The 72089-nt window shown below is 43.6% G+C and overlaps 1 protein-coding gene across 1 annotated transcript; it reads left to right on the top strand.

Annotated features, from left to right (window-relative positions):
- Positions 1 to 33100: 33100 nt before the first annotated feature.
- HAPSTR1 (HUWE1 associated protein modifying stress responses) lies at positions 33101 to 63551 on the top strand. The gene is made up of 4 exons (XM_073647751.1): positions 33101 to 33599; positions 34021 to 34101; positions 43631 to 43906; positions 61773 to 63551. The coding sequence occupies exons 1-4, from the start codon at positions 33404 to 33406 to the stop codon at positions 62015 to 62017; spliced, it is 798 nt and encodes a 265-aa protein (XP_073503852.1). The 5' UTR covers positions 33101 to 33403; the 3' UTR covers positions 62018 to 63551.
- The last annotated feature ends 8538 nt before the right edge of the window (positions 63552 to 72089 follow it).

The raw sequence follows: 72089 nt of genomic DNA, 5'->3' as shown, positions 1-72089 counted from the left end.
AGAGCACTGTGCACTAGCGCTGCAAGACCAAAAAAATTTCTCTATCTACTCCTATATAGTGTGTTTGGAACCAATTTAGCTGAATACGGATGGAACCACCACACTAATAGGAGATATCAGGAAAAATTGTGAATTGGCAAAAAAGGACAATGTATGAGGCAGTGACACACACTGAGTGCACTACAACCAGACGTGGTTGAAGCACACACTACAGGGTGAGCTGCACTCACACACAGAGACCTTGCAGAAAGCGGTGAACAGCAGAGAACTGTGCACTAGCACTGCAAGGCACAGCGATTTATAAAGTAGCTTGGGTAAAGCAGAATAGACCAAATAGGTAGCTAAAACTGTCCCTCAGAACAACAGCGTCCTATCCCTAACTGAATTCACAGCAGAGTGAGCTCAAAATGGCGGCGGCGGCTTTTATAGTGCATCATGACATCATTTCAGCAGCCAATCACAGCCATGCCATTAGTTAAGATGCCTACATGCCTAACAGGATGTGCCCACACTTCTTAGGATCCTCATTGGCTGAATAAAATGAAAATGGCTCATTGCATTATGGGAACTTCCGATTCCGGTATACGATATTGCAAAAGTATCGGAATTAAGTATCGGAATTCCGATACCGCGAATATCGGCCGATACCCGATATTTCAGTATCGGAATGCTCAACACTAGTCGCGGACGATATTTAAATGTGGAGCCCAAATCGGTGATTGGTCGCGGGCAGCATCCGCGACCAATCAACACAGCGGTATTTAACTTTTGCGCTAAGATCAGTGATTGGTCGTATCCGAAGACCGCAACCAATCATCGAATCGTCTTGATGAGGACCGGGGAGCGGCGCTGCCTGTGCGGCTACTTTGGCTGCGAGAACCCGGGACATGAGCGGGCGCTCGCAGCAGAAGTATCCCGATCCGCAGCGCCGCTCCCCGATCCTCCCTTCCGCATGGAGGTCAGCGACGCCGGCGGTCCTTCCGCTGCTACCGGCCGGGAGATGAGCGCCTCGCGCCGCTCATCTCCCGGCTGCATCTCCGTCCCGCAGATGGGTCCGGCGGTTGGGGTCCTTCTGCTGTTACTGGCCGGGAGATGAGCGCCTCGCGGCGCTCATCTCCCGGCTGCAACGCCGCTGAGCTCCATCACGCAGATGAGCCGCTAACGGCCACCATCTTTTTTCAGAAATCCCACGGCGCTGATTGGCCGCTGCCGGACCAATGAGCGACGAGGGATTTCCTGGACAGACAGACAGACAGACAGATAGACAGACAGACGGGATAAGACAATTATATATATAGATACACAAGGAGCTATATACGAATATTACATAGAATTAGATAAATGGTAAAAACAATTAAATTTAATATCAAGAGCATCCTAATCCCATGATTCACCTTTAAGAATATTTGTCTGTTTTTATCACGGGAGAAAGAAGGAGAGGGGGGTAGGATACGAACCTGTGCCCAGCACACATATAGCAGAGCTGAAGCGTCCCGTAATCAGCTAACAGCTGGCATAGCTGAGAGGTCTAAGCTACTGTGCTAGCTTTCAGAGGCTGTGATACTGAAGGATAAAACAAACTCTAGAGGCTGTGACACTGGAGGATTAGCCAGAAGAAGCCACAATGATGATATCTCTAAACTATGTGCAGGTTAGTTGCCACTAGGGGTTTTGTGATAGATGTCTCTTTATAATTAAGCAACAGAGAAAAAGAAGTGTAATATATTTACATATGTATTGAGAGAGGAAAAGAATAAACGAAAACCTATTTTGGTTAACTTTAATTGTTTTTACCATTTATCTAATTCTATGTAATATTCATATATAGCTCCTTGTGTATTTATTAATAATCATGCATTTTTATTTTATTTTACTTTACTATGATAATAGCAACAGATAATGTATATTGCAAATCGATTGTTTGACCTCATAGGAGTTTTTTTATGGTATAAGTCCGTTATCTATTGGCGCCAAGGCATCCCTTGGCGGGTTTTTTCTTTGATAACATGGGTTAACATGTATATGTTTGTGTATATATATTTGGATACCTGCACCATAGTGATTACTAGCTATGTACCTGAAGAAGTGGACGGGACGTCCGAGAAACGCGTAGTATTGTAGCTTTTCAATAAAAGATTCAAATCAACCTATCCTACTGTCCTTTCCTGGAGGAAGCGCGACTTTCACTGGCACCACCGCATCCACATACTGTTTATCTCATTAAGGATCCCTGGAGATCCTTGCCGGCTGCAGCACCTCATTTTATATCTTTTCAATGAGTTGTGCATGTCACAACCCTGAAAGATGAGCAATTTCATTTATTATCTTCACAATTGGTTATCGGATTTCACCGCTATTTGCGCACCCAATCTTCTTTACTTAATGCATCCAGACAGGGATTATTGCCTTATACTCTTGCTGCTGCAAACAAACAAAAAAAAAATTCTATTCCCTATTGATACCGCTGTTATCTGCATTTAGAATAGGGACAGGTGCTAGATATCATCAGCAGGAAATGTGTGTGCATTCTAGTCGCATACATCTCTTCCACAGTCCATAACTAGATTGTTTTTTTCATACACTCATTGACTGATTCATAATTTTAACGGTGATCTGTACTCAGAAATTCATCAAAGCATTCAAGGTTGTTTGCGTTCCTCCACAGTTTGGTGCGGACACGTACCAAAAAACTCTTCGGAGCCGGTTAAAATCTATTTTTTATTTTAAAATATTACCTCTCTAATCTGAAATTCGTGTACGGGTGAGCTATCGCACTATGGATAGCGTATTACACGGATTCAGCCAGCGATTATTTCCTTATACTGTGAACTGCAAAAAAAATGATATTCCCTATTGATGCCGCTATTAGCTGCTTTTACAATAGGGACAGATGCTAGGTATCAGTGAATGTTCATTCTGGTCGCATACATCTCTGACACTGTCTATAACTTGATTGTTTTTTTCCAAAAATCATTGACAAACTCATGTTTTTTAATACAATCTGCACTCAGAAATTCATCAAAGCAGGCAGGGTTGCTTGCATTCCTCCACAGTTTGGTGCTGCAACGTACTATTTTTTATTCTACAATATTACCTCTCCTATCTGAAATTAGTGCACGGCTGAGCTATCACAGTATGGATAGCTTATTACATGAATCCAGCCACGGATTTTAGCCATATACCCCTTGCTGCTACAACCAAACAAAAAAAATTAAAAAAAAGTATATTCTATTCCCTATTAATACCGCTGGCAGTCTATAAATTGTGAACATCCATATTTGAAACTTTACAGAATATTTACGAAAAAGAAAATTTGACCACCTCAGATGAATACACTATATTGCAGTAGCAATATACGGCTATGCAAAGCATAGCTGGCTGATGGCCCTCTAACAATAATGAGGGCCGACTGCTGGCCCTCTAACAATAGTAAGGGCCGCCTGATGGCCCTGTAGAAATAGGCTTTGTGACTTTCAGAGTCCCTCCTTCATAAATGAAACAGGTTGTGTCTGATCATGTATCACACACCACATGACCACATAAAGTAGTAAAATGTTAAAATTACTTTTACTGATTAATGTATTTTTCACCGTTGAAAGAAAGGCGATAGTGCAAAAATGCATCAAAAACACTAGGTATGAACATAGCCCAAGGTGTGGAGGAGCATTTTTGTTTTTTGTTATTTATTTTGCCTTATATACAAGTCATTACACTGGAAAGAATGTTTCTTAACATTTTTTTCCAGGAAAATCCATTTCAGCTTCGTTTTTGTATGTTTTATTGTCAGTCCATAAAAGTGGTGTAATACTCTGACAACATTGTTCACAGCAGTGACCTGGGATTCAGAGATGCTTCCAGAGGTCTTAACCATGTTGTTCCCATGTCATTTCAGCACTGTTTCCATCGATTTTACCAATTTTTAGACTCCCTTCAGACCTCCGGGTGGGGCGCCAGAAAAATGCTCGAGTTTCCCCTTGACTTACATTAAACTCGTTCCTCGAGTCGAGTACCCAAGCATTACGATTTACTTGACCTGAGTACTCGAGCATTTTAGTGCTCGCTCACCACTATTAAATATTAAGGATTTTTGCATGAGTTGGTGGGTTGAACGCCAGGAAATGCAGGTAGTGTGAATAGAATCAATTAGTAGTCAAGAGAATTACGACAATGGATGAGTTAACCAGAATGTATTGTGCAGAGTTCAGTCTGAGGAGATATCAATAGTCAAAGCATAAACACAAGTCTGTTGGAAACAGTTCTGGATTGACGATCAGACTCATGGGTGTGTACAAATAGGCCTTTTAGGGAACCTGTCAGCAGGATCATCCATGTTAAACTAAAGGTATGGGCAGAATGTCGCTGTCATTCTGATTTAATACATACCTTTAGTGTAAAAATGTGCAGCCTGGTTTTCACTAAATGATAAATTTCGGTTTCCTCGGTGCTTCGAAGAGCAACTGTGGGTAGGGTCTTTGGCTCAGAGGGCTCAGCCACGGCCCCTCCACTGCCTCTGTTGCATTCATCATTTAATTTAACATGCATTATCCTGCTGACAGGTTCTCTTTAAAGAGGTTGTCCACTACATTTTCATTGATGACCTATTAAGATAGTTCATCAATGTCTGATAGATTGGTCGGAGTCCGATACCTGGCACCCCCACCAACCAGCTGTTCTCGACGGCAGCGACTGCCGATTGGAACTGCTCAATTGTGAGCTGCTCTGTCTTCTGATAGTGGCTGTGGATCGGTACTGCACTTCTGCCTCCTATTCAAATCAATAAACATGGCCGTTACAAAAAAAAGAGCAGCTCCACAATTGAGCAGTACTGGCCAGCAGCAGCCACTGCTGGGAATATCTGATCGGCCGGGGTGCTGGGTGATTAGATATTGATGAACTATCCAATCACAACAACTTAAATAGGAAGCATTTCTGTCAACAATAGGATACAAAAAAAATATCAGGATGGGTTTACTTTCTCTATCCCCTGCATAGAAAAGCCTGTTGGGTTGGAATTATGTACAATAGTAAAATGTGAAGAAATAGCTGAAATATTTCGAGCCTTACTGCCAATATCGGAAAGATGTCGGCTGGTCCTAATTTTGAGGGGTCCAGTTGTACATCCAATATACTGTAATTTACAGATATTGCAGGAGGCCAAATAAATCACATAGGAAGTATTACAATTAATATATGGATTTATATAATATTTTTTACTATCAGAAAGCGCAGAAAATGATTTAACATTCTGCATTACCGAACAGCAAGTACAAATCTTGTGTCCACATTTATAGGATTTCCCAGTGGTTTTCAGAGAATAAACTGGATGACAGCAAATTACCTATTGTTCTGGCTGTGTGTAAGTGTGAGACACACTTGATTCCTGGTTCTAGGATCTTCATGAATGTTGAATCCTGATATAAAACAGGTAATTTTTATAAGTACATTCATGTGAACAGTTGCATTTTATGAGAGTGAACTCGCCCACCGGTATGTTAGTGACCATATGTTGTGGATGACATGAGGTAGCCTGCAAGATGGTATTCCCAGCAGTAGGTTTAGAGTAAGGGGATGCAACCACCATCTTAAGTATAGAATCACCCTTAAAACCAAGATCCCAAAAAAATAATATCTGTCTTATGGCTCATATGAGTTAAAGATAGGCTGAGACAATTAGAATTGAAGTGATCAACTAAGTCCGGTATGGCCGCCACACCACCGCTCCAGATGAGGAGCAGGTCATCAATGTAGCGACCATACCTATTAATTTGATTAGGAGGCGGATGTGCAGTACCCTGACTCAGCCACTATCAGAAGACGAAGCAGCTCCGTAATAGAGAACTACTGTTCGGTGGGGGTATTGGGTGTAGGACCCTGACCGATCAGGCACTGATGACCTATCCTGAGGATAGGTCGTCAATTATAAAGTAGTGGACAACCTCTTTAAAAGGCTTAGGGTGCTGATGTCATGGAGAAACATCAGCCATTTCTAAAACCCAACATGGAGCAAAGCAAAGGGTGGCCATACGTAAAGGGGACAGAGCCAGAACTAACCCATACAGGTGCGTAATATTGGAACTCATGTCAGAATTTATTCAAACAACATAACAACTGTAGCCTAATGTCATCAAGGGGGCACAAAATGCAAAAACCTACAGCTCCTTTCAATCAACCTACAGCTCCTTTCAATCAAATTTTCAATCAAATATTCTCGTCAGCAAAAGATCATCTTCTCTCTTTATTAGCTCCGACCTTGAAAGGCTAAGCCAACACTCAAGCAGATTACTTGAGCAGGAAAGAATTGAATCTTGGAGAGTGGATTTTAAAAATCAAGATATTTGAGATCAGTGTTTCCCAACTCCACTCCTAAAGAGCCAGCAGCACATCATGTTTTCAGGATTTATGGAATTATTACATGTCCAACACTAAGGAAATTTGTTGGTGGCTCTTGAGGACTGGAGATGGGGAACACGGCTTTAGATGATAACCGAAAACTGGAGCTATGTAGAAGATAACCCATTACTTCTCCCTGAACCAATTCCTATTTTACCAAACATCTCAGAAAAGATCAGGATGGAGGGGATCAATACAATTCTCACAGCACTTCTTTGGTCAAAAAGAAGCTGGTTCTGACTTCTGAACAATATAATGATCTGTGTCAGGGATAACAACAAGGGAAGTCGCGCAGATCCCGCCACTGCCATCAGTTTGTCAGGGAGTCGCAACTCCGCTGCCTCCAATCGTCAGGACAATTACGCAATTGACTGATGAGTAATGGAAGAGGCCGCGGCTGTTCTCCCTACTGCCCAGTTGTTGAGGAACTCACAGTGAGGATATGGTAAGTACACTACTGAGTGCAAAGCATGGAATATATATATATATATATATATATATATATATATATATATATATATATATATATATATATATATATATATATATACATACAGTACAGACCAAAAGTTTGGACACACCTTCTCATTTAAAGATTTTTCTGTATTTTCATGACTATGAAAATTGTACATTCACACTGAAGGCATCAAAACTATGAATTAACACATATCAGCTGTGTATCCACCTGACTTCTGCACAACACAACTGATGGTCCCATCCCCATTTATAAGGCAAAAAATCCCACTTATTAAACCTGACAGGGCACACCTGTGAAGTGAAAACCATTTCCGGTGACTACCTCTTGAAGCTCATCAAGAGAATGCCAAGAGTGTGCAAAGCAGTCATCAAAGCAAAAGATGGCTACTTTGAAGAACCTAGAATATAAGACGTATTTTCAGTTGTTTCACACTTTTTTGTTAAGTATATAATTCCACATGTGTTAATTCATAGTATTGATGCCTTCAGTGTGAATGTACAATTTTGATAGTCATGAAAATACAGATAAATCTATCTTTAAATGAGAAGGTGTGTCCAAACTTTTGGTCTGTACTGTATATGTATATATATATATATATATATATATATATATATATATATATATATATATATATATACAGTACAGACCAAAAGTTTGGACACACCTTCTCATTTAAAGATGTTTCTGTATTTTCATGACTTTGAAAATTGTACATTCACACTGAAGGCATCAAAACTATGAATTAACACATGTGGAATTATATACTTAACAAAAAAGTGTGAAACAACTGAAAATATGTCTTATATTCTAGGTTCTTGAAAGTAGCCACATTTTGCTTTGATGACTGCTTTGCACACTCTTGGCATTCTCTTGATGAGCTTCAAGAGGTAGTCACCGGAAATGGTCTTCCAACAATCCTGAAGGAGTTCCCAGAGATGCTTAGCACTGGTTGGCCCTTTTGCCTTCACTCTGCGGTCCAGCTCACCCCAAACCATCTCGATTGGGTTCAGGTCTGGTGTTTGTGGAGGCCAGGTCATCTGGCGCAGCACCCCATCACTCTCCTTCTTGGTCAAATAGCCCTTACACAGCCTGGAGGTGTGTTTGGGGTCATTGTCCTGTTGAAAAATAAATGACGGTCCAACTAAACGTAAACCGGATGGAATAGCATGCCGCTGCAAGATGCTGTGGTAGCCATGCTGGTTCAGTATGCCTTCAATTTTGAATAAATCCCCAACAGTGTCACCAGCAAAGCACCCCCACACCATCACACCTCCTCCTCCATGCTTCACGGTGGGAACCAGGCATGTAGAGTCCATCCGTTCACCTTTTCTGCGTCGCACAAAGACATGGTGGTTGGAACCAAAGATCTCAAATTTGGACTCATCAGACCACAGCACAGATTTTCACTGGTCTAATGTCCATTCCTTGTGTTCTTTAGCCCAAACAAGTCTCTTCTGCTTGTTGCCTGTCCTTAGCAGTGGTTTCCTAGCAGCTATTTTACCATGAAGGCCTGCTGCACAAAGTCTCCTCTTAACAGTTGTTGTAGAGATGTGTCTGCTGCTAGAACTCTGTGTGGCATTGACCTGGTCTCTAATCTGAGCTGCTGTTAACCTGCGATTTCTGAGGCTGGTGACTCGGATAAACTTATCCTCAGAAGCAGAGGTGACTCTTGGTCTTCCTTTCCTGGGGCGGTCCTCATGTGAGCCAGTTTCTTTGTAGTGCTTGATGGTTTTTGCAACTGCACTTGGGGACACATTCAATGTTTGCCCAATTTTTCAGACTGACTGACCTTCATTTCTTAAAGTAATGATGGCCACTCATTTTTCTTTACTTAGCTGCTTTTTTCTTGCCATAATACAAATTCTAACAGACTATTCAGTAGGACTATCAGCTGTGTATCCTCCTGACTTCTGCACAACACAACTGATGGTCCCAACCCCATTTATAAGGCAAGAAATACCACTTATTAAACCTAACAGGGCACACCTGTGAAGTGAAAACCATTTCCGGTGACTACCTCTTGAAGCTCATCAAGAGAATGCCAAGAGTGTGCAAAGCAGTCATCAAAGCAAAAGGTGGCTACTTTGAAAAACCTAGAATACAAGACATATTTTCAGTTGTTTCAAACTTTTTTGTTAAGTATATAATTCCACATGTGTTAGTTCATAGTTTTGATGCCTTCAGTGTGAATGTACTATTTTCAAAGTCATGAAAATACAGAAAAATCTTTAAATGAGAAGGTGTGTCCAAACTTTTGGTCTGTACTGTATATATATATATATATATATATATATATATATATATACTGCTCAAAAAAATAAAGGGAACACTTAAACAACAGAATATAACTCCAGGTAAATCAAACTTCTGTGAAATCAAACTGTCCACTTAGGAAACAACACTGATTGACAATCAATTTCAGATGCTTTTGTGCAAATGGAATAGACAATAGATGGAAATTATGGGCAATTATCAAGACACACTCAATAAAGAAGTGGTTCTGCAGGTGGGGATCACAGACCACATCTCAGTACCAATGCTTTCTGGCTGATGTTTTGGTCACTTTTGAATGTTGGTTGTGCTTTGACACTCGTGCTAGCATGAGACGGACTCTACAACTCACAGCCCAACACCGTGCAGGACGCTTGGCATTTGCCACAGAACACCAGGATTGGCACAGTCGCCACTGGAGCCCTGTGCTCTTCACCGATGAAAGCAGGTTCACACTGAGCACATGTGACAGATGTGACAGAGTCTGGAGACGCCATGGAGAGCGATCTGCTGCCTGCAACATCCTTCAGCATGACCGGTTTGGCAGTGGGTAAGTAATGATGTGGGGTGGCATTTCTTTGGAGGGCCGCACAGCCCTCCATGTGCTCGTCAGAGGTAGCCTGACTGCCATTAGGTACCGAGATGAGATCCTCAGACCCCTTGTGAGACTATATGCTGGTGCGGTTGGTCCTGGGTTCCTCCTAGTGCAGGACAATGCCAGACCTCATGTGGCTGGAGTGTGTCAGTAGTTCCTGCAAGATGAAGGCATTGAAGCTATGGACTGGCCCGTACGTTCCCCAGACCTGAATCCGATTGAGCACATCTGGGACATCATGTCTCGCTCCATCCAACAACGTCACGTTGCACCACAAACTGTCCAGTTGCTTTAGTCCAGGTCTGGGAGGAGATCCCACAGGAGACCATCCGCAACCTCATCAGCAGCATGTGCAGGCGTTGTAGGGAGGTCATACAGGCACGTGGAGGCCACACACAATACTGAGCCTCATTTTGACTTGTTTTAAGGACATTACATCAAAGTTGGATCAGCCTGTAGTGTGTTTTTCCACTTTAATTTTGGGGGTGACTCCAAATCCAGGCCTCCATTGGTTAATAAATTTGATTTCTATTGATGAATTTTGTGTGATTTTGTTGTCAGCACATTCAACTTTGTACAGAACAAAGTATTCAATGAGAATATTTCATTCATTCATTCAGATCTAGGATGTATTATTTGAGTGTTCCCTTTATTTTTTTGAGCAGTTTATATATACCCCGATACAATCACTGCAAACTCCACAATAACAAAAGGAACTACTAGCTGCCACCACTAATCGTTTATACAGGCCAATTAGACACCCATTACAGGTAGCGTATGGCTTCAGGGGTGTGGTTTACAGGACAAGAGGAACAGAGCTATTACATTTTATATATTTAATTCGGAAAGATAGGCAGAGTTTATAAAAAATCTACAAAGATGTTACAAAATAGGAACAAAACAATAAGGTATATACAATCACATAGATTAAAAGGGATAATAAAAGAAAAGTACTAAACCTGTGTCACAGAAATGGCTCAGAGTTTAGCGGCGGGAGGTACTCCTTAGGAAAATAGACAAAACTCACAGCAAGTTGTACTTTCCAGGACTGACAAAATACAAAAACCCAAATTTTGCTTTTCATTAGATAAAGGTTATACCCACATACCTCTCTTTGGTGAGCTCATATGGAAGCTGTGGGATGTGCTAGGTTTTTTATAAGTTTATAGATCTCCAACTCTCAGGATATCTTGGAGGTCCCAGGCAGTAGACATTGTGGTCATGTTTCCCATCGTGATTTTACCTTTCTATAGAGATGAAACATGGCATGGAAAGCATCATCCATTGGACCAATATTATGTTGCAGGGGTTAGAATGACCAGTGATGTGAGTAAATGTGTTATGTTTATCCCTTCGCTATGATGGCGAAAATACATTTGAAACCAGAAGTTTACATACACTATATAAAAAGACACATATGCATGTTTTTCTCAATATCTGACATGAAATCAGGATAAACCTTTCCCGTTTTAGGTCAATTAGGATTACCATAATTTTTAATATTTGACAAATGCCAGAATAATGAGAGAGAGAGAGAGAGAGAGAATGTTTTAAGGCATTTATTACTTACTGCAAAGTCAAAAGTTTACATACATTTCATTAGTATTTGGTACTATTGCCCTTAAACTGAATGACTTGGGTGAAGCGTTTGGGATATCCTTCCACAAGCTTCTCACAATAGTTGGTCAAAATTTGGGCCCATTCCTCCTGACAAAACTGGAGTAACTGATCCAGGTTTGTACATCACCTTGCACGCACCTGCCTTTTCAGCTTTGCCCATAAATTTTCAATAGGATTGAGATCAGGGCATTGTGATGGCCACTCCAAAACATTGACTTTGTTATCCTTAAGCAACTTTGTTACCATTTTGGCAGTATGCTTGGGGACATTGTCCATTTGGAAGACCCATTTCTGCCCAAGCTTTAACTTCCTGGCTGATGTCTTGAAATGTTGCTTTAATATTGCCACATAATCTTCTTTTCTCATGATACCATCTATTTTGTGAAGTGCACCAGTCCCTCCTGCAGCAAAACAACCCCACAACATAATGCTGACACCCCGTGTTTCACAGCTGAGAAGGTGTTTTTAGGCTTCCAAACTTCTCCCTTTTTCCTCCAAGCGTAACGATGGTCATTATGCCCAAAAATTTCAATTTTAGTTTCATCAGACCGCAGGACATGTCTCCAAAAATTAAGGTCTTTGTTCCTGTGTGCATTTGCAAACATTAAACTGACTTTTTTATGTTTCCTTTGGAGCAATGGCTTCTTCCTGGCAGAGTGGCCTTTCAGCCTATGTTGATACAGTACTCGTTTCACTGTGGATATTGACACAATTTTACCAGCTTCCACCATCATCTTCATAAGGTCTTTTGATTTTCTCCTTGGGTTGATATGCACATTTTAGACCAAAGCACGTTCATCTCTGGGACACAGAACCTGTCTCCTTCCTGAGTGGTATGATGGCTGGACATTCCCATTTTGTTTGTACTTGTGTATAATTGTTTGTACAGATGAACGAGGCACCTTCAGGTATCTTGAAATTGTACCCAAGAATGAGTCAGACTTGTGCAAGTCCACAATTCTCTTCCTGATATCTTGGCTGATTTCGTTAGACTTTCCAATGATGCCACACAAAGAAGCAGTGTGTTTCAGGTGTAAATTAAATTACATCCACAGGTGTGTCTCTAATTAACTCAGATGTTGCCAAAAAAACTATCAGAAACTTCCAAACACATGACATCATATGGGCAGTCCAGAATTGTTTAACCCCTTTACAACCCAAGGTGGTTTGCACGTTAATGACCAGGCCAATTTTTACAATTCTGACCACTGTCACTTTATGAGGTAATTACTCAGGAACGCTTCAACCGATCCCCCTGTTTCTGATATTGTTTTTTCGAGACATATTGTACTTCATGATTGTGGTAAAATTTCTTCCATATCACTTGCATTCCTTTTGGGAAAAAAACGGAAATTTGGCAAAAATTTTTAAAATTTTGCAATTTTCAAAATTTGAATTTTTATGCCCTTAAATCAGAGAGATATGTCACACAAAATAGATAATAAATAACATTTCCCACATGTCTAATTTACATCAGCACAATTATGGAACCAACATTTTTTTTATTAGGGAGCTACAAGGGTTAAAAGTTGACCAGCAATTTCTCATTTTTCCAACAAAATATACAAAACCATTTTTTAGGGACATCACATCTGAAGTCACTTTGATGGGTCTTTATGACAGAAAATACCCAAAAGTGACAGCATTCTAAAAACTGCACCCCTCAAGGTGCTCAAAACCACATTTAAGAACTTTATTAACCCTTCAGGTGCTTCACAGGAATTTTTGGAAAGTGGAAGAAAAAAATGAACATTTAACTTTTTTCACAAAAATATTAGTTTAGACCCAATTTTTTTTATTTCGCAGGGGTAACAGGAAAAAATGGACCCCAAAATTTGTTGTGCAATTTCCCTTGGGCACGCAGATACCCCATATGTGGGGAAAAAACACTGTTTGGGCGCACGGCAGAGTTCGGAAGGGAAGGAGTGCCATTTGACTTTTTCATTGTAAAATTTGCTTGAATAATTAGCGGACGCCATGTTGCGTTTGGAGAGCCCCTGATGTGCCTAAACAGTGGAAACCCCCCACAAGTGACACCATTTTGGAAACTAGACCCCTCAGGGAACTTATATAAATGTGTTTTGAGAACCTTGAGCCCCCAGGTGCTTCACAGAAGTTTATAACATTGAGCCGTAAATATAAAATTTTCACATTATTCCCACAAAAATGTTTTTCAGCCCCCAATTTTGCATTTTCATAAGGGTAACAGGAGAAATTGCACCATGCAATTCGTTGTGCAATTTCTCCTGAGTAAGCAGATACCCCATATGTGGGGGAAAACCACTGCTTGGGCATACGGCAGGGTTCGGAAGGGAAGGAGCACCATTTGACTTTTTGAATGTAAAATTTGCTTGAATAATTAGCAGATGTGCCCCTGATGTGCCTAAACAGTGGAAACCCCCACAAGTGACACCATTTCGGAAACTAGACCCCTCAGGGAACTTATCTAGATGTGTGGTGAGCACCCTGAACCCCCAAGTCCTTTACAGCAGTTTATAACATAGAGCCATGAAAATAAAAAAATCTAACTTTTTCCACAAAAATTATGTTTTAGCCCCAATTTTTTTTATTTTCACAAGGGTAAGAGGAGAAAATGGACCCCAAAAACTTTTGTGCGAGTTCTCTTGAGTACGGCAATACCCCATATGTAGGGAAAATACAGTTTTTGGGAGCACGGCAGAGTTCAGAAGGGAAGGAGCACTGTGTGACTTTTTGAACGCAAAATTGGCTGGAATCGAGAGCGGACGCCATGTCGCGTTTGGAGAGCCCCTGATGTGTCTAAATAGTGGAAACCCCCCACAAGTGACCTCATTTTGGAAACTACACCCCTCAAGGATTTTATCAAGGGGTATAGTGAACATTTTGAACCCAGAGGTACGACATAGAATTTGATAACATTAGGTCATCATATTGAATAAGTTGTCATTAGTCTTGAGCGCAAGTGCTCGCTACTTGAGTTTGCATCGGGTACTCAGGTATGCACCATGTATCACGGGTGCTCGAGTGACATGCTCCAGTCCCCGCCAGCATGTTTCACGGTTAGTAGACACCCAAAAAAAATGTGCGGGGATCGCTCTTGCATGGCAGGCAATCCCCGCAAGTTTTTTTTGGCCGCGAAGCATATGGGGCGGAGACTCGAGCACCTGCGATACTCAATGCATACCCGAGCACCCAATGCAAACTCAAGTAGCAAGCACTTGTGCTCAACACTAGTTGCCATATCGTCATCTTTTTTTCTTTTACTTTTGAAAAAATCCCAACCCTAACCCTAGCCCAACCCTAACCCCAACCCCAACCCTAACCCTAGCCCAACCCTAACCCCAACCCTAGCCCAACCCTAACCCTAACCCCAACCCCAACCCTAACCCTAGCCCAACCCTAACCCTAGCACAACCCTAACAAAAGAGTTTATTTTTTACGCCGTTCCTTGTACGGTATAAGTGATTAGACGACTTTATTTTTCGGGTCGGTGCGATTACAGCGATACCAGAATCATATTGGGGTTTTTATGACTGACAGCTGTCACACACTAAAATACGCATTTTTTGGTAAAATCTAGTTTTTGCATCGCCATGTTTTGAGAGCTTTAATTTTTTCAATATTTTGGCCGACAGAGTCATGTGACGGCTTGTTTTTTGCGGGATGAGTTGATGTTTTTATTGGTATCATTTTCAGGCACGTGACATTTTTTGATCGCTTTCTATTCCGATTTTTGGGAGGCAGAATAAACAAAAACCAACAATTCAGGAATTGTTTTTTTTTTTTATTTTTTTTTATTCTGTTCCGCATGTGGTAAAATTGATAAGGTAGCTTTATTCTTCAGGTCAGTACGTTTACAGCGGTACCACATTTATATTGTTGTTCTATGTTTTGGCGCTTTTACATAATAAAAGCAATTTTATAGAAAAAATTATTTTTTTGCATCGCTTTATTCTGAGAGCTATAACTTTTTTATTTTTGGGCTGATGGAGCTGTACACTGTGTGCAGAATTATTAGGCAAGTTGTATTTTAGAGGATTATTTTTATTATTGATCAACAACTATGTTCTCAATCAACCCAAAAGACTCATAAATATCCAAGCTTAATATTTTTGGAAGTTGGAGTGGGATTTTTTTAGATTTGGCTATTTTAGGAGGATATCTGTTTTTGCAGGTAACTATTACTGTGCAGAATTATTAGGCAACTTAATAAAAACCAAATATAATCCCATCTCACTTGTTTATTTTCAGCAGGTAAACCAATATCAGTGCACAAAATTTAGAAATAAACATTTCTGACATGCAAAAACAAAAACCAAAAAAATTAGTGTTCAGTATAGCCACCTTTCTTTATGATGACACTCAAAAGCCTCCATCCATAGATTCTGTCAGTTGCTTGATCTGTTTTCGACCAACATTGCGTGCAACAGCCACCACAGCCTCCCAGACACTGTTCCGAGAGGTGTACTGTTTTCCCTCCCTGTAGATCTCACATTTTATGATGGACCACAGGTTCCCTATGGGGTTCAGATCAGGTGAACAAGGGGGCCATGTCATTATTTTTTCTTCTTTTAGACCTTTACTGGCCAGCCACGCTGTGGAGTAGTTGGATGCATGTGATGGAGCATTGTCCTGCATGAAAATCATGTTTTTCTTGAACGATACCGACTTCTTCCTGTACCACTGCTTGAAGAAGTTGTCTTCCAGAAACTGGCAGTAGGTCTGTGAGTTGAGCTTCACTCCATCCTCAACCCGAAAAGGTCCCACAAGTTCATCTTTGATGATACCAGCCCATACCAGTACCCCACTTCCACCTTGCTGGCGTCTGAGTCGTTGTGGAGCTCTCTGCCCTTTACTGATCCAGCCTCTTGCCCATCCATCTGGCCCATCAAGAGTCACTCTCATTTCATCAGTCCATAAAATCTTTGAAAAATCAGTCTTAAGATATTTCTTGGCCCATTCTTGACGTTTTATTTTATGTTTCTTGTTCAAAGGTGGTCGTTTTTCAGCCTTCCTTACCTTGGCCATGTCCCTGAGTATCGCACACCTTGTGCTTTTTGATACTCCATTAACGTTGCAGCTCTGAAATATGGCAAAACTGGTGGCGAATGGCATCTTGGCAGCTTCACGCTTGATTTTCCTCAATTCATGGGCAGTTATTTTGCGCCTTTTTTGGCCAACACGCTTCTTGCGACCCTGTTGGCTATTTGCCATGAAACGCTTGATTGTTCAGTGATCACGCTTCAAAAGTTTGGAAATTTCAAGACTGCTGCATCCCTCTGCAAGACATCTCACAATTTTGGACTTTTCAGAGCCAGTCAAATCTCTCTTCTGACCCATTTTGCCAAAGGAAAGGAAGTTGCCTAATAATTAAGCACACCTTATATAGGGTGTTGATGTCATTAGACAACACCCCTCCTCATTACAGAGATGCACATGACCAGATTTACTTAATTGGTAGTTGGCTCTCAAGCCTATGCAGCTTGGAGTAGGACAACATGTATAAAAAGTATCGAAGTGATCAAAATACGCATCTGCCTAATAATTCTGCACGCGGTGTATGGCTGCTTGTTTTTTGCAGGACGAGATGACGTTTTTAGCGGAACCATTTTTATTTATATTCGTCTTTTTGATCGCGTGTTATTCCATTTTTTGTTTGGCGGTATGATGATAAAGCATTGTTTTTTGCTTCGTTTTTTATTTTTTACCGTGTTCACTGAAGGGGTTAACTAGTGAGACAATTTTATAGGTCAGGTCGTTCCGGACGCGGCAATACCAAATATGTGTACTTTTATTTTTTTCATAGTAATATTTATTGATGAGTACATTATATTTTTATTTTTGGTTGATTATTGTTATTTTTGTTTTTTAATTTTTACAATTTTTTTTTTCACTTTATGACACTTTTTTTACTTTTATACTTTGTCCCATTATGGGACTTACACTTTTTTTATTCTGATTGCCTGCATAGCACAGCAATGGAGCACCATCCCTGTGCTATGCAGGCAGTCAGCGCTGCACAGGGAGAAGATAGTTTGGTCATACACTGCGCATGACCAAAATATCTTCCTGCTGTCTGGTGACCCGGATGTTGTCATGACGACATTGAGTCGTCATGGCAACATCCGGGAAGCCGCGGCAGACAGCGCTGGAGGCCGGAAGAGGAGGTGAGTATCTGCGATCACCTCCCCTTGCCACCGAAATGCTGCGATCGACTTCGATCGCAGCATTGCGGGGGTTAATGTGTCGGGAGCGGTGCGGGACCGCTCCCTGCAAATAGCACCGCGTGTCAGCTGTGACACACAGCTTGTGTGTGGGCGAGATCGCAATGACGTATTAATACGTATGAGGCTCTTAAAGCCCAGGGCACAGATATGTATTAATATGTCTTGTGCTTTAAAGGGGTTAAAGGCATAGTAATCTTAGTGTATATAAACTTTTGACTTTATAGTAAGTAATAAAAATGCCTTAAAACATTCTCTCTCTCTCATTATTCTGGCATTTGGCAAATATTAAACATTATGGTAATCCTGATTGACCTAAAACGGGAAAGGTTTATTCTTATTTCATGTCAGATATTGAGCAAACTGTAGCATCGGAATCTCTGCCCCCTGACAGGCAGAGATGCCGTCTCCCTTACCACTGCGCTCCCGGCCTGGCATCTTCCAGCTCTCCTGCTGCTGCTGCCGGCGCGCGCAGCTTCCCGGGCACTGTGCTTAGGGCGGAGGACCTCACATATAAAAGGCACCTCCTCCAAAATGGAGGTGCCCGTGCAAGGTTGTAGCTTTGTGTCCTAAACTCTGCTTCAGCCCTAAGGTCCCGCTGCCTGCCTGATTACCAGTCCAGTCCGCCAGCTTGACTACCAGTCCAGTCCGCCAGCCTGACTACCAGTCCAGTCCGTCAGCCTGACTACCAGTCCAGTCCGCCAGCCTGACTACCAGTCCAGTCCGCCAGCCAAGTGTACTCTCCAGCCTGACGGTCAGCCTATGATCCAAACCCGCCAGTCTGTCGATGGGCCAGGCGTGCCTGCCTACCCAGAGAACGTACCAGTTACCTGCCGTGCCTATCAGCTAGCCTACCTGGAGGCTCCTACCAGTTACCTGCTGTGCCTACCCGGAGGCTCCTGCCAGTTACCCGTGGTGTCTGCCAGTCCATCTACATGCCTGCCGTGCTCATCTGCTGTACCGGTCAGTCCCTGCCTTCTGACCCGTGGGAGTCACCTGCTCTCATACAAGGACAGGCCCAGAGTAGCACCTGGTCCCTCTGCTCGGTCCTTCCCTGGTTCACGGAGTTGATTGAGCCGCCGTGCGACCTTAGTCAGTCTGAGTTGATACCTAGTCACGCCCCTCTGGTCCCCCCGTTGCACCGCAGCACAGAGGTTCCACCACCCGGATCCGTAACAAAAACATGCATATGTGTCTTTTTTATATATTGTAGGTAAACTGCTGGTTTCAACTGTATATCTCCAATAAATATTGGATCAATGCAAACCTCAATATTCATCACTGACCACTGGCTCCAAAAAGTCTGGGACCCATGCTTTGAACAGAGGAAGCTTTTGCCTTAGAAGCGTTCTTCTCCGCCTCTGAATAAACAAATCGAGTCTTGATGGCTGGCTCTCAGAGCAGATCTCCTATTGTAAGCACCTGGTCATTGCAGAAGGTCCCTACTTCAATGGAGTGTCAGCTCTTTCTCACTTCCCCAGTCATAATTAACCCCATATGTTTAAAGTGAGGATGATATGTCCACTCTCCGGAGATGTCTTTATGGATTTTAATTTTTCTCTATGACAATCTGCTCCAACAATCTTCAGAATTTATCCCTAGCTGCCTGGCTTCTGAAACTTCAATACTAAAAGCTAAATGTCATTCAGATACGGTCATACGTATCCTACAGAAAAGTAGGAAGGAGGTAACAAATTCCATCCATCACAAAATAATTATGACATGACAGTAGTTACCTCTGGTCAGTGGCGTGCCCAACTAAGATGCCCCCACCTGCTACTGTCAGACAGACCCTGATTGGTCTTGCATGCTGCACACACCTTACCTTTAATGTGTTGTGTCTCAGCCTGCCATCAGAAACTAGCCATTGTAAGAATCTTGTTATTCCACTAATCATGGCCACCTGCCGGAAAGGAGTTGGCCGATAACTGTGTTGGTATAAATCTTTGGATGTTATGTTACTTAATCTGGTGGCAGGGGCTTATTATTTTAAGATTATTAAATGCAGGACATGCCATGATTACTGTCTGAGAGTGGTGAGGCCGGGGGGACTTATTATAAGCCCCAGACTGTTAGTATAATAAGCCCCCTACCCAGACAGTAACCATGGCATCAGTTGCATTTAATAATCTCATGATAACAAACTGCTTATTTTTAGATTATTAAATGTAGCGCAGCTCATTACTGTCTGAGGAGACTAACAGCATGTGATGATGGATGACTATTTACTTATATCATGGTTACTGTCTTACTTAGCCCTTCCCTCAGACAGTAACAATGATGTGCAGTAAATAATCATATACTACAATGTCTTAGCTAGGCCAGGCCATGTCTACACTGGCTAACTTGCAACGCTAAATGACCAATAATCAGCAACATATTTGCCAATAGGTTGTCATTTAATAGTGCACAGAACGATCACTAGTTCTGTGCAGATAGGTGGTCATTTTTCTCGAATGCTCCTCCTGGACACTCCCTCCTCCCAGTCTGGAGCCCACAATATTGCCCCACTCCTGCCGCCGCCAGCTTCCAAAAGCAGCGACCCTGCCTCCTGTGACCCCGCTCCACTGCAGGCGACCCCCGCAGTAAGCTACTGTAAAATCAGACTATAAGACGCACCACCATTTTGTTACAACATTGTCTTCCTATTTTCCTCCCCAAAATTTGGGTTATGTCTTATAGTCCAGTGCATCTTATAGTCCGCAAAATATGGTACATGTAAAAATTTGTTCCCCATTCTGTTACAAATATATTTACAGTCCTGCTCATCGTTATTGGCACCCATGAAGTTTAAGTACATAATGTGGAATATCTCCTGAAAAAAAAGAATCAAGTGAAACACTTTTCTTGTATGGAGCACTTGTGTTAAATACAAAAGAGCAAATGATAAACAATAATTTTTAAACAAAAAACAATGGGAGGGAAAAGTAGAAAAACCTAAAGCTTGCTGTGACACTGGTATTGGCACCCTTTACATTTAGTATGGAAACACATTTTGACTCGACTGTGGTAAATCACAAAAGAGATTCACCTGTTATTAATTGTCGGTGCCCATGTGACATGAATTAGGCAATGAATGATGAGTTTAGTGTTTTAAAAAGTCACATGGTAGGCCCTGTTGCTTTGTCAGATTGGTGAAGAAGGCACTGGTAAAGTGATAGAGGGAAGATATGATTCACAGAGGCTATTAGCTTTCGTGAATTGAAACCATGAAGGGTGCTCTAGCATGTTATTTGCTGGGAGGGTTAAACCTCCATTTTAAAAGGGAGTGTTTTTTTGTGAATGGCCATTGTGAAGGTGGGAGGTCATTCACCATATCTCCACCTCAGGGTGTGGTCTGGGGTTTAAATACTGGGCCTGCTGAGTCATTAAGTGTTCAGTGTCTGGAGAAGCTAGCTCCAGAGAGGAGCTTGTGTTTGTTTTTCCTGAACTGTGTTTGCTGTGCTAATCCTGTGCGGGAGGGGGGAACCCCCACAGGCCTATGGACTGTGCTATTTACTTTTGTTTACCCTTTTTGGCCAAGAAAGGCCTGTTTGATTTGATGGACTTTATAGTAGTTTATGCCTGCACTAATAAATCACTGAGAAATTTAAAGCAACAGAGTTCCTGTGTTACCTCTGTGTGCAGCTGAATGAGTCGATCTACACACATGTGGCGGTAGAAGTGCGGGCAAGATCCCCAGGAGGCACGTGTAACGGCTGAGGACAAACCGCATGTCCTGGGTAAAGGCGGCCAAAAGCCAGGAAACAAAGTCAGACAGTATGGAGGACCTGGTCAAGAATCTTGTGCTACGCCAGCAGGAGACAAGCAAGCTGCTATTGTAAAAGATCCACCAACAGCAGCAAAACCAACAACACCAGCTCAGACAGCAGCAACAGCAGATGGAGTTTCTTGCAGAGGTGGTTCGTTCGAGGCCAGCAGCCCCTCCCCCAACTCCAGGTGATGACTCTTACGTCCGGAAAGCGTTAAGACGAGCCATGCAAAAAATGACCCTGGGGGATGATGTGGAGGCATTTTTGACTGTGTTTGAGCGGGTGGCAGAGCGGGAGAAGCTACCGCAGGAGCAGTGGTCAGAGGAGCTGGCCCCCCTATCTGATTGGTGAGCCCCAGAAGGCTTATTACGACCTGGACTCAGGAAGTTTGGTGACCCTGGTAAAGGCCACACTTCCCCACCAGTTGATCCCAAGGAAGTACGTGGGCATCCGCTGTATTCACGGGGATGCCAAAGACTACCTCGTTGCCCAAGTGACAATACTAACTAACTGTGGGGCTGAGTCCCATGAGGTCGGGGTGGTTGAGGGCTTGTTACACTCGGTTATAATCGGGAGGGACTTCCGTCTTTTCTGGGACTTGTGAGGAAAGGTGGGGTGCCCACTAACTCAGAACGGAGCCGGTTCGTCCATGAAGAATCCCCATTACAGCCAGAGGCGGATGAGTTCCCCCTGTGTGTCCTTGCTGGCGACGAGTACAAGAAAGGGACCCATGAGGATGAGATTCCCGAACTGGGGGGAATTTTGGTTATGGCACAAATGCAGGATCTTACGTTAAAAGGTGCATTTGACAATGTGACTGTAATAAATGGGGTTGATCAAGAGCTGTGGGCTGACACCAGGTTCCCATAGTTCACCTTGAATGAGGAGCTGCTCTATCGGGTCACTAAACCAAGAGGGGAAGTAATAGAGCAGTTGTTGGTGCTGGGTCCTTATAGACGTAGGGTATTAGATTTGGCCCATCCGCATGTCTTAGGGGGGCATCTGGGAGTAGACAAAACACAAGAGCGGGTTTTGCAGAGGTTCTACTGGTCTGAGTGTCACCGAGACATTGTTAATTTCTGCCAGTCTTGCCCTACTTGTCAGCTAACTGCTCCCGTCTCCCACTTCCGGAGTCCCCTGGTTCTGTTACACATTACAGAGGACCCGTTTCACCAAATTGCCATGGACCTTGTAGGGCCCTTAGTTAAGTCCGCCAAGGGTCACCAATACATACTGATTGTATTGGACTATGCAACACGGTACCCAGAGGCAGTACCGCTGAGAAACTCCTCTGACATTAGCATAGCCCGAGAGCTGGTACACATCTTCTCCCGAAACGGGCCAGCCAAAGGAGATCCTGACAGACCAGGAAACTCCTTTCATGTTGAAGGTGATGAGGGAGTGGTGTAAGAGTCTCCAGATTACACAACTCAGGACGTCAGTGTACCATCCGCAGACGGATGGCCTAGTGTTGAGGTTCAACAAGACCCTAAAGTCCATGCTTAAAAAGGTTGTGGAGAAGGATGGATGAGACTGGGATTGCTTATTCCCCTACCTGCTATTCTCCATTAGGGAAGTTCCCCAGGCCTCTATGGGGTTCTCATCGTTTGAGTTGCTTTACGGATGGCACCCTCGGAGACTTTTGGACATTGAAAAGGAGACCTGGTAAGCCAAGGTAACACCCCACCGGAGCGTCATCGTGCATGTGGCCCCGATGTAAGACCGGATCACGAGGGTGATGCCGATTTTAAGAGAGAGGCTCCTTCAAGCACAAGAGGCCCAGGCCAGGGCCTACAATCGGTCAGCGAGACTGAGGCAGTTTAGCCCTGGAAATGTGGTGTTAATCCCCACAGTGGAGAGTAAATTCCTGGCCAAGTGGCAAGTGCCATATGAGGTGGTCGAAAAGTTGAGTGACATCAACTACAAGGTCCACCAACCAGGAAAAAGAAAGCCGTATCAGGTGTACCACGTTAACCTGCTCAAATCTTGGCGAGACAGGGAGCTGGTGGTAGCTACGTGCCTGAGGGCCCTTGCTGAAGCCTGAGTCGAGGATGTCACAGTGACAGAGACACTGTCACAGGAACAGAAGCAATAGTGCCAAGAGCTGCTTCAGCGAAACCGGGACCTGTTTTCAGAGCAGCCAGGTAGTACGCAGGTGGTAGAGCATGAAATCTTGATGGAGCCGCATGTGAGGGTGAATCAAAGGCTGTATTGGATTCCTGAAGCCCGCTGCAAGGTGATCTCCAAAGAGGTGAGGAGACCGTTGAGCCTGGGCGTCATCTAGGAGTCAAAGAGCAGCTGGTCCAGCCCAATTGTCCTGGTGCCAAAGCCGGATGGAGAATGGCGGTACTGTAATGACTACAGGAAGCTGAATGAGGTGTCAAAGTTTGACGCGTATCCGATGCCCCTCGTCGATGAGCTCATTGAGAGGCTAGGGTCAGCCAGATATATCACCACCCTGGACCTAACAAAAGGGCACTGGCAGATTCTCCTGTCCCCAAGTGCCAAGGAGAAGATGGCCTTCTCTACTCCTGACGGGTGCTTTCAGTACACCAGGATGCCGTTCGGTCGGCAGGGAGCCCCAGCTACCTTCCAGAGGGCCATGGACTGGATCCTAGTCTCTCACAAGAAATATGCCACAGCTTACATGGAAGACACTAATATTCAGAGTGGATTGAGGAAGTCATTTACAGAAGGTCCAGGCAGTACTGGATGCGCTAAGGAAGGCATGGTTTACGGTAAACGCAAAGAAGTGCGCCATGGGGAAAGAAGAGGCAAAATACTTGGGCTACATCGTCAGATGGGGCGAAATAAAACCGCAAGTAAATAAGATGGAGGTTATCCGAAATTGTCCGCAGCCAAACTCCAAGAAGCAAGTTCGGGCGTTTCTAGGAATTGTGGGGTATTATTGGCGATTTATCCCGAATTTCGCCAGGATAGCAGCCCCCCTGACTGATCTTCTTAAGGACACGAAGACAACGATGGCCAAGTGGTCCCCTGAAGTGAAGATGGCATTCCAGAAGTTGAAGCTCGCTCTATGTAAACAGCCAGTCTTAGTAGCGTCTGACTCACTAAGGAGTTCGTGGCTCAGACTGACGCCTCTGAGGTCAGTTTGGGAGCTGTGTTGTCCCAGAAAATAGATGGGGACGAACATCCAGTCTTATTCCTGAGTAGGAAACTCTCTCCTCCTGTGAAAAGAACTATGCCATCATAAAGAAGGAGTGCCGGCTATCAAATGGCCAATTGAGACTCTAAGATACTACCTGTTAGGCCAAAAGTTCAGGCTAGTATCAGATCATGCGCCTCTGAGATGGATGAGGGAAAGGATGGGGAAGAATGCCCGGGTGACTAGGTGGTTTCTAGCACTTCAGAACTTTAATTTTCATGCGGAGCACAGGCCAGAGAAACTACATAGTGATGCAGATGTCCTGTCCAAACTTCCCTGCTTAACGAGTGAAGGTGCCAAAACTCCCGGCTTTGGGCACAGGGTTGGGGATATGTGACAAAGTCACTGGTAAAAGTGATAGAGGGAAGATATGTTTCACGACGGCTATTAGCTTCTGTGAACTGAAACCATGAAGTGTGCTGCAGCATGTTATTTGCTGAGAGGGTTAAACCTTAATTTTAAAAGGGAGTGTTTTTGTGAAAGACCACTGTGAAGGGCGAGAGGTCATTCACCATATCTCCACCTCAGGGTGTGGTCTGGAGTTTAAATACTCGGCCTGCTGAGGCATTCAGTGTTCAGTGCCTGGAGAAGCTAGCTCCAGAGAGGAGCTTGTGTTTGTTTTTCCTGAACCGTGTTTGCTGAGCTAATCCTGTGTGTGTGGGGGGTGGGGGTGGGGGACAGGCCTATGGACTGTGCTGTTTTCTTTTGTTTACCCTTTTTGGCCAAGAAAGGCCTGTTTAATTTGATGGACTTTACAGTGGTTTATGCCTGCACTAATAAATCACTGAGATATTTAAAGCAACAGCGTTCCTGTGTTACCTCCATCTCCATGTGCAGCTGAGTGAGTCGATCTACCACAATGGCTAAAAGAAACGTGCTGAAGTGGTACCACTAATCTAAGTTCCCTCACCCTAGTATTATACTTATCTTCAGCTGTTCCCGACGCACTGGTCAGTCCCCACTATAAAAACAAGAATTCAATTTTTATGATCAACAGAAAATACCTTTATTTACAACATTTTAACATAAAAAAAGCCTTAACTCAGGCAAAATGCTTGCTAACACCCAAAACAAAAATGTTTTTTTTTTGCCCCATTTTATATACAATAGATTTACAAATTATAAAATGAGGGAGGTGATGGGGGGATGAGGAGGCCACACATACCAGGATTGGGGGCTGAGGGGTGCCATGCATACCAGGATTGTGGGATGAGGGGGGCCACGCATACCAGGATTGGGGGATGAGGGGGGCCACGCATACCAGGATTGGGGGATGAGGAGGCCACACATACCAAGATTGGGGGCTGAGGGGTGCCATGCATACAGGATTGGGGGATGAGGAGGCCATGCATACCAGGATGGGGGATGAGTGGATCGATGCATACCAGGATTGGGGGATGAGGGGTGCCACGCATACCAGGATTGGGGGATGAGGGGTGCCATGCATACCAGGATTGGGGGATGAGGGATGCCATGCATACCAGGATTGGGGTATGAGGAGGCCATGCATGCCAGGATTGGGGGATGAGGGGTGCCATGCATACCAGGATTGGGGGATGAGGGGTGCCATACATACTAAGATTGGGGGATGAGGGGTGTCATGCATACCAGGATTGGGGGATGAGTGGATCCATGCATACCAGGATTGGGGGATGAGGGGTGCCATGCATACCAGGATTGGGGGATGAGGGGTGCCATGCATACCAGGATTGGGGGGATGAGGGGTGCCATGCATACCAGGATTGGGGGATGAGGAGGCCATGCATGCCAGGATTGGGGGATGAGAGGGTCATGCATACCAGGATTGGGGGATGAGGGGTGCCATACATACTAAGATTGGGGGATGAGGGGTGTCATGCATACCAGGATTGGGGGATGAGGGGTCCATGCATACCAGGACTGCACCATGGGGGTATCATACTGTGTTTGGGGGGCACTTTTATTGGCATCATACTTTATGAAAGGGGAATCTAGGACTTCAGCAGGAGGAAAATTACTATGTAAAGGCTGGAAAATTGTGAGATCTGCTGTTCTGTGACACAGACAAATATTTATTTATTTTTTTGGGGGAGAGGGGGGCAAACAAAGCTTCTGCTATGGGGCCCCATGATTTCTATGTACGCCCCTGACCGCTGCCACCAATTATCAGTACGATCACACAATTGACTGACGATTGATGGACGAGGCAATGACTACTATTGCTACTAAGCATCCAATTCTACCCTAGACCAGTAACTGTCCAGGTAGTATCCAACACATGGGTATATACTGTATATACTTTGGTACGGTCACCAACAAACTCCGCAACAACCAAAGGAAAACTATCTGCCACCACCATTGATTTATTACAGGCCGATTGGACGCCCCCTAACTGTTAACAGTGAGCCCCACGAGGCTTCATGTGTACTGCTTATAGAGCAAGAGGAACAAAGCTATTAAATTTTATATGTTTAATCCAACAATTTGGCAGTACTTATAAATTTATAGAAAAGATGTTACAAAGGAGACAGTCACAAAAAATAAAAGGGATAAACAATAGAAAGCTCCTATTTCTCATAGGAATGGCGCAGATCTTGCAAGGGGAGCACTCAGTTTTTTAAAATGACGCAGCCCTTACAGCACGCTGCATCTCTCAGCACTAAATTTGGGTTCTAGATTAGAACTTGCTTTTACAAGGTGGAAGATTTTAACCCCTTTACCCACGAGCCTGTTTTCGCCTTCATGACCAGGGCAAATTTTCCTGTGTCAATTTATGTGGTAATAACTCTGAAACGCTTCAATGGATCCCAGTGATTCTGACATATTGTACTTCATGAAAGTGGTAAATTTTGTTCAATATGACTTGCGTTTCTTTGTGAAAATATCGGAAATTTGGCAAAACTTTAGAAAATTTAGCAATTTTCAAAATTTTAATTCTTATGCCCTTAAACCAGAGAGTTATGTCATATAATATAGTTCATAAATAACATTTACTACATGTCTACTTTATATCTGCATTATTTTTGAAACATAATTTTTTTGTTACAAAGTTACAGTGGTTAAAAGTTGATCAGCAATTTCTCATTTTTCCAACAAAATTTACAAAAAAAACATTTTTTTAGGAACCACATCAATTTTGAAGTGCTTTGGGGCCCTATATGACAGAAAATACCCAAAAGTGACACAATTCTAAAAACTGGAGCCCTCAAACTGCTCAAAACCACATCCAAGAGGTGTATTAACCTTTCAGGTGCTTTACAGGAATTAATGCAATTTGGATGGAAAAAATGAACTATTAACTTTTTTTCACAAAAAATGTATTTTAACCCCAAATTTTTTTATTTTCACAAGGGTAACAGGGTAACAGGAGAAAATGGACCCAAAAATTTGTTGTGCACTTTCTCGTCATTACGCCAATACCCCATATGTGGGGGAAAACTACTGTTTGGGTGCATGGCAGGGCACGGAAGGCAAGGAGCACAGTTTGACTTTTTGAATGCAAAAATGTCTGGAATCGAGAGTGGACACCATGTCACATTTGGAGAGCCCCTGATGCACCTAAACAGTGGAGATCTGCCACAAGTCACCCTATTTTGGAAACTAGAACCCTCAAGGAATGTATCTAGATGTGTAGCGAGAACCTTGAACCCCCAGGTGCTTCACAGAAGTTTATCTGGTTTTACAGATGACATGACCCACTGGAAAAGGGCCTGAGGTGCCATAACAACAGAACCCCCCATAAGTGACCCCATGTTACAAACTACACCTTTCAATGAATTCATCTAAGGGTGCAGTTCTCATATTGACACGACAGGTGGATCACAGAATTTTATACCATAGTTTTTTAGCCCCAAATTTTACAATTTCACAAAGAAATGGGTAAAAATGCAACAAAAATTTGTCACACAATTTCTGCTGAACGTAGAGATACCCCACATGTGGCTGTACAGTACTGCTTAGCTACACAGCAAAACTCGGGGGGACAGAGCGCTATTTGCCTCCTAAAGGCTCTTTCACACGTCTAGATATTTCTGGTACGGGAAAAAACGTTACCGGAGATATCCGTGTCCATGTGTCCGTGTCTACCTGTGTGGCACACGAGTGGCAACCGTGTGCCGCATCAGGATCGCACGTACCGGAGCCTGGAAATCAGTGGTACAGTAAGTGCTGTTCCCAAGCATCGAGTGCTGAAGGTATCTGTTATCATTGTCCCCTGCTTGCGCTGTGATCAGCATTAGCAGTAGACAATGTTGACAGTTATATTGTGCGCCTGATAAAAAAACACTTATACTCACCGGTCCGACATACTGACCTACTCTGTAATCCATCTGACCAACAACTCTGCATCAGCATTTGCGGTGGCTTGATGCGAGGGCACACACTGAGGAGCAGAGCAGAATGACTTGCTCCAGCAGGCGTGCCCCTGACCTGCGCTGAGCTCAGTGAGCAGTGTCCTGTTACTCAGTGAACTCAGCGCAGGTCAGGGGCCCGCTCACTGCAGTGAATCATTCTCCTCTGCTCCTCAGCGTGTGAGGTCGCCTGTCAGTCAGATGGATTACAGCGTGGGACATTGGATTTTTTCAACTTCGGACAGGTGAGTTTAAGGATTTTTTTTATTTTATTCTTAGTTATACATTTTCTGGACATAGCAGGGGCAAAATACAACTGTCAACATTGTCCCAAGCTGGTGCTGATCGCAAGGACAAGGGACAAGGATGACAGATACCTCCTGTGCGAACTGTACCACTGTTTCCCAGGTGCCAGTATGTGTCACACTGATGACACACGGATGTCATCCGTGTGTCATCAGTGTGCATGTGGGGGGGACGTTTTGCAAAAACCTGACATGTCAGCGAGTTTTGCCCACAGACACATGGTCCGAGGAAACAGACTGACATGTGCGCAGACCCATTCATTTGAAGCCTAAAGCACAGATTTTCCTAGAATAGTTTGCGAACTCCATATACAGTGGGGAAAAAAAGTATTTAGTCAGTCACCAATTGTGCAAGTTCTCCCACTTAAAAAGATGAGAGAGGTCTGTAATTGACATCATAGGTAGACGTCAACTATGAGAGACAAAATTAGAAAACAAATCCTGAAAATCACATTGTCTGATTTGGAAAGAAAGTTTTTTCAAGCTCTACGCTGAGCACTTATATCAGGATTTCCATCTAAATCTCCAAATGACGTAATTCAGATCACACGCCCGATAGGTCCATTTACTATAATGAGGCAGCAGGGTTACTCTAGACTCCATCTGGCCTCTGTTCAGCGGTGTCCTTCTTTTTAGAAGTGCGCAAAACTGTGGCAGACCGTGCTTTTATGGACGCCTGAAAATACGGAAACCGCCGGATCATAGGCCAGACGGCGTCCACGGTGCCTCCATCTCCCTCATTATAGGGAATCTTCCACAGGGGGCTCTGTTTGAATCATGTATTTCATTGGTTTACACAGGAACCCTGGTGTAAGCTCTCAGCGTAGACCGCAGGATAATGTGAGCTGAGCCTTACTGTAATCTTTGGGAGGCAGAATGAACAAATCAACAGCAGAGGAAGAACTGGTTTTATTTTCAATTACAGCAATACCCAATTTATATAGTTTTTTTTATGTTTGGCTGGTGTCAAGCACTAAAAGACTTTTTTTTTGCAAAAACAAGTTTTTGCATCATTACATTTTGAGAGCTATAAATTTTCCATATTTTGGCCGACAGTCATGTTAGGGCTTGTTTTCTGTGGCACATATAGTTTTTTTATTGCTTTCTATTCCGATTTTTGGGAGGCAAAATGAACAAAAAACAGGAATTATTTTTTGTTTCTTTTATGCCTTTCCGCGTGTGGTAAAATTGATAAGGCAGCTTTATTCTTCAGGTCAGTAAGATTATAGCGATGCCACATTTATATTGTTTTTTTATGTTTTGGCGTTTTTTACACAATAAAAAATATTTTATAGAAAAAAATAATTATTTTGGCATCGCTTTATTCTGAGAGCTATAACTTTTTTCTTTTTCCACTGATGGAGCTGTATGGCGGCTTGTTTTTTGCAGGACAAGATGGCGTTTTCAGTGATACTATTTAATTTACATTTGTCTTTTTGATTGTGGTTTATTTCACTTTTTGTTCAGCGATATGATGAAAAAACATTTTTTTTATGGTGTTCACTGAAGGGGGTTAACCATTGTAATGGTTTTATAGATCGGGTTGTACCAAAGTGGCGACACCAAATATGTTTACTTTTTTTTTTACATTAAAATACTTATTTGTGGGTACAATACATTTTTAATTTTTATTATTTTGTGTTTGTTTTTTTTAAATTAGTCCTTCTATGGGACTTTTACTTTTGCTCTTATAAAGAATTACAATGTACGAGCAATGCATTGCTTTATAACAGTGCTGCCCAGACGCTTGCCATAGCCTGGTGACCAGGATGTCGTCACGAAGACCTCAGTCACCATGCCATCGATTGAGCCCTCGCAATGACGTCGCGTGGCACCGATCGGAGGGGAGAAGCAGCTCCCTCCCTTTCTCTGCCTTCTAAATGCTGTTCCTGTGTGCACACGATCGCCATGACGTATATACAATTTATTGGTCGGGAATTCCTTCCATTCCATGACATATATATTTCAAATGTAGTAAAGAGAATAATGCCATATGTCCTATTTTAATTTTATCTTTCTATACATATGAGATATGGAATATTCTACCTTATCCACCTGGTTGATATTACTTCTGGCCTAATGGTCAGGCCACACAGTAATGCATTGAGTTCGGCACTGCGCCACGATGCTGAAAATATGTTTCCCATATTTATATAACCTTCACCGCTCGCTAAAAAAAACAATATTCGTACTTTTTAATGTGGCCCCGCAAAGTTTGGGACATTGGCCAGGTGGCTTTATCGTTGCTTTGAAGTCAGGAACAGCCTAATTACAAAGGGGCAGAAAAGTGTCACTACACAAACCAGTTGTTTCATATTCATACTGATCATATTAAAGGAGGTGGCTGCATCACAGATCATGGCCATCAGCGGGGGGTCGCTAAGGAAATAGGAGGAAGAGATTGTCAGCTCTTCTTTCTGTGGCCCTGATTCACAATTCATAGTGAATCCATGCTCCAATGCTCGATATGAGGGTAACAGGGCTATATTTCACTCACATCTTTCCTTTACTCTCTTTATCAAATCAGTCATTTTCTCATGTCACATGCACATCAAAAACATCTCCAGAATCTGACTTTTTCATACTTTTAAGGGTACGCGCGCACGATCAGTAATTACTGTGGATTGGACGCAGCGCACTTGCGTTGCGTGCAATCCGCAGTGGCCAGATGTTACAGCAAACAGCATAGTGGATGGGATTTCAAGAAATCCGATGCCCTCTATGCATTTCCGTGCACCTGCGGACCATCCGCAGACACGGACATGCGGCGAGTCTTTACAGACCGCAGCATGTCAATTTCTTTTGCAGAGACACTAGATAAATTATATCACTTTAATGTATTGGATGCGGTGAATCCACATGGTTTAATGAACACATGCGGATTCACCTGCGTGCAGCTCTTTGGACGCAGCATAAAGTATGCTGTGTTCAAAGCGCTGCCAATACCGACCGTGTGCACATACCCTAAAACTGCCAAAACTCTCACTGTCGCTGATTCATTCTCGCCTGGACTCGCGACAACTCTCAACTGATCAGTCTCCCTCTTACTAAACTCTCCCCTTTCCAATCCATCCTGAATGCAGCAGCCAGGATCATATTCCTCTCCAGCTCTACACCGCTGCCTCCACCCTGTGCCAGTCATTACACTGGTTGCCCATCTACTACCGAGTACAATGTAAACTTATCACTCTCACCCACAAAGCCCTCCACAGTTCTGCACCACCCAACATCTCCTCCCTCATCTCTATCGCCCTACACGTGTTCTCCGTTCTGCTAATGATCTCAGACCAACACCCTCTATAATTCAAGCCTCCCACTCCAGACTTCTCTTGAGCTGCACCAGTTCTCTGGAATGCACTACCCCAGACAATATGGCTAATTCCCAGTATCCACAATTTTAAGTGTGCTTTAAAAATGTACCTCTCTGGGCTTGGCCATCACCTCACTCATCTATTCTCTGAACTGTAAAGTGCTACGGTATATGTTGGTGCTATGGAAATACAAAACTATCACTTGCAGCACAGACTCCAGTGCATTACAAGCTGCGGGCGCTGTATCAGTATGGCCCTGTAATGGGGGCTTGTGGCCTCATGTCTCGCCATATTCTTATAACAGATATTGGGGGGTTACATGATCCCATCATATAAATATATCCTCACAATCAGGTAATGATTGTGGCTGATGTCTGGTTCACTAGGAGGTACTTATTGAGGAATATTTTGAGGCACGAGTCACAGACACCCCACAGCAAAGTGCTCTGATAGCAACACTTCACCAGCACAGCAACAGAGAAGCAGCTCCCCCTGCAAATGCCAGCCATAACAACTGAGATTCACGCACATGCGCAGTGTTGACGTTTAGTCTCCGTGCAACCAAGTTTGACTAAAGCAGTCCTCCCTTTGTGACGTAACTAGACATACAGCCGTATTATCCAATCACATTAACGTCCTAGAGTTCAAAGCGGCCGTTTCACCAATAGTATCGAGAAAAGCCTCCAGTGGGCAGTGTTGCCATGCTAGCAGGTTTTCGCCGAGCTTACACTTAGTGTCAGGTCAGCGGCGTCACAGGTTCAGTTTGTTTGGAGTCAGCACGGAGGAAATATGGGGGTGAGGTAGCTGGCGGGGCGCTCTTGTCTCACGTCGTCGCTCTCTTCACTACGTGACTCCGGATTTATTCTTAGAGCTCGGCGACGACTACAGACTGAAAACGAAGGGCGTCGGCTGAGCGCTGTGACTGCTCACCACCCTACCCCGGAGGAGGAGGAGGAGAACAACAGGCCCGGGGGACGGAATAAGATGGAAGACAAGAAAGAGGAGGGCGAGGCGGAAATCCAGGAGCACGGCCCCGAATACTGGTTCACCAAATGGGAGCGCCAGTGCCTGGCGGAGGCCGAGCAGGAGGAGCAGCCGGAGGCCGACGCCGAGGACGGCCAGCACAAACTATGGCACCTGTTCCAGAACTCTGCCACCGCCGTGGCGCAGCTCTACAAAGGTCAGTGCCGGGGCTGGGCACGGCGGAGGCCTCGCTGAGCTCCTCGGAGGCCGGGGCGGGCACATCCGCAGCCCCCCCTCACCCACAACAAGATGGCGGCCTTACCTCAGCGCCCTGGCGGCGCTCCACCGGGGTTACTGCCGCTCCCTGTCACCCTAGGGGGCGCCACCCAGCGCTCCGGGCCCCTGAGCTGACAGCTGGGCCCGGTCACCCTCCCCTGCTGGAAGTCACTCCAAAATGGCGTCTGTTGTGAGTGACAGCTCCGTCCCGGCCGCCGCGAGGCTGCATGGCCCCTGATCGGAGGCGGCGGGCACGTCTGCTACCTCCCTGTGCCCCGACACCCGCCGCTGACAGGCAGCTGAGCAAAATGGCCGCCCGCACCGTGCACGGCTCCTCTCACTCTCCTGTGTTTTCCTTCCAGATCGCGTGTGTCAGCAGCAGGGGCAGCCGCTGTGGGCCACCTTCCAGAACGCCGCCACAGCTGTCACCAATCTATATAAAGGTAGGGCGGTATCTACGGTCATCTGCTCCAGGGCAAGGGCAGGAAGGGATCTGCCTCAGCACTAGGGGGCACTCCATACACAGGAGGCTGCTGCTGGTGGGACAGTCCTACTGTAGGGGCCGAGGTTAGCCCGGGATCTGCCTCAGCACTAGGGGGCCTTCCATACACAGGAGCCTGCTGCTTGTGGGACAGTCCTACTGTAGGGGCCGAGGGTAGCCCAGGATCTGCCTCAGCACTAGGGGGCCCTCCATACACAGGAGGCTGCTGCTGTTGTCCTACTGTGGGGGCCGAGGTTAGCCTGGGATCTGCCTCAGCACTAGGGGGCCCTCCATATACAGGAGCCTGTTACTGGTGGGACAGTCCTACTGTAGGGGCCGAGGGTAGCCCGGGATCTGCCTCAGCACTAGGGGGCCCTCCATACACAGGAGGCTGCTGCTGTTGTCCTACTGTGGGGGCCGAGGTTAGCCTGGGATCTGCCTCAGCACTAGGGGGCCCTCCATATACAGGAGCCTGTTGCTGGTGGGACAGTCCTACTGTAGGGGCCGAGGGTAGCCCGGGATCTGCCTCAGCACTAGGGGGCCCTCCATACACAGGAGGCTGCTGCTGTTGTCCTACTGTGGGGGCTGAGGTTAGCCTGGGATCTGCCTCAGCACTAGGGGGCCCTCCATATACAGGAGCCTGTTGCTGGTGGGACAGTCCTACTGTAGGGGCCGAGGGTAGCCCGGGATCTGCCTCAGCACTAGGGGGCCCTCCATACACAGGAGGCTGCTGCTGTTGTCCTACTGTGGGGGCCGAGGTTAGCCTGGGATCTGCCTCAGCACTAGGGGGCCCTCCATATACAGGAGCCTGTTGCTGGTGGGACGGTCCTACTGTAGGGGCCGAGGTTAGCCTGGGATCTGCCTCAGCACTACGCCATGTAGGGGCTGAGGGTAGCCCAGGATCTGCCTCAGCACTAGGGGGCCCTCCATACACAGGAGGCTGCTGCTGGTGGGACGGTCATACTGTAGGGGCCGAGGTTAGCCTGGGATCTGCCTCAGCACTACGCCACTCTATACACAGAAGCCTGCTGCTTGTGGGACAGTCCTACTGTAGGGGCCGAGGTTAGCCCGGGATCTGCCTCAGCACTAGGGGGCCCTCCATACACAGGAGCCTGCTGCTTGTGGGACAGTCCTACTGTAGGGGTCGAGGTTAGCCCGGGATCTGCCTCAGCACTAGGGGGCCCTCCATACACAGGAGCCTGCTGCTTGTGGGACAGTCCTACTGTAGGGGTCGAGGTTAGCCCGGGATCTGCCTCAGCACTAGCGGGCCCTCCATACACAGGAGCCTGCTGCTTGTGGGACAGTCTTACTGTAGGGGCCGAGGTTAGCCCGGGATCTGCCTCAGCACTAGGGGGCACACTATACACAGGAGCCTGCTGCTGGTGGGACAGTCCTACTGTAGGGGCCGAGGTTAGCCCGGGATCTGCCTCAGCACTAGGGGGCCCCTCCATACACAAGAGCTTGTGGGACAGTCTTACTGTAGGGGCCGAGGTTAGCCCGGGATCTGCCTCAGCACTAGGGGGCACACTATACACAGTAGCCTGCTGCTGGTGGGACAGTCCTACTGTAGGGGCCGAGGTTAGCCCAGGATCTGCCTCCGCACTAGGGGGCCCTTCCATACACAGGAGCCTGCTGCTGGTGGGACAGTCTTACTGTAGGGGCCGAGGTTAGCCCGGGATCTGCCTCAGCACTAGGGGGCACACTACACAGGAGCCTGCTGGTTGTGGGGTAATCCTACTGTGGGGGCCGAGGTTAGCCTGGGATCTACCTAAGCACTAGGGGACCCTCCATGCACATGAGGCTTCTGCTAGTGGGACAGCCTTACTATGGCGTCCGGACCTAGGGCAGCACAGAATCTGCCTCAGCACTAGGGGGCACTCCATACACAGGAGCCTGCTGTTGGTGGGATATCCTTGCTGTGGGGTCAGGACCTAGGGCAGCACAGAATCTGCCTCAGCACTAGGGGGCACTCCATACACAGGAGCCTGCTGTTTGTGGGATATCCTTACTGTGGGGTCAGGACCTAGGGCAGCACGGGATCTGCCTCAGCACTAGGGGGCACTCCATACACAGGAGCCTGCTACTGATGGGACAACCCTACTGTGGGGTTACGAATATACCCAAAGGGGTCTAAGGCCAAGGACCGGATGCGCCTCAGCACTAGGGGCGCCCTCCATGACAGCACACACTGGCGCCTGCTGGTGGCAAATACCTACTGTGGGGTACAAATCTATCCAAATGATCGGGATCTGCCTCAGCACTAGGGGTGCCCTTCATACACAGAGCCTGCTGATTGTGGTACAGCCCTACTGTGGGGACAGAATTGTATCCACAGGCTATGGGTCCCCTTCCATTTTAGTGCTACCACACTGATCATCGGGGATAACATTCCGGCTGCCACATGTGACCCCCATCCCCATACAGCCAAGTAAACCAGTCAGGCTTAGGATCAGACTCGGGGAATGTGACATAAAGTACTTTATCTCTTGCCTACTTGGGCATATTGTGCCCGATCCGGTTGCTGTCTGGTTAAAGAGAACCTGATATGATACATGCTGCCCAATTTGTGAGCACCATGTATCTATCTGGCACTCGCTGTATTATCTCAGCCAGGCATGTTTGACTCTGAAGCTCTACAGCATTTTCAGAGAAGAACATGCTTTAAAGGCCACCATGGATCCAGACCACGTGGGTCCTCGGCAGCTTCTCTCCACCCACTGACAGGTCTTTCCCTATACTCATACATAGGCAGACATTTGTCAGTCACGGTCAGCGGGAGGACAGAAGCTGCCGAGGGCCCGGCTAGTCTCCAGCATGGTCTCTCTCCACATTTGCTTTTAAAGTATGTTCTTGTCTGAAATGATGCAGTGCTTCAGAGTCAACATACCTGGCTGAGATCATACAGCCAGTGGCTGACTAATACCCCTGTATGGGGTCCATTAAAGTACCACTCATCTCTATCAGATGGGTATCTATAATGTATGTTTCCTGTGAACAGCATTTTCCTGTTTCCAGTGCCGCTTTAGGTTCTTTCTGCTTGTGACTGGCCGGAGGTCTCTGTTTGTCACTACCTTTTTACATGAGAGCCTCATTCTAAGTGTCATAGACTTCCATTGAGAAGTGACTTGTGGTCTGAGCAGCAAACTTATGCCTGCGTTATTAGGCAGGCCACAACTCCAGTCATGTGGTAGAAGAGCGGCATTGGGACCTGCAGAAAACGCCAGCTGGTAAGTGTATACACACAGGGAACGTGCGTTAGTGATACTGCTCTGGTGGTGAAATAAAAAAACAAACTACGGAGTGATGATCTAAATGTATGTAGTCTTCAGGGAAGGGTTTTTTTGACACAGCTTTTTAATGGTATACATTAAAAAAGTGAGCTCAGCCTAATAGTGCATGGAGCCAGTAGATTGGAGTCCTATGGTTATGGTGTAGGGGGTTAGACTGTATGGACACTTGTGGCTCTCCCCTTATGATGTTCCATAAATCTGTAGCCGCTTGCAGAGATTTCTGTACGGTTTGTCCAGCAGTTGTGGTTTCTCTGGGATTTTCCGCTTGTTTCCGATTCTGCCCATTAGTCCTGACCCTGACTGGCGCTCCGTGTGCTCTGCTACTAGAAGGTGGTGTTCTGTTCTGTGGGGTGCACGAGGTGGGTTAGATGGTCGTGCTCTGCCTTCTTTTGGTCTAGTTTTGTGAACCTGTAGCCTCTTCTCTGTTGTGATCAGCAATCATCTAAGTAATATACTGCGGGGATAGGTATCTGCTGGACATCGGGTTCTGGAAACTTGTGCCAGTGTGGTGGTTACTATGCAGCAGTGATCACGTGACCAGACTTACTTTTTTGTTCTTTTGTTGATGATTATAGATAGGTTTGGACTTGTTGCTGAGTATTTTTGGCTGAAATCTTTCTCCACGCTGTTCCTATTCTGAGCATTAACACTGTTGTTAAATAGATGATCACCTCTCAAGGAATCTTGGTCTCTGAGCACAGTTTGGTTTAAGAAAACAACTGTCTGTTCCTGTGGCCATCAGCGAATCTCTCCCACTGCTTACAGTTGTCATTGGCATCGGGAGTGGTTCCAACGTCATGTTTGTGAGCCCCCAGCTCTGCCAGTGTAGACTGAACGCCCTGCGCAGCTCACTGATTGGCTGCTGTACTGTCCACGTGAGGTCAATGCCGAGACTTGCTAGTGGACCTGGGAATAGTGAGTGTTTACTTTTTTTTAAAAAATCCCAAATTGCACCTGAGAACCAAGATTTCCTGATAGAGGATGTAATCCCCCCCCCCCCCCCATGTGTGTGTGTGTGTGTGTGAAGCCTGCTGTGTTTTATGTGACATGTTTTGTAATGTATAAGGGAACTGACTAAAGACATCTTTGTAATAAGAGGCTTAGTTGTTTCTTAGTGCTAGCCTTTCTCTTTAGACATGAAAAGAATTCTCTTCTCTTTTTTTGGTAACTTTGTATGGTGGATTCAGGGGTGCAGAGGCTAGTGCTTGGAAATCTTTGCTCAGAGTAACCTTCCAGTTGGGTTAAGGCTTCATGGCGTCATGTTCTGCGACCCTGAAATTGCAGTGACATTGCGACATCACATCTTATGATTTCCTATGGTGACGGCTGCATCACAGAGACTGGTTCCAAAAGCGTTGGATTTTCTGTCCCGGGACGCAACTTTCACATTACTCACTTGCGTGCTGCATCTTTTTACAACAAATTCACAATTTGAAAATAATTGTTTGACAACAAGTCATACAGCATTTTTATCGCGTGACTTTTCTGATAATTGCGGCCGCATGTCATGTCGCCGTATATAGCTAACTGATGTACACCGGCTCTGAGAATTGTATAAGGTAGTGGACTTCATATTCACTAAGGAATAAGATCAATAGCCATTAAGACTGGGATGAACAAGTTAGCACTCCCAAAACCTCTGCAGAAGTACCTTGTCTCTGGCTCAAATTTACATTGATGTGAACATAACTGATGCATTCTTCTATCAGTGTGACTGAAACATCAGTATGTTGGTTTTGTTGCTCTTTTCTTTGTTTTGATAAGATATAACCTCAATGGCTGCTCCCTATTACAGCTGAGCTGCTGTTTTGGTGAGTTTCCTATGACGGCACTTGTGGATTTATACAGACCTGATACCTCACTATCGATAAGTCTACTTGGCATTCTAAGATCCAGCTGTTGCCCAAGTGATGTAAAAGTGCAAATCATATACAAGATTGAATCGGCGTACATGTGCCTTACCTGTGTATGTTATTGGAATTGTAGGAAGACATTTTGAAGAATTTGGGTTTTTGCTGGCTTTCAAAATGATTGGCAATTGTACAAAATGTTATAACATGTTGGTGACCTTGTTGTGATTATCTTATGGGTAAATTTGGTCTTTGGAAAATAGTATTTATGAAATTGATAACTGGGTTTGGGGTAATACCTATGGCATAGCTTCTGTCTTTTTATAGTGGCGCCCTAGGAGCTAAAACATGCTGCCTAGGCCTCAGCATTGCCATAAATTGCCACAATTAATTTCAACAGCTAAACACTTCTAGGAAGCTGGACCCCAGGCCCTGTAAAATAAAATATCAATAATAAACAAAAAACAAAACACAAACGCTTGCTCCCTGTTGCTTCTTTGCTGTCTTTGTCTTGAAGTTAGCAGTGATGTAATGTTGATACCGTGCGCCCCGCTGTAGCCAGTGACTGAGCTCTGCGTCTCATGCTGTCTACCTCGGCACGGCCGCTGAGCTCTTTGATTGGCTACAGCGGTGAAGTGTGCTACAGACACTGCTACAGCCAGAACAGATGTCAAAGCTGCCGCAGGTACTAAACCTGGCGATTGTGTGTGTTTTCTTAAATCTTCTAGTGGGTTCAGGATGCAATATTTTATTTTTAAAGGGATTTTACATTTTAACATAGCTGAGCTCACTAGAAGATTCAACCCTCCACACACACACACACACACACACACACACACACACACACACACACACACACACACACACACACACACACACACACACCTCCTTTTGTGTATGAGCCTAAGACCTGAGGAATTTTACATTCCCCAAATGTCCTTGAGTTTTCAGATTACTGCTTGTGAACAAGACCCTTGCAGTAAGATTACTGGAGTATTATATTCATCTATGACTAACACTCATGTGCTTAGTTATGTTCCAAGTACAGGTTGAATAGAAGTAGATGTTCTCAGATATTACCGGTCTTTTGCTCCACTCTTGAAACTTTTTATTGCACACTGCAAAGTACAGAAGAAGCACATACATGATGGTACAATAAGTCTGCCAAATACAGGAGAATTCTGTCCATAAAGATGCATTCTACTTGGAAATGCAGCGAGTAGAGGGGTCCTGTGAGGGGAAGCTTGTGCTGGCGTGGGGGATCCCTTTTGGCCTGGTTATGACTTGCCTGCCAAGCTGTGCGAATGTTTACATGGCATTGGCAGCAGATAGTAGGGGCATTATGAAATTTCTGCAGCTTGGGGTTTTGTATTGTATGACATGAACAGCATCCACGTTAGATGTATGTCAGCTAAATCCACTGATTAAATATTTTGTTAATGATGAATCTGATTGTAGACACATTCCCTTTCAAGCTGTGGTCTTCACGGAGGACTAGACTGGAGTGTGGAGTGGAACATATTCAATTATTGCTTTACCTTGTAGGTTGATGGAAGCATGATGGTATTTGTCAGCTAAAGTAACTTTTCTTATGATTATTTATTTTTATTTTATTTTTTTGTACAACGAGCGCCCTTTTGAATTCCCCCAGTGTTCTGAAAAAAATAAGAGAAAAAGCATGCTGGTCTCCCAGACCGGTGGTGTCACTCTGCCCTGACATCTTTCTCCTAGTGATGAAGTAAAAATATTTCACGTGAGGCAGCCGCCTTCCCTTCTGCTCGCTGCTGATAGGCTGCAGTGGTCATGTGACATAATGTTACTAGCTCGTCAGAGCCCACAGCTCTTTGAGGGGAGGAGCAGCAATTGGTCTGGGAGGCAAGTATGCTTTTTCTCTTAGCCCCCAGGGTGCCGGATACAATTTCAACCTCTTTAAGTCTGTGGTTGATGTTGTAAAGTTTTTAGCTCTTGCAGTAGAGTTTAGACTTAGAAAGGGCTTTGAAAGATGGCAATTAGTGTTGAGCGAAAGTGCTCAGATAAGGCGTTTTCAGAGCATGCTCATGTGTTTTCAGCATGCTCGGAAAATGTTTGCGTCATTGCGGTTGCATGTCTCGTGACTGTTAGTCGCAACACATGCTGGATTGCCTGTTTGTTAGGCATTCCCTGCATGTGTTGCGGCTGTCTAACAGCCGTGAAACATGCAGCCGCGGCGACGCAAACATATTTTCTGAGCGCGCCGAATATATTGTTAGCACACAAGCATGCTCTGATAACTCCTTATCCAAGCACGTTTGCTCAACTGTAATGGAAATCTTTCTCACAATTTTTAACCCCTTAATGACCATTATTACACTTTTTTACTGATCTGAGATATAAAAGAATAGCATACTTTGACGGAGGAAAATGCAGCATTTGTCAGCTGTACACTATAGCTGTCGCCCTGCTGCATCAGCAACATTTTAGTGAGAAAAACTGAATTTTTCATTCTGGTAATTCTACTTTGCGTTAATTACTGAAAAGCACCTGATGGGTTAACAAAGTACCTGACGGCAGTTTTAAATATATTGAGGGGTGCTGTTTTTAAAATGGTATCCTTTTTGTGTTTTTTCTAAAATGTGTAGATGGCTAGATCTCCAAAGTCACTTCATAACTGAATAGGTCCTTAAGAAAAAAGTTGTGCAAACTTCCTTGAAAAATTGCTGCTAAATCTTGAAAAGTTTTAACTTCCTAATACAATGACATTTCACAGATGTTGCTGATGTAAGGCTGACATAGGAAAAATGTTTTTAACTATTTTGTGTGATATGAATATTTGGATCAAAGGTAAACATTCAAAGTTTTAAAATTGATAATTTTGTTAAAATTTCAGATTTTTCTAAACGCTAAACATATCAACGTACATTTACCGCTATCCTAAAGTAATAATCTGCCACTAAAAAAAAAAATCTCCAATCACTGGGATGTTAGAAAACATTCTTGAGATAGTGCCACATGTCAAATCTGAAAAATTCAGCCTGGTCACTAAGGGGTTAAAGGCAGCTTACTTTGGGAGACTTAAAGCGAGCCTGTCACCAGGTTTTTACCCATATGAGGTAAGGCCATCATGTCTCACCTGCGGGGCAGTCTGGTCTAAGGGATGTCGATCATCTGGTTCAGCGCCTCCCTTCTTGCAATGCCATCCTCCTTGCTTTGTGTGGATGATGCGTCCGGTACATCATCCACACAGTCTCCCCGGCATCACGCTCCTGCTCAGGCATACTTCTCTTTCCTGGCCAGTAAAGTACTGCAGTGCGCTGGGGTGCTTTGACCTTTCCCGGCGCCTGCGCATTACAGTAGTTTGCCTGCACATGAGCACGACGCCGGGGAGACTGCGTCATCCACACAAAGCAAGGAGGAGAACTGCATTAAAGAGAGGCATCACCCGGACCTAGACAAGCGATGCCCCTTGGACCCGACCGCCCTGCAGGTGAATATAATAAAAAATATTTTTCTTGTCTAGCAGGCTGGGTTGGGGTATATATACAGCATTATAGAATGCTGTATATCAGGACTGAAAGGTGGTGGCCTTCTCTCACATGGGACAAACCTGGTGTCAGGTTCCCTTTTAAGGTCTTTTACTCTGTGTAGTAGAGTATTCTTGTCTGAAGTCATTGGATCATGTAATAAGCAATTTTGGTGCCAGATCTGTTTGCATCACAGAAACTGAAGTTCTTGTGTTTTTCAAAAACAAACTAGAAGCTATACAGAACTAGTGTATAAAGAGCCGTGGAGACTGTTTTCATAAACTTGAAATGCATGCGAGAGGACCATACTTCATAGGGGCTCCTAGACATATAAGCTGATGGGAAGGGGTGGTGGGAGGAGGATCCAGCGGCTGTATGTGGCATCTTCATTTTGGTCTCGCATTCTGTAATAAAACAGAAGGGCTTTCATACCTTATCCATTGGTTAGTTTATATCCAGTTATCATTCTCATGGCTTTTAGGCCAACCACCAAGCTTTTCTTGTTAACTTGTTTGCTTAGGGGGAGAACTGTTGGTAAAAACATTCCCCACCCCCCGCCTGGGATCACTTGGTGTCCCAGTTACTTTGGCAACAGTTCTGCTTTCAAAGCACACAACAATGTTCTGTTTTAAAATGTGTGAAGTCTGCAGATTTCTGTGAATCCACAAAGTGAATAGATGAACAAATAGGCATTTCATTTACACAACTAAAATTCTTCAACCCTCTTAAATATAGTCTGACCATAGACTTGTGCCACACTGATTTTACCTGTGCCATCCTGTTCATCTACATGTATGAGAAATGAGTTTCTTTGACTTTTCCATTGATTATTTGTTCTGTTTGCCTTCTAGAAAGCGTGGATACTCATCAGCGGACGTTTGATCTGGGAATTCAGGTTGGCTATCAGCGCCGCAATAAGGATGTTTTAGCCTGGGTGAAAAAGCGTCGACGAACTATTCGCAGAGAGGATTTAATAAGCTTTCTATGTGGCAAAATTCCACCTCCACGAAACTCGCGTGCACCTCCAAGGCTGACTGTTGTGTCACCCAACCGGGCTTCTCCTTCAGAAACTGACTCATCTGTAGAGACTGATTTGCAGCCATTCCGAGAAGCAATAGCTCTCCATGGTAACTGTCAACTTCTGCTTTTTACTGTTTGTTGTACTTCGCATTCCATAGTTAACACTTCATGTAACCTTGTTGAACGATTCCTAACTCCCACTTTCTTGGAAGGCAAAAAGATAAAGGCAGCCATAGGAAATTGTGGAATTGCTTGCTCAAAACAGTGGCGATAACCCATATATTGTCACCAGCATAGTTACCTGTGTGGTGGGAAACTAACCTGCAGTTATGCTTCTGTTCCAGTATAACCACCACTTTCTTCTTGAAGTAAGAGCTTCTCTTGTCTAGAGATGATAGAAGAGTAGTGACAACTTGCTTTAGTGTTAAGGCAACAAGTTGAAGTATTAGAAAAAGCAAATGTCAAGAGGAAGGGTATATTGTCAGTATCAGCCCATGTTCACACGTTGTGTTTTTTTGCTGCAGGTTTTAATGCAAATTAAAAGCTGCGTTTTACAGTACCAGCAAAAGCCATGAGATTTCAGAAATCTCATGCACTGTTTTTTTTTTTTTTCCTGACGAATTGGAAAACTGCATGTCCCTTCTTTCAGCCTATTTTCACCCATAGAAAGCAATGAGTAAGTGCAAAAAAATACAGGTATCAGGTTTTGCTGCGTTTAGTGAAAAAAAGCAGGTACAGCAGTATTTAAACCCACCAATCACAAGTTTTCCAAGGTTAAATAAACCCTAAGTTCTTTGGTCTCCTCACATTAGCATGGCAGTTAGCATTAGTACAGTTAAATTAGTGATGTGTGCAAAGTGACCTTTGGCTGACCAAGGTGTGGAATTGGACAATACCTGATCAAGAGTAAACAGTGTCCTACAAACTCAATGCTGTGCCAATGTCCTAGTTAAATTATTCTTGACTAATTCTACTCCCCTCTCTGTTAATTTGTAATTGTGTATTTTTTTTCATGAACTCATATGAACTTTTTGGTCACAATTTTTTCAGGCATAAAAATCTTTCTCCACTAAATAATTTGCTCAAATTGCCCATTTTTCCAAAAAATGGTTTTATGGTTTCACATATGTCTTGCATTGGTGACCTGTGTCTATGCTCCTGTAGAAGCAAAGCTGAATTTTGGGATCCTGAAAAACGCAGCAAAAAAAACTCCTCAACTTGCTTTTTATAAGCTGCTTCTTTACTGCCAAGAGAGCGTGTTTTGCCTGCAGAGAAAAACGCAGCAAAAATGCAACTTGTGAACATAGCCTAATGTCTGGGTTCACACATTGCAGTTCCTTGGAGCTAGTAAGCCACCGGTCCGATAACCCTGCTGGAAAAACAGTGTGAGACTTGCCACATTTGGTGCTTATTGTTGGCAAGTACAGGAAGCAGTTGGTTAAGTGCCTTATGTATAGGTGCTGTGGCAACTCTGTCGTCTGTCTACACTTTTACCTTGTGATTTGATGCTGTAATGTAGAGGTTTTTTTGGCCAGAGGTTCTACATAGTGGCCGACATGGGATTGCCAAGTAACCGCTCAAGTAGTCACAATGGCTTTCTGTAGTATCATAAATTACTTGTTCATTAATAGGCCAGCATTTTCGCAAAACTGTGCGGCCATTAACCCCATACCAGCATATGTCGTACTGGTACATCATATGCAGACTCCCTGACTTTGATTTGGTCTTGCAAGCCTACATCTTTCCTGGCAGATGACTTCCATTTTCGGCTATCATGTGCCTCTAACAGCCACCGGTGGAGCGCCACCCACGGTTAACCTGTTAAAATGCCGCTGTTAATCTGATACGCCAGGGGTGCCTCATTCTATGCGCTTTTCAGCACGCTCGTGACTCGATCGTATGGTGCCAATGGGTTGCCATGAAGGCCTGGGGTCTGCTGAAGAGCCCCTTGCCTGTCATGATGGTTCTCCTGTGGCTGGCGTTTATAGGAGACCATGATTTTTTGCTTAGCACAGCAGTACTGTTGTATTGCTGTGTATAGTACAAGCGTTCTAATGATTGCAGATTCAAGTCCCCTTAGGGAATTGGCAAATACAGTAAAAAGTGGGGCAGGGAGAAAAGTTTAAAAAAAAAAAAAAAAAATTATATATTTAAAAAGAACCCCGATATATTCAAATCAACCCCCTTTTCCTACATTGAAAAATACATTTCTTTTTTTTTTTATTGCTACATTAATAAGTTTGATCTATACAAAAGTATATGAATTAACTCTAAACTTTTTCTGAGTATGCCGTTTACTTTTTTTTTTGCTACTTGATCGTATTGACCTGGAGAATCATGGCAGGTCAGGTTTACCGTATAGTGAACATGGTAAAAAAAAAAAAAAAAAAATGTTGGCATTGCACCCCCCCCCACAATTTTGCTGTACCTGGAATTTTCTCTTCCCACTTCCAAGTACATCAAAATGTTAAAATGGTGTCAATTAAAAGTACAACTCGTCTCACAAAAAACAAAGCCATGATATAGCTATTTCAACTGAAAAATAAAGTTATGACTCTTGGAAGAATAAAAAAAAAAAAGGAGGGGAGGGGTTAAAAATGAGAGCGCAGATTTTTAGCAATCTTGACGGTAGATTCATGCTGCCTGAACCACAGACATGATTTTGACACTGGATGCATTATTGTAAATACCTTTAGAATTCCTATTCTGATGCTGTTCTCTAGACTGACTGATTTCTCCCTCCATGAAATCACCGATGATGTAGCAGCACACTGTTGTGACTTTTACGAATTACCGGCTTGTGGGACCCTCACTTGGTCTGACGTTACATGTAAGGAGCAATATGCGTGCTGCCTTCTGATACATTTTGCTACATATATAACTTAAAAGCAGATTGTGTTACAAGCATTTTCCATTTTTATGTTTTTGTTTTTTGCTCCCATTCTTCCCAGAGCCATAACTTTTTATTTTTTTTTATTTTACCACGTTCACTGAATGCTAAAACTGACCTGCCATTATTTATTCTCCAGGTCATTACTACTATTTAAAAATCCAAACTTTGCTTTAAAAAAAAAAAAAGACTAAAAGTTGCCATTTTCTGAGACCCGTAGCTTCCCCATTTTTCGTGATCTGGGGCTGGATGAAGGATTATTTTTTTGCGCGCCAAGCTGACGTTTTTATGGATACCATTTTGGGGTAAATACGATGTTTTGATTGCCTGTTATTGCAGTATTGTGTCGACCCCCAAAAAATTCAATTCTGGCGTTAGGAAATTTTTTCTTGTTACTCCGTTTACCAATCGGATTAATTATTTTTCTTATATTGATTGGGTGATTCTGAACACGGCGATACCAAGTATGTGTGGGTGTTTTAAAAAAAAAAAAAATGTATGTATGAGGGGCGGTGATTTAAACTTTTATATGTTTAAAAACTTTTTTTGCATGCTTCAATAGTCTACATAGGAGACTAGAAGCTGCAGTTAGCTGATGGGGGCCCCCCCCCCCCTCTGCTACATGCAAGTGATGATCTCCTTTGTGTTGCAGAATTTCTCGCTTGCTATGAACGCAGACCGCTGGGCGGCGATCATAGCAATCTGGCAATGACAACCACAGGGGTTTGCTGCAGACCGAGTTGTCATTGTCATGCCAACCCATCGGTGACCCGCGCTCTTATGACTGGGTCGCCAATGACTCGCTTCCCAGAAGCACAAGTTAAATGCCGCTGTCAATCTATGACAGCGGCATTTAACCAGTTAACAGCCGTGGGTGGATCACTATTCCACCCGCAGCTATTGCTGGCACATGTGAGCTGTATAGATCAGCTGACATGTGCCCGGAAAGGTGTGGGCTCATCGCTGGAGCCCACACCAAAGAGGGGGATCTGACGTGGGGCGTACTATTACGCTCCATGTTAGAAAGGGGTTAAAGAAAAACCGTAGTTAAATGACAATAAAAAGTCTGTATGTGTTGAAGCCATGTGCTTCACCATAGTTCATACCTGAATTTGTCTTCAACATCAGAGCTGTTCTTTTGCTGTTCACTTGTAGCACCAAGCCCTATAGGACTGCTAAAGTGGATTTTCTATTTAAGGAGAATTACCAGAAGTTGTAGTAATCTAACTTCTCGTTTTCTTTCACCAAGGTGGCTTTGAGGCCCAGTATTGAGAGCAGCCCATCCACACCTATGACCCCCTCACCTCCTCGACAACACTTATGTTCTTGTACTCATCCCACTTGGTACCTAGTATTAACACTAAGCAGCAAACACATGTCTTACTTGTGATAGGAAAAATGGCTTATTACTGTGGTGGCTGGTAAGTCCTGTATGCATAAGGAGTAGACAAAGGTACATAAAGTTGTCCTAGGGGGAGACTTGAGTATGGAAAGTTTTCTCGCATGACATGCAGTGTCATCCTTTGCTAACTTCAGAATAAAATCGGAGAGGGCATGGAATACCTTTTTAATATCATAAATCTGGTGCGTCTTCCTTATTGATGCTCACAGTTCTTGCTCCAGGTAGTCAAAACCAGGTTTCTCCATCAGCTGCCACAGAAATAAAATAGATCCTAAGGATTGTTTAGTGTTTGCTAGCTGTAAAACTGGTCGCAGAGAAGAGGATATTCTAATCTCTGTAATTCATGGCTGACTAAGGAATATTCATCTAATATGTCGGACTAGACACTATTTTAAAGACCACCCCTCTTAACAGACCATTTTATAAGGCTAGACCCACAAGATACTGATGGTTATTGGTAGGATATGACCTTATCTGATCACTGTGTAGCCATTCTAATCGGCACCCTCCATGCTTATCAGACAGCAGAGATGTGGTGGCACAGGTATTACCGAGCACCCTTGCCACTTTCACTGATCACCTGATATCCAATTGCTGTGATTAAACCTAGATGGCCACCTGCTTTCTCCATGGTTTTGAAGCAAGCTGTTACATGACAGATGCTAACTGATGACTGATTTCCTAAATTCTCCCTGGTGAGAGAATCACACAATTACCTTGCTGCAAAACCTACAATGTATATAAATGTTTCTGGAAAGAACTAATTACTAGAAAAGCTATCTGTGAGCATTAGCAGATTGCATTGTCCTAGTTGTTCCCATGACTTGCGGAGAGTGTCAATATTTTGTCATATTATTCATATATAAACCTTTCCTTACAAAATAAGACTTTGCTGATTATTATTATTTTCTTTTTTTTAAGCCATTGGGGGCTGCCATTTTTTTTCCTTGTATGCAAGTGTCTGACACCAACCACTGTCTCCTATGGCTGTTGTATTTGCATTGTCAAATGTTGTGGTCTAACTGCATCTCCTCTATTGTTAATGAAAACCAACATAAGGGTCACATGGGGTATTTATAGGTAAAGTCACTGGCCATATGCCTCAGACATATCAAATGTAAACCAACAAGGAAAAAGATGAAGAAAAAGGCTATCTAACAACTATTACATTGTATGAAAAACATGGTAAAATAGAATACACATAGGACAAGGTCTTTTTGAGATTAAAAGTGGACTGGCAAACACCAAAATTGGAATACATATAGACTAGATCCTTGTCTTGTATATATTCTATTTTTACATGTATTTAATGTAATAATAAATTATTAGGGTTTGAGCGAGTTGGTTTATATCTTATACTGTGGCTGTGTGAGCTGTGAACTATGCATGCTGTCTAGTTCACTGCTGTTGATGGGGCCAGATATCATCTTATTGTTGCCCAGCTTTGTGCACTGAGCTACAATTTCCCCGTCCCTGCTAGGTCTGGGCATCGGTAATGGACAGGAGTTAGAATCACTTGGGAAGCGGTGGTGAGAACCTGTCAGCAGCCTGGTATTCTACCACTAATTCCAAGCTACCAACATGTTCTCACCACAGGAAGCAGTTCTTTCTGCAGCCTGCTGTGGCAGTGACTTCTTCATGGTGAGAATAGGTCTGATACTGGTAGAACAGTATTGGGCTGCCCAGGTCTACTCACTGCCGCGTTGCTGATGTGCTCTCATCATTGCACGCAAACTGAGCTCACCACACAAATGAACAAGCCTTAACACCCCTCCAACAACAGCAAAAAATCTATTATGGATCTCAGAAAATGGCACCACAAACCAGTAATTAACAGTAACATTAAGTAAATAGAAAAATCAATACCAGTTTGGTATCTCCTTAACCAGGGGTGGGCAATTAATTTTCCCAAGGGGCCATATGAGGAACTGGGACAGTTTGGTTCGGCCCTCTAATCGGCTGAAATTAATTCAGCTCAATATTTTATTGTTTCTGAAAAACAGTAAATTCCATTTCTTCCCATAGCTGAGCTTTCAATGCTGCTATTAACCTGCAGATTAAACCTGTATGTGCAGGTTATTAGCATTTACACATTATGAATGTCATATATATATCTATCTCTTATTTAAAGGGGTTGTCCAGGCTTACTCGATGTAACTGCAGACTTGTAAATCCTTACAGTGTGTGCATTGTCAGGATTCTCTGCGAGCAGGCAATTGTGTGACCGCAAGTATGTGATTTGCGTACCTCCACCCACATTTCGACTAAATGTGTGCAGACTCGCTCAATACACTTGCATTGAGCGAAGTTGTGCCCATCTAGTTGGAATGTGGCCGGGAGTACGCAAATCACATACTTGCGGTCACAACTACCTGCTTGCTCCTGGAGAATTGTGCACATAGCATACTTGGAGGATTCAGATGTATGATTCTGTGTCACATAGAACGACTACAGACTTAAAAGGGGTTGTCCATTATTAGAACAACCGCTTCTTAAACAAAATTTTTGGCCCCAATAAAATAACACCTATACTCACCACCTGTGCCAGCTCTGTTCCTCACGGTCTTGGAGCTGTGATGCGGTGGAATGACGCTTGACTCCGGCGTTCAATCAGCGCTGGTGTCCCTGTTCCCAACTTTGGACAAACTGAACATGAAGCGAAAGGCAGAGCTGCAACTGATCCCGCACTTCCTCTTAATGTTCAAAACGTCCAAAGGCAGGGTTACAAGCCACAACAACTGCACAGAAGCCCAGAGACTGCTAATGCTGGCACTGCTGGAATGGCGCCAGCATGGGAGGGGAGTATAGGTTTATTTTATCGGGGCAAAACATTTAGTTTAAGAAAGGGTTGTCCTAGTAGTGGACAACCCCTTTAATCCCAACTATGGACAACCCCATTAACTTGTAATAAAAGATAAAGGGTCTCATGCACATGTGAATCCATGCATTCTACGTGTCACGTGTATGAAGCCCAATATCTTGCTTTATTCTTACCTGGGACATGCTTTTTAATAAAACTGCAGTTATGTAGTGGGTTGAACAGTCTGGCGCGCTCACTGTGAGGTGAAGTTGGGGCTGCGTGCTGTGGTCATCTTGCCTGCGTCTCTACGTAGGTTAGATGCACACAGCGATAGTTGCTCAGGACCTTGGATTGCACCGCCTGTCACTCAGTCTCCTCTCCTCATAATCCCTCTCTGCTTGCTACTCCTCCCACCGCCCCACCTCTCCGCCCACCTCATAACCTTTATGGCCTCCGCTCCGCCCTCATAACATTTTAAGCTTGCCGCTCCGGCTTCTCTTGGCCCTCCTCGGTCTACTCACTAAGTGCCGGACACACACTCCAGAGAGCTGTGACTGGAGCATTCCGGTCTCTTTGTCTGTACCTTTCCGCGGGCTGGACAGGCACCTCCAAAGGGCCGGATGTGGCCCGCGGGCCGTAGTTTGCCCACTCCTAGCCTTAACCGTACTCACCCTGAGATTCGGGTTACCAGATTGTTTTTACCATACAATGTTCATTGCAAATACAATTCCTCCATATTTAGTGAAGTTTTATTTTATTCCCTGCATGTTAATATTGCACTTTGGGGAGGGGCGCCATTTCAGTTTTTACTTGATAGAAGTCAAGCCAGAACCAATCGTGCCAGCGTTCCTCGGTGACACGTCCACATCTCGGTATCCATTATAGTCAAATACAAAATGTCTCTGGCCTGTTGATCTTAAAAATTTGTTCCTGATCCTTTTGCAAACATCCAGAGGGGGAGGAGTGACATCACTCATGTGAGCAGATCCGGCCCACGTTTACTGCAGTCATAATGTGAGCTAGCACTAACTACATTTGTACAATAAAAGTCCTGCAGCTGCTTCCACTTGTGTTTAAATTGTCAAAACTTTTCTTATTTTATACCATACAAAAAAAAATCAAAACATTAACACTGCATTTTTTTTATTGCAAAAATATTTTTTCATGACACTACTTAAAACTAGGCCGTATGAAGCTTTATTTATCAACTGTATATAGGAAAAACTGTTGCTTAGTAAAATGTTAGGTCATTATTTATTTTAAAATGCCGTTCTGCTAAAAAATAACAACAGTGGGGGGCAAGTTTAATGTCAGTGTGCTCTGAAAAAAAGAAGTTTTACAAAATATTTAACCTGCTGCATATGAGTTAAAGATAAATGGTAACTTAATTATCCCTTATCCATAGGATCAGAGGTGATCTGTAGACAGCTGGGTACCCCGCTGATCCAGAGAACAAGGCTCTGCAGAGCCCCACTTGAATGGAGCAATGGCCGAACATGCGCAAATCCACTCTATTCATTCTTTACGCTAGAAATGACAAAGTATAGCACATGGCTTTTCTGTCAGTCCCATACAGAATGAATAGAGTTGGTACATGTGTGGCCACCAAGCCATTCAGCCCTGTTCTCTTATACCCATGGGAGTTACATTGATTGGATTTCTACCAATCTGCAAGTTATCTTCTATCCAGTGGATATATAACTTCGATAGCAATTAAAGGACTATTTTCATCTAACGCAAAAGGGACTTGCAGTCATAATTAGCATTTTGCTCTTTTTATACTAATCTGTGGTTAAACTTTGCAGCACCCAGGAGTGCAATTATAAGCCTACAACAGCGTTAAAGTGGTTGTCCAGGACTTAAAATGGCCATACAAATTAAATGGCTGTTGGTGGAACAATGCTTCGGCCTATCACTTGTCTGACAGCTATCTCAGCTGGCTTTCCCAGACACAGGAGCGCTCATTTGGCCAAATGTACCTGTGTTCGATGAGAAAGTTGCTAATTTATCTCTGGGATTACAAAGCGATAATCAGTCCGAAATCGGACATGTGCGATCAACATCTCCCCAAACCATCAATTGGCCTGCACCCTCGTACACTTCGGATTGATGGCCAAACCCATTGATATTTGTGTGTTGCTTCTACATTAGACTAATATATATGGGGGTCTGATAGGTTATCAATATGAGATCGGTGGTGGTCTAGCACCTCTACTATTAACTAAAATCTGCTGCAGCAACGAGCAAATGAAAGCAATGTATGAAGTAGTACATCGCTGCTCCATTCACTTAGTGGCTGCTGACTACTGCTATTTATCTCACTTTCTCTGTAATGGGAGATAAACCATAGTACTTGCCAGTGGCCAATAAGTGATGTACAGGGCTTTTGTACTCCATTCAGAAAATTGCTTTCATCTGGCTGCTGGGGATGTTGGACCATTACCAAAATTGTATTGACCTGAGTTCCAGACAACCCTTTTAATATGCAAACCTTGATGACCTAGCCTGGGTTCATCTGCTGGAAATATGCATGTTAACAGTTTAACCCTGGAAAATTCTCTCTAGACCAGCAGTCAGTGACTGCAGGAAAACCTATACATTATATAGCATAGAACATGGGCATGATGAAGGGGATTTGTCCATTTTGGAAATACTTTTTAGTTGGCAGATCGCCTGATTGTTAGCCGATATTAGTTGTTGGGATAAGAAAGCATTATATGGTGACTGCTTTAATGTGAAGACTCATTGAATTCTTTACACCAGTAGACTATCCATCCAAAGTTGTTTCCCAGCTATTGGAGCAAGGGGGGTACAATATAAAGTACTTAGTTTTTCAAATTAAAGGGAACCTGTCACCAGAAATAACGCTAGTAACCTGCAGATAAGATATGCGATTAATCTGCAGGTTAATAGCGTCGTTATGCTGCCCGGCCCCTGCACGCAGCTGATTGCAGCGGGGAGAAAATTTAACTTTTATCCTCCCTGACAGCATTCGCTTGAAATCATTGGGACGGGTGAGCCGCTGGTTTAGTCACAGCTCTAGTCATTTTTCCGACAAAGTTTACAAAACCTTTTTTTTTTTTCTTTTTTTTTTTTGGGACCACATCACATTTGAAGTGACTTTTGGGTATTTTCTGTCATAAAGGCACCTAAAAGTGACACCATTCTAAAAACTGCACCGCTCAAGGTGCTCAAAACCACATTCAAGAAGTTTATTAACCCTTCAGGTGCTTCACAGGAATTTTTTGAATGTGGAAGAAAACGAACATTTTAACTTATTTTTGTGAAAAAAAAAAAAAAAAAAATTTTTTAGACCAAAATTTTTACATTTTCACAAGGGTAAAAGGAAAAAATAAACCTCAAAATTTGTCGTAATTTCTCCTGAGCACGCCAATACCCCAAATGTGTGTGTGGGGGGGGGACCATGTTGCGTTTGGAGAGCCCCTGATGTGCCTAAACAGTGGAAACCCCCCACAAGTGACACCATTTTGGAAACTAGACCCCTCAGGGAACTGATCTAGATGAGTGGTGAGCACCTTGAACCCCTAGGTGCTTCACAGAAGTTTATAACATTGAGCCGTCAGAATAAAATTTTCACATTTTTGCAACAAAAATGTTTTTCAGCCTCCAATTTTGCATTTTCATAACTAACCTGAGAAATTGCACCATACCATTTGTTGTGCAATTTTTCCTGATGAAGCAAGTACCTCATACGTGGGGGAAAACCACTGTTTGGCCGCACTGCAGGGTTGGGAAGTATAGCAGCCTCAAAACATATGGGGTGGAGACTCGAGCACCCGCGATACTAAGTGCATGCCCAAGCACCCAATGCAAACTCAAGTAGCGAGCGCTTGCGCTCAACACTAGTCGCCATATCACCATTTTTGTTTTTCTTTACTTTTGAAAAAATCCCAACCCTAGCATAACCCTCACCCTAGTGTTTATTTTTTACGCCGTTCCTCTTGCGGTATAAATGATTGGACGACTTTATTCTTTGGGTCGATGCGATACCAGATTCATATCGGATTTTTATGTTTGGCTGCTGACACACAGACTTTTTTTTTTTTTTTTTTTAAATAGTATTTTATAAAATTTTCATTCTTTTTTTCCACTTTGACACTTTTTTACTTTTTGCACTCTGCACCACTATGGGACTTTAACCCCTTTAAATCCTGGGGCATATTAGTACGCCCTAGGCCCTCACCCCCGGTTCAGCTTGGCCTCTGGCGCTGAGCTCGCACTGAACTGGGCACATGTCAGCGGATTTATACAGCAGCCATGTGCCCGTAACAGCCGTGGGTGGAATCGCGATCCACCCGCGGCTGTTAACCAGTCATATGCCGCTGTCAATCTGACAGCAGCATTTAACATCACTGCGCCGCATTAGCCTCGCCTGTCGGTGATCCTGTCACATGATCGCGGGTCACCGATGGGTTGGCATGACAACCCGGGGTCTGCAGCAGACCCCTGTGGATGTCATGTCTCAATTGCTATGAGTGCTACCCAGTGGGCAGCGCTCATAGTAAGTGAGCATTTCTACTGCATACAGGTGATCTGCTCGTCACCTGTATGCAGTAGAAGCAATCAGAAAACTGCTGCTTCTAGTCTCCTATGGAAACTATTGAAGCATGCAGAAAGTGTAAAAAAAAAAAAAAAAAAAAAAAAAAAAAAAAGTTTTTTAAAAAAATAAAGTTAAAATCACCCCCCCCTTTCGCCCCATTCAAAATAAAATAATAAAAACACATACACATATTTGGTATCGCTGCGTTCAGACTCGCCCGATCTATCAATATAAAATAATAAAAATAATCCAATCGGTAACTGCGTAACGAGAAAAAATTCTAAACGCCAGAATTACGTTTTTTTTTTGGTCATTGCAATAACGGGTGATCAAAACATCGAATCTACCCCAAAACAGTATCAATAAAAACGTCAGTCAGAGCGCAAAAAATAAGCCCTCACCCGGCCCCAGAACCTGAAAAATGGAGACGCTACGGGTCTTGGAAATTGGCGCTTTATTATTTAAGTGGTGGAAAAAAAAAAAAAAAAAAGAACTTATACATGTTTGGTATCTACGAATTCGTAATGACCTGGAGAATAATAATGGTAGGTAATTTTTAGCATTCAGTGAACGTGGTAAAAAAAAACAGCTTTTACTTTTTTTGCAATTTTGCCGCACTTGGAATTTTTTTTCCCATTTTCCAGTACACAATATGGTAAAACCAGTGATGTCGTTCAAAAGTACAACTTGTCTCTCAAAAAATAAGCCCTCACATGGCCATATTGACCAAAAAATGAAAACGCTATGACTCTGGGAACAAGGCGAGCAAAAAAACGAAAATGCAAAAATGGAAAATCCCAAGGTCCTTAAGGGGTTAATGTTTTTTGCAGGCTGATCGCTTGCGTAAGCAGAGATGCAGCAGCATCCTTATGCTATGCAGGCTGTCAGCTCTGCACTGGCACAAGTTAGCTCATGCACTGCGCACGATCTATCTAGCTGCCTGCCTGGTGACCCAGATGTCGTCATGACTACATCAGGTCACCATGGTGACAATTGGGACCCTGCACACACTGCGCTGTGTCTCCAATCCAAGGTAAGAGGGGCGCTCTTACCACTGCTTGACTCAGAAATGCTGCGATCAACTGGGAGGGGTGGGGGACCGCTCCTGGCACATAGTGCGGGGTGTCAGCTGTTCGAATCAGCTGACACCCGGCGGCGATCGTGCCCGCACAGCCTCTGTCCTCGGATCAAAGATTGCAACATGTTGCAAGTGCCTCCGATAATTGGATTGCACGCACCCATAGAAGTCTATGGGTGCATATAAAACATTGGGCTCTGATCCGAGTGCAGTTCGATTACCTCGGACGCCTGCAATGGAGGAGATGGAGAAATTACTTCCCGTCTCCTCAGCACCTGTGCTGCAGTTCTCTTATGTGAGCAAATTAGAGCACTGACACTTGGTGGCACAGGCAAATCAATCAATCAAACCATAGATGTCCATAAATTAACCTCTTCACCCCCAGACCACTTTCAGTGTTTGAGGTTTGTTTTTTGCTCCCCTTCTTCCCAGAGCCATAACTTTTTTTTTTTTCGGTCAATATGGCCATGTGAGGGCTTGCAGGACAAGTTGTACTTTTGAACTACACCATTGGTTTTACCATTTTGTGTACTGGAAAACGGGAAAATTCAAAGTGCGGTGAAATTGCAAAAAAAAGTGCAATTCCACAATTGTGTTTTTTTTTCCCCTTAACCATGTTCACTAAATGCAAGTGGTGGGAAAAAATCCAAAGTTTGTGTTTTTAAAAAAAAAAAAAAAAAAAAAACAATTTTCCGAGACCCTCAGCGTCTCCATTTTTCGTGGTCTGGGGCTGGGTGAGGGCTTATTTTTTTGGCGCGCTGAGCAGACTTTTTATTGGTACTACAAGAAACATAATTCTTTTTGTTTTTTGATTATTTTTTTTTTTTCTCGTTACGGCGTTTACCGATCGGATTCAATCTTTTTATATTTTTTTATTAAGGGTGTGTTTCTGAACTTGGTGATACCAAGTGTGTATTTTTTAATTTGAACTAGCTGTACCCGGCCACGTGTTGTGGCTGTCCGGTGAAAAGGAAGAGAGCGCGCACGTTTCTAAAATATTTAACTTCACAATGCTTGTGGGTCTACAATATTTTTTGTTGTTCCATTGTCTGTGTAGATATAGAGAGTCTGGTTTTGCCGACTCTAGAACACACAACATGTAATTGTCCATGTGAGAAGTAATCCGTATGTAGATTTAAACTGCAGAATTCTAAAGATTGGCCCTGAGCTTTGTTGATGGTGATTGCAAACGCCAATCCAATTGGGAATTGCAATCTCTTAAATTGAAATGGCATATCTGTTGGAATCATAGGAATGTGAAGAATGAGGACATCTTCACCTTTTGAAAGGTCCTGTCAAGATTGTTGCTTCAACGTCATTGCTCATAATTGTTTTACTGCAAGCTGCGTGTCGTTGGAAAGCTTTGGCTGGTTGATATTTCGCAACATAATTGGCAAGCTGATTTTTTTCATTTGCAGTACATGCGGTGGCATCCCTGGCAGATCCAGTGAATTCAAAAAATCTGTTGGATAATTAACCGCTTCATCTGCTTCCACAACATTGTCGACGGACTTGTATGTGACTGCCTCGCTTTGAATGTTGGACTGAATATTAAGTTCTTATATGTCCTTTGTTCTTGGCCTCCAGAATAGCTCATTCACTCAGCCAATCGTGATTCTTATAATTGGTTTCAATATTGAGAAATATTTTTTCAACCAATTGTTCTTTTGTCGTCACTAAATTGCAGAAGTTCAGGCAATGAAATTCGTGCTGAGGTCAGGTCAACTGGCACCTTTCCGTTCCCAATTTCCAGCAATTGATGTGAGACTTTCAGCTGATCGATCGTTTTGCTGCTGGACACACATATTTGTAGTTTAACGTCTTTACGTGTTGCCACAAAGAGTATTTCAGGCAAGCATTTATTTCATCCGCTGGTGTCTATCGAGGAATTACAGGTAATGTTTGCCTGAAATCTCCTGCAAGCAATTTTAATGCGTTCCCAAATGATCTGACGTGTCCACGTAAATCTTGCAATAAACGATCAAGAGCCTCGAGCAATTTATTTTATTTTTTTTTTTATCCGCCATTGTGCATTCATCCCAAACAATAAGTTTGTATTTCTGCAATACTTTCCCCATGCCGGATGCTTTGGAAATGTTGCAGGTGGGAGTTTCAATAAATTGATCTGCTTGATTTGTCCCAGGCCGTTACCTGCCAGATCACAGTGCCGGTGGCGCAGTGGGATTTACACTCGCTCACTATCCACCCACTGCTGCGAGGCTCAGGCCCAGCTCAGCGCCCAAAGCAAATGCCGCGGCCTGCTCCTCTCCGTGCAGCCTCCTTCTCCTTCCCTCCCTCCCCCTTTCTAGTTGCACAGTCGGAAATAAGACACTACTACCAGAGAAGCGGAGGCGGCCGCCTCTCAGGCGGTGGTGGTGATGAGCAGCAGCGTCTTTTGGCCTAGAACAGACGGTCTCGTCATTCCAACGCTCACAGGGACACAAAAGGAGCAGAGCCTAGGCAGCGGCTGGGGCAAATGAAGGAGAGGGAGAAGGGTTTAAGAATGAGATTTCACTAAGGGGGGTAGAATGGCAGGCGGCTGGAGAGAGTCAGCCTGGGACTGAGCTCGTAACACCCCCTCCCTCCCCTTCCTCTCGCTGTTGCTCTTGCGTCCAACAACTGGTGTATAAAAACATAGTAGGTATATAAAAACATGCGTGTATTTGACTGCAACGTCAATTTCAAAGCAATTGGTGAACAACTGTCGGATTTAAGATTTTAAGCAAACATTTACTTTTTATTTATATAGATGGGGCAAGGGGGGGGGGGTGATTTTGAATGAGTGTGTATATATTTTTTTTTCTACTTTTTACTTGCTTCAATAATCTCCATAGGAGACTTGAAGCTGTAATCATCTGACTACTTGTGTTACATATAGCAGGGCTGAAGCCCTTCTATTTGTAACAAAAGTGCTAATCTGATATGAACGCTGACCATTGGGTGGCTCTCATAGCAGCTGGGCTATGACAACCACAGGTGTCTCCTGCAGACCCCGGGTTGTCATGCCAACCCATCAGCGCCCTTCGATCATGTGACGGGTGCACTGATGGGCAGGTCATATGACTCGCTGTCGGAGTTTAACATGGCCACGCCGAGAGCGACATTTAACATGTTAACAGCCGCAGGTGGATCACGATTCCACCCACAGCTGTTAGGGGCACATGACAGCTGATCAGATCAGCTGTCATTTGCCTGAAAACATGTGGGCTCGGCGCCAGAGCCCGCATGGAGTGCAGAGACACGACTGATGACTTATACATACGTCATCGGTAGTGAAGGTTGTGTAATAATGAGAAATGACACAAGGAAAAAGTATTGAACACTTGAACAAAGAGGTACAAAAAGCCATGGAAAGTCATGACACCAGCTGAAATCTTTCAGTAATTAGAAAACAATTCTGCCACTTGGTGAAAAATATCAGCTGGTTCAACTGATGGCCTGTAAAAAGGTGTCTCATTACCAAGGTGCCACAAGAAACATCTCATGAATGGGTCAAACTAGTGAGCGGTCTCAATACCTTCCCAACCTTATTGTTGCAAAAAATACTGATTTACATTGGTTACAGAAGAATTTCTAAACTACTGAAGGTTCCAGTGAGCACTGTAGAGTCCATAGTCTGTAAGTGGTAAGAACATAATTTAATCATAAACCAGCAATGACCAGGTACTTATCCAAATATTTCAGGAGTGAAAATAATTGTCAGCGTTGTTTGAGAGCTACAGAAAGACCTGGAATCATCCATGTTCTCCTCTTCTCAGTAACGTCACTCCTCTGCAGACTGTGACTTTTACAAAGTAAGCCTATGAGGCTGGATGCCCACGATCCGGAGCTGATGCAGGTTTGACGCTGCAGACTTGTGCAGTGTCAAACCCGCAGCATCCAGATGTTACAGCATAGTGGATTGGGTTTGTAGAAATCCCATGTCCACTATGCTTCTGCAGCTCACCCGCGGAAACTGATATGGGACACGTCTTTCCAGACCACATGTCAATATGTCTTATGGGTCCGCATGCGGGCTTTCCCTATAGACCTAACCTCCTATGAGGGAAGTCAGCATGTGGGAAAAAAAATGGCCACCACTTTTTTGCATAGGTGAGCTGAAGCTGTCGGCGTCTGGGCCGCAGTCCTGGACGCATCGTGGACACGTAACCTGAAGCATCAGAACAAGGCTGCATTGCCTTCTGTTGTAAAAGACTTCCTGCTCATGCGTAGTCAGCCAGCTAGTTGGAATTGTGGTGATGTCACTGAGAAGCGAAGAAAAATTAGTATTAATACACTGTAGTGCGACGGTGTTCAGAGTGCAGTAATGAGGCCGTGACCCACGTAAAATTCAACTTAACTATCTTCCGGTTTGCAGCCGGGTGGTCAAAGAACATTCCGTTTCTAAACCACTTGCCATGGGTGACTGTGACGCCATATCACTCTGAGGTGCGTCAAAGTTTTTCCTTCTTTGGCTCTGTGTTCATGTCACACAGGCCTGTATTTCAGAGCCTCCTGCCATCCTGTAGTTCACTCCAAAAATAAAAGCCCATGCCGGGTTTTCTTAGATCCGACTTGGCCTAATGGCTTGACCAAGTCCAAACTTTTTTATTTTGCACTGCAACCACAGGTGTGTCTGTGCAATGCACTCCAGCGAGTATAATATGCCTCTATGCACATCCTGGGGGATACATACCATCCCCCGCATATAATTCCCCTCACTGCCTCACAATACTCGCATTACATTTTGTGTGTGCGCATACATAACCACTTGCCTACCAGTAAAGAAAATGTCCCCAAAAGTGGACAACCTGTTTTAAGGTCTCCATAACATTTGGCAGGGTGAACTATTTAGGGGTTAATTCCCCCTCATTTGCATACATGTTCAACCCAGAGAAGAGCTTCTGCTCCATCACACAGCTGTAGTTTTTGGTCCTTGGTCTTCTCTCCTCCCTTCTTCATTGGTTGACAGTTCTGGCTTTGTAGGATGCAGTCAGGGACATAGATTTATATAAAACAGGTGAAATGATGCACTGAAGTGTTCAGTTGCGCTTGTTAGTGGTCATCTAACCTACACCAAATGTGTTAGTTACGTCTGTAATTGTTAGACCAGTGATGAGTTGCTCTAGCCTGCTCCATACTAACAAATCCTAATGCTACCCCCATGTGAAAATTCTGTTGTCCAGGTGCAATGTGTATATATATGATCATTTGTGTAGGCAAAGTGAAATAGTTTTGTTACAATTTGTTTTCTTAATTGCAGGTCTCAGTGGTGCAATGGCTAGTATAAGTGTTCGCTCAAGTACTCCGGGATCACCCACCCACGTCGGCGGCAGTTCGAATACCAGCCGTAGGAGAAATGGACTCCTCGATGTCGATTTGAATACTTTCATATCAGAGGAAATGGCACTCCACTTGGACAATGGTGGCACTAGAAAGCGTACCTCAGCCCAGTGCAGCAACGTCATTACAGACTCTCCAACCAATAAACGCAACAGAATGATCTAAACCTACAAAATTCTAAAAATCCACCATGCTGCTTGAAAGCCACTTTATCCTCAACATACTGTCTGAAAGGAACCATCTTCCCTTTTTCACTGTTCAAAACAATGAATTCAGCGATTGCCATAAAGAAGTTCTGAATATTACAGTAGATGCATATTGGCTTTCTATGAACGTTATTACACTTAACAGATCATCTGAAATTGTGTAGTATATGGTAAGATCATCCTAGGTGAACAACAGCCCATTAAATGCGAAGTGACCTTACTTGTATTTGCAAAGGGAAAGATCATTACTTTTTGTCCCCCCCCCCCCCCTCCCTCCCTCCTCTTCTATGTATTGCTTCAACAGTATTGCCATGTGTTTGCCTGATACTTCAGAGGGCATCCATCAGTTCTGAAAGCTTTTCATACACTGTGCAGCTCTTTCCTTTTCAGATAAATTTTGGTTATTGTGTGATTTTTATGTACAGAGGTGCTATGACAGTCATACACGATGAATCCATCCGATTCACTTTGTATCTTTTTAGTGCCCTGACATGCCAATATTAAAAACGTCTCCAAATTATTCTCCATAGGCTTCAAAGATGGTCAGTTTAAGCTTATGTATGCACTTATTACATGCTTGTTGTAACCTTGTTAGGTAATTGTAACTGTATAAGCCACACTAAATCCTAAAAAAAATGAAAACCCAAACTATTTCTATAACTCTCTACGTGTACATTTTTTGGTCAATAGTGTATTTATTCTGTTAACTGAAGGTATATTCGGCTGCACTGCACCCCATTTTTTTTTTCTTTCCAGACAGACGTTTTGCCCCCAAACTACATGTAATGAACAATTTAGTCATTGGGATTTGTGTTGAAGTATTTTCCTTTTGTAAGCGATAAGGTTCAGTGGTGGTTCTTCGTGTCTCCGTGGTATGCCATCCGACACATTTGAGTGCTTGCTGCAGCTTCACCCTTTGCCCTAGACTGCACAAGGTTGGTTTGAATGGTCTAAGTAAATCTTACAATAACTACCCAGTTTTAGATTTTTATAGTGCTTAAAATCTCCCCTTCCCATGTAGACAAATGGTATTTAGGAACAATAAGCCGCCATGTCCATTATTTACCTGTGTTTAAGCTTACAGTTGGAATTGAACACTATACGCTCTGTACTGAAAGATGGTACTGTACCGCTTTGCAAGTAGCTCATTTATGCCCCAAACAGTTAAAGGGCTACCGAAAGAAGGTTCCTTTGTATTCCTTTGGTGCACATTGGTAAACACATTGAACTTATTCCTGGCCACTTGAGAAATATCCAGGTTTGTATAATGTTAAAAAAAAAAAAAAAAAAATATATAAGAAAAAAAAATTTGATCTGTATAACTTTTTGTATTATTGGGAATGTTATAATTTACAACCTTGCAACCAATCATGCGGAATCATTTGGCCTTAATCTGCTGTTTTCTGAATCCATGTGTTTAGTCACCAGACTTCATCCGTGACATTGTGTAAACTGAACTTCATTTTTTATGGCAATAAAGGCACTCCTGCGAACAGTGGTGACATGGTCTGATGGTTGGGGGAGGGGAGACCAAAATATTGGAGTGCCTTATGTGTTCCTGTAGCGTGACCTTTGGAAGAGCTAATGTGCATGTGTTCATAGGTAAGGTAAGCATATCTGTGCTGGTTATTGGTGATGACATGGCTCGTTGTAAATGCTGAGCGGCCATTTTTTTTAAGTTATTTTTACATGCCTGTTTTTGGTGACCATTGCCTGTACAAAAACAAATATTCCCTTTTTTTTAATATTTAAATTGTTCAGTTTACCACTTCAGCACTTAGGGTGCATTAAGTAAAAATGTTTTGCACCCCACATCCTTAGAGACCACTTGCCCAGGCAGTGTTCCTGAAGTTTCCCATATTGGATAGTTAACATGGGTGAATTGCTGCTGCCACAATGAGAGTACGAAGGCGTCCATGAGTTCATATATTACATGTGCTGTCTCGGAGGTTTGCCACTTTAAGCAGGTTGAGTCACGTCTAGGCTACAAAAAGATTTCTTGGTGAAAGCATTAGATGTAAGATCACCGTTTTTACACCAGTTTCTTGGGATGTGCCAAGTACAAAAGCTGCCCTTTTAACATTCATTGCGCTGTGATTAATAAAACAATGCCTATTTCCTTTGGCAAATTTTAAGTAACACTTGTGGTTTTGACTGCAAACTTTAACTAATAAAACTCCACCATTAACAACCTTGTGGTGCCTTTTTACACTCTACCGTAAGTTAGGTGGAAGGCTTTACATTTGTAGGACACATCTAGTAAAACGGGGGTAATTTGACACCGAAATCCCAATTTCATTCTTTTAATTGCTGCCAGCAAATACACTGCTTATTACAGGATAAATAGAAGTTCTAGATTTCTGAGGAAATCTGTCCTTGGTTTTCTGCCCTTGCACCTGGGTGTTGTGGAATACCTAATGGTTACATGTTAGTGTAGTATTGCTTGACTGGGGTAAAGCCTGTATTCTAAAGGCAGAGTCCTGATCTTTACTTCTCTATCTCAATCCTGTTTCATTTTGTTTTAAACTTGTGGGTAAAATTTATTGGCAAGTTTAGCAAACCTGTTTTTTTTTTTTTTTTCCAGAAAAACTAAATGTTAGCTGAGAGTCTGTAGGAAAATGTTTAATCGCACTAAAAACGATACATGACCTTTCTGTATTTTGGATCTCTAGCACGCTAGGCCTTTTATTAGGTAACCAAAAAGAGAACAATGATACCTATTTTATACAATTCAAGTGTATAAGGAAATACTGACACTGAAATAGTGAAGATTGAATCTATAACAACAGATGCAAACTCAGAACAATCATGTAAACCTATAAAGAATGGAGTTCAAAAGCACTTAAATGAGAAAATTCATATTTTTATTTGATCAGCAACATTATTAAAATTACAAATACGGGATTTTAAAAACAACCTCAATGGACGAAGATGACATGACAGAGCAGACGAATACAGGCAATATAGTACAATAGGTGAAATGTGGTGCTAATGTAGTACAAGAATGGGACATGTATCACATTTTGCAATTGCATCATTGTGCATTTAAAGTTGTTTTCCCACGAACAAAAGTTAATTTTAATCAATAGGTTTTGGAATAATAATTTCCACAATTGGATGTGTTTAACCCCTTCATCACCTTTTGGGATTTTCCGTTTTTTTTTTTTTTTTTGCTCCCCTTCTTCCCAGAGCCATAACCCCCCCCCCCATCAATATGGCCATGGGAGGGCTTGTTTTTTGTGAGATTAGTTGTACTTTTGAAAGACACCATTGATTTTACCATATAGTGTACTGGAAAATGATAAAAAAAATCCAGGTGTTGTGAAATTGCAAAAAAGTACAATTCTATATATTTTTTTTCACTTTCCATGTTCAAGAAATGCTAAAACGGACCTGCCATTATGATTCCCAAGTTTGCAGATACCAATCATGTAGAGGTAGTCCTTTTAAGTGGTGAAGAAAAAAAAATCCAAAGTATGTTTAAAAAAAAAAAAAGGCATTTTCTGAGACCCATAACGTGATCTGGAGCGGGGGTGATGGCCTGGGGAGTACTAATACGTCCTGGGCCTTTAAGGGGTTAAATGCCGCTGTCTGAGTTTGACAGCGGCATTTAACACGTTAACAGCCGCTGGTGGATTGTTATGCCTCCTGTGGCTGTCAAAGGCACATCACAGCTGATCAAATCAGCTGTGTCATGTGCCTAAAACAAAGTAGACTCAGTATCAGAGGCGACATATGACATAGACATGTCATACGTTGTAAAGCTGTTAAATAAAATGTCCCTGTGCTGAGATAATCTTATAAATGTGCCCCTGCTGTGTACTGTGTAATGGCTGTGTCTGACTGCAGGGACATGGACTGATCATACCATGTTCCTGCACGGTCAGACACAGCAGGGGCACATTTATACTATTATATCAGCACAGGAACATTTTATTTAAACACATCCAATTGTAGAAATTCTTATTCCAAGATCTATTGATTAAAGTGCACTTTTGTTCATGGGGAAAACCCCTTTTAAGTCACTGCATATTCATAATATACCAAGTAGGTGAACAAGTGTCAGTGAAAGCGGTGTCATACATTGCTTGTATAGAAACATGTGGATCAGGGTATAAGACACACAGTGCCTAACCATAGTAGTGATCCACAGCCTGTCAGAAGAAGATAAAGGTCCATATAACATGATTCTAAATACTAAACCTGATTATATAAAGTGGAAAATAAACCCATACCAGAATGTGCCTGCATCACTGCAGTGGCGTCAGCGCCAATGCAGAGTTCGGTGCTGCCTTGGATTCTTGTGTTAATCTCTGCCGTGTCATCTTTGCCCATTGTGCTTCTGCTGTTAATCCTGTATTTTAATCATGTTGATCAAATAAATAAATAAAAAAAAAAATTCTCATTTAAGTGCTTTTTGAACTCGATATGCAACTAGTGCTATTGTCTAATGTTGTTGGATTTTGAACCCAAACCTCTGGACAATTGAAATCCGTAGCCAACTTACCAATTTCAGCCTCCAGGGTATTGATATGGCGTTCGCTGGTAAGATTGTCTTGCTTGTACAGAGAACAGAATTTAAGACCCATGGCATTCACTTTTGCTATCTCTTAGATCCATCTTCAGAACTCGCCAATGAGCTGTGATTACTGGAAAACCTGCTAGGTTTAGAGATGACGGTCTTGGTGCTGTAAAGCCTTGGGTCTGTCTAGTTACTAGTAGCACATTGAGGGCTCCTCTAATGTAGATGCTATCGATGCTGTTTTGCCAGCTGAAAACACTGATCTCCTTGATCAGAGCTGCAGCTCTGGTTCCTTCTTGGTAATTTATATAAGCCTCTACAGTATTGTTGTCCTTTATTTTATGGAATATATGTAGCAGGAAGGAAATGACATAACGTGAAATTGATGCACTTCCTATCTCTAAAATTGTAAAGCATGTCACTTTTTGCCTGAGCCCAGAACTTTAGTACCATAGAGGTTTCCAGATGTGGTCTCCACCCTCTTTAGGAAGAATCTAATGTAATGATGTGCCATTGAACAGGAGCCAGTGACCTTCCATTTGGCAGGTTCATCCACCATTGTTGGGATTCTTTTTTTTTTTCCCTCAAAAGCATAGTATAAGGCGTCCTGTTTGAGCCTTGTCCCATTTGGCAAGAAATCCAGCTTTAAGGGCCTGATATGAGTTATGACTCAAGGAAAGGCTTTATGCAGCCACTCAGCAGCCCCAAAAATACAAAGATAAATGCAGCACTCACCAATGCATACAATTCTGTTTCTTTATTCCAGCTGGATTTAAATCGCTGAGATGTGTGGAGTACTTTATACACGCAGACAACAGCCCCTTCACACACCTCATGCGCTGCTTCCCAGGCAATACTAGGAAGACGTGTGTTGTGAGCGTAAAATGGCTGTTGTCCGTATGTAAAGTGTTCCAATAGACTCCTGCTGTATTTTAACCCCTTTACGACATGGTACTTAATAGTACGCACCACGTCGTAACCCCCGGTTCAGCGTGGGCTCCGGCGCTGAGCCCGCACTAAACCTGGCACATGTCAGCTGACTTTTACAGCTGACATGTGCCCACAACAGCCACAGGTGGAATCGCGATCCACCCGCGGCTGTTAACTAGTTAGTTAAATGCCGCTGTCAATCCCTGAGCGGCATTTAACAGCACTGCGCTGGAAGCGCATCACTTACCCCACCCATTAGTGACCACGTCACATGATTGCAGGTCACCGATGGGTTGGCATGACAACCCGCGGTCTGCAACAGACTCCTGTGGTTGTCATGTCCAGATTGCTATGAGTGCCTGTAAGCAAGTGAGCAAATCTGCTGCAATCTGTTCATCACCTGTGTGTAGCAGAGCCGATCAGGCAAGTGCAACTTCAAGTCTCCCATGGAGACTATTGAAGCAAGTAAAAACATGTTTTTAAAAATACTAAAAGAATATAAAAGTTTAAATCACCCCCATTTCTTCCCATTTAAAATAACACAATAAAAAACACACATTTGGTATCGCTGCGTTCAGAATCGCCCGATCAATATAAAAAAAAAAAAAGAATCCGATCGGTAAACGGCGTAACGAGAAATTCTAAGCGCCAGAATTACGTTTTTTTTTTTTTGGTCACTGAAACATTGCAATAATGGGCGATCAAAACATCAGATCTATAGCAAAATGGTATCAATAAAAACGTCAGCTTGGCACGCAAAAAATAAGCCTTCACCCGGCCCCAGATCCCGAAAAATAGAGACACTACGGGTCTCGGAAAATGGCGCCTTTTTTTTTTTCTTTCAGCAAACTTTGTATTTTTTTTTTTTTCAACCTATACATGTTTGGCCGCAAACTCTTAATGACCTGGAGAATAATAATGGCAAGTCAGTTTTTGCATTTAATGAACATGGTATTTTTGAAAAAAAAAAAAAAAAAAAAAAACTGGTGGAGTTGCACCTTTTTTTTTTGCAATTTCACCGCACTTGGAATATTTTTCCCGTTTTCCAGTACACTATATGGTAAAACCAGTGCTGTTGTTCAAAAGTACAACTTGTCCCGCAAGCCCTCACATGGCCATATTGACCAAAAAAATTAAAAAGTTAAGGCTCTGGGAACAAGGGGAGCAAGAAATGAAAATGCTCTGGCCATTAAGGGGTTAAAGGGAGTTTTTCGAATGATTGTTCGAACAAAGTACAGGTGCTTTGTGTATCATGTTTGTGGGCATATATTTAAATACACCTTCCCACCTATCCACCCTTCTCTGGCTCTAAGAAGCCTGAGCTGTCAAACAGGAGGGAAGAATGTTTGGCTAAAAAGGAAGGAGAAAATAGGCAAAAAGTAGCAAAAAAAATTGAAAACTAAAACTTACTTTATTTCATCATTTACTTCATTAAAATGTACAAAAAAAATAGGGTAGCAGTGGTCCATTGATGCATTTTGACCTCACTGCGGTCTTAGGCAGGTGGGAGGAAACCCACACAGACACAAGGAGAACATACAAACTCCTTGCAGATGATGTCCTTGGTGGGATTTGAACCCAGGACTCCAGCGCTGCAAAGTAAGTGCTAACCACTGAGCCACAGAGCTGTCTGTCTGGGTTTACTATTACCAAGGAATTTTCTGCTGTCTTTTTGACCATTTTGTCTACAGCAGTTCAGAGACTTAGTGTTCCACAAGTCAAGGGTTGCAGAAGATCAGAGATTTAGGCTATTAGGGCTCATACCCATATGTGTGAAAAAAAAAGTTCAGTTTTCTGGACCGAAAAAACGGACTAGTGCCATGCGATTTTCATGAGAGGACATTGCGATTTTTCACACTTAGCATCCCTATGCACTGCGTTTTTTTTTCTCTGCAGCTATTATTCTGCAATCATTTACAGTGTGCTATGCTACCGAATGGTAATGCATCTGTAAAAATCGGATGTTATACGGATGATCTGTATGCCGTCCGTTTTTTCTCACTCCCATTGACTTGCTTTGGCGAGTCTCGTCCGAGATACGTGGCAAATCGTAGCATGCTGCAATTTTTTTTCTCAGTCCGATTTCAGCTGAGAAAAGAAATTGCAAATGAGATGTAACCCATTGAATAACATTGGTCAGAGTGCAATCCTGATTTTTTTTTTTTAAAGTTTTTCTCGCAGATGAGTATGAGCCCTTACCCTCCTTATCAGCGTGGTTATCCATTATTAGTACAGGCCTAAATAATCGACCTGGTTTGATCTTTATATTACACTGTTTGCTTTTAGAAATTGAATCTGTCACCCAGGGCTTTATCCAGGCCGCCCTCCTTCCAGTAGTAGAATGGGCCACAGACCTGCCCAACAGATTTTGAGAAGAGTCATCAGAGATAAAGATCTAAAAACACTGAAGTAGCAAACTCTGAAAAACAAAATTTGTGTCGTTCTTAATTTTGGTAATGACTGTGTATATATATTACTAGATAGTGGCCCGATTCTAACGCATCGGGTATTCTAGAATATGTATGCGGCCGACCAGGCGCAATTAGCAGAGCGGTGTTTAAATTTGGCGCCAAAATCGCTGATTGGCTGCGGTTGCCGTCCGTGACTAATCAGCACAGCGGTGTTTAAATGTGGCGCCAAAATCACTGATTGGTCGCGGCCGCTGTTTAAATTTTGCGGTCAAATCGCTGATTGGTTGCGGGCAGCGTCCGCGACCAATCAGCACAGCGGTGTTTTAACACTTTTGCCAAGATCACTGATTGGTTGCGATCTCTGGCCGCGACCAATCATCGAATCGCATTGGTGAGGACCGGGGAGCGTCGCTGCCTGTGCGGCTACTTCCGCTGCGAGAAGCTGGGAGATGAGCGACTGCTCGCAGCAGAAGTATCCCGACCTGCAGCGCCACTCCCCGGTCCTCCCTTGACACCCTAGCCGCATGGATGTCAGCGCCACTGCCTGTGCGGCTACTTCCGCTGCGAGACGCCGGGAGATGAGCGGCTGCTCGCAGCAGAAGTATCCCGGTCCTCCCTTGACACCCTAGCCGCATGGAGGTCAGCGGCGCCAGCGGTCGAGGTCCTTCTGTTGCTACCGGCCGGGAGATGATCGCCTCGCGCCGGTCATCGCCCGGCTGCGTCTCCGTCCCACAGATGAGCCGCTAATGGCCGCCATCTTTTTTCTGAAATCCCGCTTCGCTGATTGGCCGCTGCCGGACCAATGAGCGACGTGGGATTTCCCGGACGGACGGGATAAGACGATGCAAAGACTTCATAGAATATAGCTTACAGCTGTAGGTATGAAGATTGGCCATGAGATGGTAGTAGAAGCACAATCTTTGCTGGCAATTGTTAGTGAAATTACGCTGCTGGAGCATGCATCAGGAGTTGGTAAGGGAGTGAGAGCAAGATCTGGATGATTTTCACCTTGCCCCCTAAAATCACGCCCATTTAGCACCAACTGAGAGAAAAGTGGACAGGAACCGACCACAATAAAGATGTCAGAAACCAGCTAAAACCGCTATTGCTAATTTGCAGGAACTTGCACATGTGCAGATGAAAGTCAAAGACACTGGTTATTAACCCCTTCTTGACCGATGATGTATGCTCTGAGCCCGCATCTTTCCCCACACAAGTGCCTCTAACGGCCGCGGGTGGATTCCAGATTAAATGTAGCTGGCAGTGTCATTTAACACACGCCAGCTGGAAAGCGCGTCACAAACCTTGCCCATCGGTACCCCTGTCACATGATCGAGTGGCAGCAACGGATTCTCATGAGAGCCGGGGGTCTGCAGAAGACACCCATGCTTGTCCTGATCCTCCTGTGAACGCCGGCTCCTGGCCGACGTTCATAGGAGATCCTGATTTCTGCTACACATAACAGGGCTGAAGCTCAGCTAAGTATAGCACAGGTGATCAGATGATCCCTGCTTCATGTCTCCTAAGGGGAGTATTAAATAAAGTAAAAAAAAGTTTTTAAAAAAAGAAAAACAAGTTCAAATCACCCCCCTTTTGCCCCATTAAAAGTAAAACAATAAAAAAAAAATTAAAATACACATTTGGTATCACTACGTTCAGAAATGTCCGATCTATCAAAATATAAAGTCAATTTAATAAAATCGATACGGCAGAATTAAGCTTTTTGGTCATCGCAACAATGCAATAAGAGGTGATCAAAACATCTACTCCAAAATGGTGTCAATAAAAATGTCATCTCAGTGCGCAAAAAACTAAACCATCACTCAGCCCCAGATCTCGAAAAATGGTGACAAACAGAAACATTTTTTTATGCAGATTAAAAAAAAAAATGTCACCACTTAAATAAGAAAGAACCTATACATGTTTGGTATCTGTGTACTCGCACTGACCCTGGAGAATCATATTGCCAGGTCACTTTTACCATATAGTGAACATGCTAAATAAAAAATCCAAAAACCAATTGTGGAATTGCGTTTTATTTTTGCAATTTCACCGCACTTGGAATTTTTTTTCCCCGCTATATGGTAAAATCAATGGTGTCGTTCAAAAGTACAACTCGTCTTACAATAAACGATCTCTCACATGGCCATATTGACAGAAAAATAAAA

The sequence above is a fragment of the Phyllobates terribilis genome, unplaced genomic scaffold (genome assembly GCF_046119375.1).
Source record: "Phyllobates terribilis strain yellow unplaced genomic scaffold, ASM4611937v1 Scaffold_9__5_contigs__length_417890890, whole genome shotgun sequence".
NCBI lineage: Eukaryota > Metazoa > Chordata > Amphibia > Anura > Dendrobatidae > Phyllobates > Phyllobates terribilis.
Note: the sequence above shows the minus strand (reverse complement) of the source record. Positions and strands in the feature narration are given on the sequence as shown.

What these genes read in the sequence shown, in the direction of transcription:
- HAPSTR1 (XM_073647751.1), top strand. Translation starts at nt 33,404, where the DNA reads ATGGAAGACAAGAAAGAGGAGGGCGAGGCGGAAATCCAGGAGCACGGC. An exon ending in CGTGGCGCAGCTCTACAAAG is followed by an intron (nt 33,600 to 34,020) that starts GTCAGTGCCGGG and finishes TTTTCCTTCCAG; the next exon opens with ATCGCGTGTGTCAGCAGCAG. An exon ending in AGAAGCAATAGCTCTCCATG is followed by an intron (nt 43,907 to 61,772) that starts GTAACTGTCAAC and finishes TCTTAATTGCAG; the next exon opens with GTCTCAGTGGTGCAATGGCT.